Genomic DNA, 72,089 nt, shown 5'->3' on the forward strand with positions numbered 1-72,089 from the left:
CTGGATCGACATCAGTTTCATTCAGATGTCTTTTACTAGCATTTAAGCCTCTGAAATCTGAGAAAATCTGTCCAATTTCTTTCAGAAACAGAGAAAAAACATCATGTGAAGATTTTTTTTTTAAAATAGACAAAATGTCCAGAGAATTATATGAATTATGTTTAAAAGTAAAGAAAAAAAACATAATTTTAGCAGCATTTTCTTGTGTTTATTTATTTTTACTTTTCTCTTTCTCTTTCATACTTTCAGGTAATTTTCTTGAGATTTTAACTAATTTCTTGCTATTTTTTGGGCCATTTTTGTGAAGTTGCTCGTCGCCATTTTCCCATTTTCCTCAGGTTTCAAAGCGTTAAAAATTATATATTACATGCAAAAAAATAAAGAAAAACTATGTTGAAGCTGAACATTGAAGACGTTTTTTGTAGTTTTAGAGCTCAACAATTCTTTTCCTTTGTTGATTTATGTAAACATTTTTTCATTGATTGAGCATTTAAGGTTTAGCCTACAACAGCTCAAATCTCAAAGAAATTTGAAGAATCTAAAATTATGGACATGCTTTAATAAGTTTATTATAATAATGATCTGCCTCTTTGTTTCCTGATTTACTGAATTAAATGCCGTGGCTCGTTTTCCATAACTTGAACATAATCATCTGTGCAAAGTCTCGTACAAAACGATGATTACACAAGAGGCACAAACGTGTTTTTCCAAAATTGAAATGAAAGCTGCCCGTAGCGTCTTTCTGATTGTCTGAAAGTGCGACTTTAAACCTCCACGCTGAGGACTCTGGAAGTGCATTACAACCACCAAAGAAAAAATATTATGACCAAATCTGAAAAGCCCATCTCAAATTTCCTAATTACAAGGTCAGAATCTTGATATCTATTTATTTCATTAGATTTCGTTATACGACAAAAGGAAATTATGACACAATTATCTTAGAAATTATAAGATAAGAACACTGTAGAGGAAATAGATCTTGAAATTATCAGTAATAATTGGTAGAGATTGTTTGGTAGTGACGAGGTACGGGGACAAATGATATTTGTTTAAAATAGCCAAAACAAATATATAAAAAAACTGTAAGTTTACGTCATACTTATGAAAAAGGATCACGTAATGATCTGGGGACTCGTTTTATCTTCTGATTTAGCGTTTCATACTTTGATCTCGTAATTGTGAACTTTTTTGTAGCTAAGCTTTATGATCACTTTAATTGAATTTGCTTATTTATCAACGTTCATTTGTAACGATCAGCACAAGTGAATAAACTGAGCGTGAGGCTTGTACTTAATAAAAAAGGATCTTATTATTTTCTTGCAAGAGATATTTATACCTACAAGATCTCGTAACTGTGAGAAACGTGTTTTGTGTTTACGAGGTATGATCACCAATATTCATTCATTTGGGAAAAAAAGCTCATGTAATTATTTTACAAAACAAGGGATAATTATGTGATAAAGTAATCAAAAGATCCTAACCCTGTAATATAGTAAATAAAAGAATTTTCTTTATCTCTACATCGAAACAAGGACTTATTATTTATGATCTCATAAATACAATCTTTTAAGGACAAAACAACCATGTTAACGAGACGAGACTCCTGCTGAAGCAGCTAGCAGAGATATGTTTCTCATTATTATGAGATATATTAAATTAAGTCATAATTATGAGATTTATTTTTCCTTTCGTTAATGCAGTGCGCTTTCTTAGAAGTGAGTGTGTTTACATCTTAAGCTCCCTCATATCCTTCAAAAATCAATCATTATTTGGTTTGATTGTAAATCTAAATTTGTGTTTTCATTGATTTTGTGCTTTTCTTTTGTTAGCTGCGGTTTGTTTCCTCGTCCTCAGAGTTCACTGACCCTCTCGCTCAGGGTCTCCAGCTCCTCCTCGCGCTCCTGGTAATGCTCCATCATCTGAACGCTGTCGCCGCGGGGCGGACCGTTGACGAGGTGCGACGGGTAGTCGAGGCCGCTGAGCTGGGCGTGGTGATGCCAGCGCAGGTCGTCGCTCTCGTGCGTGATGTAGCGCTCGTTCATGCGGGACTCGAGGTTCCTCAGGTCCAACCACATCTGGTAGTCCTGGTGGAGAAAACATACGTGTTACAAGTTTTTATTCTGTGGAAGTTTTTGAATTTGAGAGTTTTGTTTTAAAAATTCAAATATTTTGTTCGGGGAAACTAAGGATCAAGATCTTTACGATTATGGTTTAATTCCCTGCCTTCTATGTGAACCGCCCATCGCTGAGTACGTTATTACTATTTTGACAGCGGTCATAGCGGTGGTACGATGGAATATCTTATGAAGTAGTATGTGGTGTAAAAAGTTCAAGAACTGTCAAAGACAGTTTAAAATTAAGAGCGCTAAATTAAATCAGAATTAACGATTTGGGGTGGTGACGTTGTGGTGCGACCACGATGTAGCTGGTTTACAGCTTTTTAATAGTGAAATAAATTTTCCTTGATAGAAACATGAGACGTAGTCGATAGAATGTCAGTAGAACTCATTCCAGCCATATTTTGACAGACAACGCGAACAACCAATGATAATAAGAATAGAGCTGCAGCAAACCAAAGTCAAACAGCTGAGTGTTTGACAGCCACAGCATTTCATCATGGCGGATCAAACAGCTGATGGTCCGACAGCAGCGCAGTGAGACAGACAAACAGCGCAGCTTCTCTGATGACATGTTGTGGACTGATCTAGCAGCGCAGCAGTTTGAAATGCAGCATAATACAGTGTGTGTAGTACTGGCAGAGTGAAACCATGGCAACACGGGTGAAATCAAAGCAATTTATGCCTTTTATAATCGGTTCTATTTATTGACCAAAAACTTTTTTATCTGAATTACCTGTATGACGCCATAAGTCCCATTATCGCGCTGATAATTATCGGTCTCGATAATTATCGTGCATCCCTACTTATGATATCTTCATATCTCACTTAGGAGTCAGAGGGAACCTTTCAGCTTGACAGAAATACTAATCTGATGTATATCGTGATATATATCGATATCGACTGATATGAAAAAGCATATTGTGATAAGACTTTATTCCATATTGCCCAGCCCTATCTGTAAGTATCATAAACTTGTGTTCGTCACAGAGATAATTTTTGGCAATCGAAAAATCAAAATCAAAAATCCCATTCAAAAATCCCAGGAGGTTTTTGACGAGGGAGACAGTGCGATGCTAACTCAGGCTGGCCCACAAAAATACTTCATCCCTTCATCTCTGTATTTCTGTTTTTTAGGACTCAGTCCTGGGTTCTCTATAGGGGGAGGAAAAGGCTCAAACTATACAAGAATTGACTTTTCACACAAAACTTTCTGAAAACCTTTCACAGCAAAATATTGAATCCAAGACCAAAACACAAAATACATCAAACATCAAAAAACTTAAAACAGAATTTGGACGATCTGTGTTTCCTGCTCTAATTGGGTTAATCCAAGCCAACCCTTGACTTTCAGTCTTGATCCAGTACATTTACTTCAGTCTGGTATTTTTTGTTAAAACTTACTGTTATATTCCTTCCTCTAACATCTTGTCTGTCCTTTTTCGGTGTAGCTGTTACCATAATGTTAACGTTCTTGGCTGTGAGGTATTCTGGTGACTCTGCTGGAAACCTGCACGACACTTTCTATGTTTTATCTCTTTAACTCTTATTTAACATTTTTGGAAATGCAAAAAGTCCTACCTGTAACCAGGGGTGACTGAGAGTCTTGTCCACGCTGTATCTTTTCCTCATCTTTACCTGCAGCAGGTTGTTAATCAGGTCAATTGCTGAAACGAAGGAAGACAAGAAAAAGAAAGGAAAGAAAGAAAGAAAGAAGCAAAAGTAAGACAGAAGAAGTGATGAGTAAGTAAAGTTCGAGGTAGAGCAGCAGAGGGAGGGATGAATCAGGACGAGGAGGACGAGGAGGAGGAGGAGGATGTCGGGTTGGGGCCCCCCCTGCAGTGAGGGGCCAGTCGGGGCTAATGAGCAAAGCTAACATGATGTTAACATTTCTTCAGGGGTCAGCGGTCTGAACAGCTCCAGGACCCCGGGCCCCTCAGGTCTACGGGGGCCTCCATCGCTTGGTATTATGCACATGAATGGACCAGCACATGAATACCCCCCGAATCTGTCCGTCTAACTCCCTTTCCAAGAACTGCCCGGACTCTCGCTGCTTCTCAAGGGTTTTTTTTCTCCCCTCCCTAATTCCTCTTTCTCTGAGGAGTCACGTGACCCACCTTTAATCTGAGCTTCTTTCTTTTCAGGGGGCCAGAGGATGGCGACGTCAGTCTGTCCAACAGCAGCTCAGAGGACCATACTGATAAGTCTATTTAGACAGTTTACGAACATCTTTCTGAGAGTTTTGGTCATTTTTATCTTTAGAAAATCTGTTTTTGTTTGAGCAGAATGTGATCAGATTTAATTTCTTTATTGTATCCTGCATGCATCTGCCTTTGTGAAGTTTGTCCACTCTCATCCTGGGTTATCTTTGAGCATGTCCTCTGTAGACACACCACCAAGAATGGTAATCAGCCGGTTTTACTGATCTTTTCCTTCTTGATTCAATAATGACAAATATGCAGAAATAAAAACAGTATAATCCGGACACAAAATGTATTTTACACTATTTTCAAAGGAGGATGAAATAATTACAACTTTCATTTAGTCAATGTCCCCAAAACGTTGCTGAGTTTGTTGAATACCCTTTTCTACCTAAATTGGCCTTCATGAGTAGATTACTTCACCACTGCTAATAGACCAAAGGGTCATGCCTTTCTCTTTTCTTCTAGTATGTCATTTTGAACCCCAGAAAACAGGTTAGTCAACAGCAGAAAGCAGCACGGAGACCTGCGACAATGTAACGGTGGTTACATCTATTTTAAATCTGTTACTTATTCAGTCTCATTTAAACTTCGTGCAGATTACTTTTTTATCAGTGTTGGAGAGCTGCTTGGATAGTGACGGATGGTATCTTATGTTGGCACGTCGCTGCATTGTGTCTGAAAAGAGTTGAAAATTACTACATCCACCTGGGTGTCGTATTTTCAATCACTGACAGTTGGAGTCAACATTTATGAAAAGCCATGAACACCGCAGAGTCGTGGTTTTTTGTTACCTTTACCATTGCATAAAGCGTTTCAAAGGTCATCAAAAACTTGGAAAAAATAGGATTAGGGAAAAGAGGCACATGGTGAAGTGAAAAAAACTAAACAAAAAAACATCACATTTGGACAGGAAGTGAACACAGCACTCCTGCATGAAAGTCCAGGGCTTGTTGGATTTATCCACTGCCTCTGCCGCACACCCGACTGCCAAATAGGGACCTTTGTGCTCCTTATATTACATTGGTACTGGAAGCATTTCAACCCGACACCGTCCACCAGCATATCATGGGGACATGACAAGTTCTGTCTGTTCGTGTTCTCGACTGACACCGTCCATCTGTGTATCATGCTGCTGTGGCAGGTGCCGTCTGGCGGCGTATACTAACACCACAAACAGTTCAGTCCGCAACTATTGTCAGTTGATGCCACTTGACAGAATACAGCTGCAGAAGGTGGTCTTTGGCATCTGGGTTTTACGCCAAAATCACTGCAAAAGAGGCAGTATTTGAAGATTTCAGAGTAAGAGAAGGCTTGTGGAACCACTCCATGCCATCCATATCTGCAAGTTTACAAGAAACATGCAAACATGGACGAAATTAAGGTCGATTACAGACAGAAGGCTCCATTCGTCTCTGAATCTAACATTTTATCATAAATAAGCTCTTTTATGTTGTTAATGGTCATGGATATTTTATCATCTGACATGGAAAAGTTTTGAAATTTTGTCCATGAAAATCCCTGTAAATAACATCTGTTAGTAAAAAGGAGTTTCTACAACCTGAAAGCCTCAGAGACCTTTCAGATTTGACTGGACCAAGCTGTGGATGATAAACTTTCTAAAAGCAGTGGATCTGAAGTGCACATGGAGTCATTCAGAAACACTGATTATACTTCACTGCTATCAAACTGTCATGTGGCATTTTTTGTGCCGGAAGCTGCGTTTTATGCAGTCAATATTCACAGATCATAAAACAAAATAACGTCTTTCTCCCAGTGTCTCCATTATGAAACTTGAATCGCGTTTGTGGGCAGAGGAAAAAGCGAGTTCAATAACAGAATCCATTTGAAGTGTCTTCTTTTAAAGTGATCTTTGAAAATGCAGATTTGTTGACGCACTCGCAGATTTATTCGTGACATTTAATCCTCCTGCGACTGACAGAAAACAACTTTTTTGCAACATTTGTTTGGAGCTGCAGCTGAAGTCGCTGTGGCGGGATGAGGAGGTGGAGGGGAGGTTAAGAGCACTTCGGGGATCCGGGCCGAGGAGCGAGTGAGTCAGGCTGATTTAAATCTGTCTCGTAGTCAACAGGACGGCTCCAGCCAACAGGCACGACGGACGCATTTAGAGACAATGACGACAACAACATGAGTCACGCGCCAGCGAAGACTTGAAGGACGTTTATCACACTGCAGCAGGAGGAAATAAAAACCCGCACTGATGTTTGAGGACCAAAAGAAAAATAACCGCAGAGTCACACCGAGGTGAAACACAGCGTTCATCTGTAATCGTGGTGTTATGGGGGATGTTCACACTATTTATATTTGTTGGTAGAGGAGGGCTGATACATGCTGTCATTACAAAACCACCTCTGCAGGCAGGTGTTTACAGAAACATCAGCAGTGTTTTCATCAGGATCCTGGTTTTAATCACATTCAATACGGCGTTTACAGAATAAGAGAAACCTGACCTTTTTATATTGTTTACATGATCAAAACAGCATTTATGTTTCTGATTCAAAGAGGTTTTTTTCTTTTGTTTTTCCTCATTTTTTTTAATCATTTTTTTTAAACCAGATATACAATAAAGTTGTCTTGAATCTTGAATTTTCTGGCAGGTCAGTTAATTCAATGTAATATTTTATGTAGGATAGGCATATAAAAGCATCATGCTTCTGCCATTACCTTTTCGGTCATTACCACCATGTTATTTACATTATGCTGTTAATGCTAAAATGTTTATACTTATTGTTCATAAGAGACTATATTGTAATTACTTTTTGACCCTGCTGTGTTGTGTGTGATGACTGAGTCGGTTATTTTTGGGGCCCTATAAGCACACTCACGCTCCTATATGATGTTGTTCCCAGCAGCATTATTACCTGACGCTCTTGTGTGCACGCTGCATGTGGACGTACCTGGTGCCCTCCGTTCATCCGCCAGCATACAGTAACAACGCCACCCGTTCTGCACAACCGTGTTCTCAACTGGCACCATCCAGCTGTGTTCTGGTTGGACACGGACGGTGGCTGCAAGAACTCACCAATCTTTTAAGCGGTTATGTCTTAAGCCAATGCTCTCGAATGCACAGCTAATAACATAAGTGGCTTGTTTACAATGTGTGCACAGCTGATGATATAAGTGGTTTGTTTACAATGTGCGCACAGCTGATAATATAAGAGGTTTGTTTACAATGTGCGCACAGCTGATAACATAAGTGGTTTGTTTACAATGTGCACACAGCTGATAACATAAGAGGTTTGTTTACAATGTGCACACAGCTGATTGGTACAGTGGTTTATCAACATGATGTTATAGAAGTGCATGTTTAACAGAGTCAGTGTGGACAGAGAGACTGCTGCTCGCTTTAATGATGTGATTGTAGGCCTAAATATTTGCAGACGGAAATATTTTTATTATTAGAGATTTGAATATGTCGGGCAATGTGTTTTATGGGGTGAAGTTAGAGGTCTAGCTGTAGATAAATGTAGATGAATTCTGACATTTTAAAACCCACTCAGCAGCTGCAACTATGGTTCAGGATGTGACTTACCTTCCTGGGAGACTTTCTTCCAGGGATGAGGAGGGTACATGAAGGCAGCGTTCTGGATCTGATCGTTGATGTCTTCGTCTTCATTGAAAGGGAACGTCCCACTGAGGCTGCAGTGCAGAACAAAACAGTGAGTTTAACATAAAATACAGAAATTAGACTCGATTTCACCTGTAATTAAGTAAGAGTTAATAATTATGGAATGGCACGATTTTTAGGAATTTTTTTTTGAGACTTAAAAAATAAAGTCATAACATTATGAGAATAAGGTCATAGTTTTACTACAAATAAGTTGTAATACTATGAGAATGAACTTTTAATATTACAAGAATAAAGTCGTAATTGTACAAGAAAAAAAGTCAAAATTTCATGAGAATGAAGTCGTAATTTTACGAAAATAAAGTTGTAATTTTGCAAGAAAAAAACTCATATTTTAAGAGAAAACGGATATTACATAAATAAATATATTGCTAGCAGACTGGTAAAAATATGACTTTATTCTCGTAGAATTACGACCTCATTCTTGTTATATTACAAGTTTATTCTCATGAAATTATGACTTTTTTTTCATAAAACTACATATTTCTCAAAAAATTCCAACTTTATTCTCTAAAATCTAAAATCCTGACTTTTTTTCTTGTAATATTACAACTCTTTTCTCGAAATTACGACTCTCGTAACTTTTTTTTCTTTAATGGGGCCCTAATCCTTCGTTGCAGAATGGTGATGATTTCATTATGGAAATTATAGTTTCTGTTTCATAATGTTGTTATTTGTTTGTCAAATTTTGGAAGCAAGAGAGCAAAAACAAAATCTAAAAAGCAAAGTCAGAATATTAAAACTGAGAATGAAACCATCGGGTGAGTCTCCTACCTGACGTAGATGATGACCCCAACCGACCACATGTCCAGGGAGCGGTTGTAGCCTTTGTTCCTCAGGACCTCTGGTGCGAGATACGCCGGCGTGCCGACCACCGAACGCCTGAACGACTTCTCGCCGATGATCCGAGCGAAGCCGAAGTCACACAGCTTCACCTGAAACAGGTGAGGATGGAGGCATTTTAAAATAAATCTCACAGGACAAACGAAATGCATATGACAGATTCACAAAAATGAACATGACAAAATGTTGCTAATGTATATGTGAGTGTGTTTTTTTATTCATTTTTAATTACTGTGGCTAAAAATTACATTCTGGACCTTTATTTTCCCTCCAATTAACTCTTTGAAACCTGAGAAAATTGGATTGATTTCTTTCAAAAACGCAGGTTGGGAGCAAGCAACTTAAAAAGAAAAAAATAGCAAAATATTAGCAAGAAATTAAAAATAAGTACAAGAAAATTACCTGAAAATTAGCAAAAGCAAACAAAGAAGCAAAATAAATAAATAAATAAAAATAAACACACACACAAGGAAATTACAATATAAAAAAATGTAACAATTCTGTAAAAATAACTTAGGATAATTTCATTAGGATAATTTAGCTATCATGTAAAATATTTTCCTATCCTGAAAAAAGTGTCCAATTGCAAAAGAAGAAAAGTGATTTTGCAGTTTCGGAGGTTTAAATCAGAAAACGTCAGGATAAATTCTTCAACAGTCTTAACCCTGAATGTTTTATTCCATCGTCCTGTTTGCACGTGAGCTCAGGAGGGAGGATGAGTGTGACGATGAAGCTGCCGTTCAGATGATTCACAAACACTCAGCAGAGAGACGGACGTGATCGTCGGCTCTCTTCAGTCCAGCTCAATCAGTTCATCGACTGTCGACTGGAGCTCTCGTCTATTTTGGGCTCCTGTTATCGTTGAGGCCGTTTCTCTTCATTCAACTCAAACGTGGGTGGACTGACTTTTTTAGGCGTTGGTAAAAGCTGCAGACTCTGTTGGTGGATGCACACAGATTAAACTGAAGGATAACAGATAACAGATAACGCCGAGGGTGCATTTGTGAACCCAGTTTAACGCTCTGCACCAAAATGAGCGCTGCTGTTTGTTGTTAATCACTGGCCCGTTCAGTCCGAAGTCGTCAAATAACACTGCTTTATTTGATGTTTATAGAGTCGTCAAATAACACTGCTTTTTTGGCGATTTCTGCTTAAAACCTGCTATACACTGCGCAATTGTGGGCTGTCTCAGACAAAAGTTGACCGTCTCGACAGAAACATTTCGTGTCAATACATGATATGAGGCAGCTAGCTATGACTACGCCACTTGGACAAACCACACGGTATACGAGGTACGAATGCGCAAAAGGGCTTGCCGTCTGGCTATGTCACCAAGACAGGAAATTTGTCTCTACAAAAGTGACTGTAACTCGTTTAATTCTGATCCGATCTGAATGAAAATTCATCATAATAGTGGTTACTTGTTGGAATCAAATTAAATTATTAACGACCTGCAGACATGTTTTCTTAGAAACATGGTTCTTAGTAACAACGTTTTTTTGTATTTATTATCATTATTATTTATTTGTGTATTTTTTTTAAATTGTTCAAATCATTTTTAAATTTTGTGACATCAAAGGTCACTCTAAGCCAGCCAGAGGTTTACATTTTAATGGGCACATATCGATGAAACGTGGCTGGGTTTATGTGATTCGCTACTGTGCTGGTTGTTGTTATTTGTTATTGTAGTCTGCACAAAACATAATAAAAATTTGATCTCAAAAAACACTGAGGCACACCCTGTAGTGTAATATTACTTAATTCCACTCTCCCTCTTTAATGCATCAGCATCTTGTTTGTTTCCTGACGTGTGTGTGAGAGTAGCAGCTCTGCAAAGCGTCTACACAAAGTAAAGTGTGTGAGCAGCCGGCCTGATGCATCATTACAGCTAACAGCTAACAGTCTGACACAAACAGCTATTTCTGGAGAGGAGGCTGAAAACTGCACAAAGCTGATAATAGTTACACTGAGAGCTAATGGACTCTGTGGTGTGTGTGTGTGTGTGTGTGTGTGTGTGTGTGTGTGTGTGTGTGTGTGCGCGCGGCTGAATCTCTCTTGCATGTCTCCATCTTCATGTTGCATCTCCACATACACACATGTATTATGTCCTTGTCACATTAAGTCTGCAAACGTCTCCGTGCTCACTGTCTTTTATCTCGTCTTCCAGCTATCAGGGAACGTTCCCACAACATTCAGAAAACGTTATTGAGGACTGTGGACTGAGGACATTTTTTTAGATGAAAATGTAATGTAATGGGATACATTAACAATAAAAAAAATAAATTTATAACAATTTTTGATGTTTATAAAGAACTTTAAAAGGGCCGTTCATTTTTTGTCTTTTTTGTCTGGCATTTGGTGATTTTTTTTTGTTTTTTAAAATGCTGGTGATTTTTTTCTAAACATTTTTGGCAATTCTTTTTCTTTAAAGAAAATGCAGATCACAGAATATATTAACAATTAAAATAATAATAAAAATAATATATATTTTTAAAAAATGTTCACAGATACTGTTGCCTAATCTCTTAGAGGAATGTTTTGTTTATGTTGTTTTAGAAACAAAAATTGCTAGCTGGGCTTTCTCAGAGTTTTTTTGTATAATTTGTATTGTTGGTATTTTTTGTCAGGATGCATGCAGAGTTTTAAAATAGTTTTGTATCTTTACATGAGTCTCAGTCACATTACAGCTGCCCTGCAGTAACCTCTGTGTTCTCCATCACCTGACCTCCTCCCACCTGCTCACCTGCTCACCTGTTCCCCCTCCCAGCAGCAAACACACTGGCTCACTTCCCCCCAGTGTTCAGCTATTTTCTCTGCCAGGTTTTAACATTTGACTGTTCTCGACTTTGAGTAAACTTTTTATTTCAGTGCCTGTTGTCAGACTCACATTTTTGGGTTTTACGTTTTTACTGAGGCTTCACACTTTGTCCACGATCCACAGGTCGTTTATATTTTACCTTCCAGCATGCATCATACAAATTCAAAAATGCCTAATTTTGAGCCAAGTATTCCACACTTAAATTGTGAAAATGCAAAAAAATTTCATAGTTTTAGGTAATTATTGTTGTTAATAAAACATTTAACTCTTTGAAACTTGGATGGAAATCGCTTTTCTTGTGCTGCTTACAGACACTTTTCTTTTGCCGAGCTACTTGTGATTTATTTCAAAAACATGACAAAAACGGCAATGAGCAATTGGGTGTTGTGTGTGTGGGCATGTTTTACAAAATGCAAGAAATTAGTAGATTTAAAAAATTATTTTTTTTAAAAACAAGAACAAAAAAAAGGAAAAAGCTAGGGAAAAAAATCTATTCATTATTTATTCTATTTATAATTACCATAATTACATATTTCAAAATTATTGGCAGAATTATTATTATTTTTTTTTTAAATCTTTATTAAAAAAAAAAACACACACACACACACACACACACACACACACACAGATAATAATACTTCTAATTAATACCTGTGGAAAAAGAGTCTGCAGAAGCCAGCAGGACGTTCTCAGGTTTCAGATCACAGTGGACGATGTTCTTGAAGTGGAGGTGACGCAGAGCCACCAGGATCTGACGTTGAGACACACACACACACACACACACACAAACACACACACACACACACACACACACACACACACCTTCTGACTCCAAGAAAAACAAGTTTGTGATGCTGATGTCACAGTGTCTATGTCTGCTATTTTTACAGCGAATGATGCGACCGAGTGTAAATAATAAATGTCAGCTTTGTGAGTGCGTGATGTGTCACCTGTGTGACCAGGAACTTGGTGATCCTCTCCGGCAGCCGTCCCTTCTCACTGGACAGGATCATCTCCAGCATGTCTCCGTGGAGCTTCTCCATGACCACAAACACTCTCTCGGGTGTCTCAAACATGCAGTCCAGGTTGACCACGCCCGGGTGGTGCAAACTCTGCAGGGAGGAGAGGAATGATCCCTGTTCCAGTGTCGCTGTTGTGTAGCTTCAGGAAGGTCAGTTATTCTCTTAATGTACATTTTTATTGCTTTTTGTCTGTCACAACTCCAACTGTCTGGAAAAGGTGAAGCTAACATGTTTGGCTTGGTGATCAGAAATGTAACAAGGTGTGGGGCATAACAGGGAAGGCATGTCAGTAGTTTTTTCTTTACACATTTTTGGTGATTTTTTTTTCTTTCACTAAAAAAAAAAAAAAAAAGATTTTTGGCAATTTTAGGATGATTTTCATGTAAAAAAAAAAAAAATAAAATCAGATTTTTTTTTCTCTAAATATTTTGGGATTGTTTTCTTTTAAAAAAAATTGCAGATTATTTTTACCTTTGGATATTTTGTTTTTCTTTTCTTTTTTTATTAAAAAATCAGTGATTATGTTTATTCTTTTAAAAATAAAAAACATTTCTTTGAAATATTTTGGCAAATTTCTTCAGAAAATTTTGGTGATTTTGTCCTGTTTTTTTTCTTTACTATTTCTGGCATTTTTTTTTTCTTTAAAGAACTTGGTGACTTTTGATCAAAAAAAAAAATTAAAGAAAACTCGCCTTTCTTCAACATCATGTGCAACAAATGCTTCTGTCAAAAAAAAAAAATCAACACTACATCTGAGCTTAAAATAGTAAAATCTCACCAAAATCACTTTATTCTACGTCACATCTAAAATTTGGCTGAAAATTAAACTGTTTGCATGAATTAACCGGCATGCACGACAGGAGTAAAATCAAACAAGGCTTTTGTCTTAACTCCAGGATTTCAGCTTTAACTTTTAACTTTCAAACATCAAAGTTTCGAAAATGGTTTAAAACAAACATTGATGGTGAGGGAGGGTCGTGCATTTTTCCCTCAATTTGGGGAAGATTTTTATGATATGACATCAGTCCACTCTGTGTTATAATGTAAATAATAGGATAGGATAATAATCCTAAAAGGTTCCTCCATCTGAACAGAGCTGAGGCAAAGTGAGCAGTGTGTGTGTGTGTGTGTGTGTGTGTGTGTGTGTGTGTGTGTCTGTGTGTGCAGGTGTTTGTTACAGCAGCAGCTTCTGCAGGTTGAGCAGTTCGTGAATATTAGAGGATGTCACACCCCTACAGTGTTGCCACGGTAATGAAGTCGTTCTCGACAGGAAGTCTCACCCACTGCTAACAACACTGCTCTGTGTGTGTGTGTGTGTGTGTGTGTGTGTGTGTGTGTGTGTGTGTACCTGCAGGATGGCCACCTCGTTGCGCAGCTGACTCTCCTGTTTGGTGGGGAAGCGGAGTTTGTCGATGATCTTGATGGCGACGTCTCGGCCCGATTTTCTGTGTTTACCTGCAGAGAAAAATCATGAATACACTCAGCTGTTATGATTTTATCTTTCATATATTATCTTTTAAACATTTAGTCCAGGTTTGTTTGGAAAATGAGATTTGAGCTGCATCTCTGGAGGCAGGCATTTTTTATGTATTAAGAGATTTTTGAGCCAGAGAAATATAAATAGTTTGAAAACAAAGTAAAATAAAACAAACACATTTTTCTTCTTTTCTCTTCCTTTTTATTTTTTTTCTTTAATGTGCTTATTTAGTCTCTTATACATGCATGTTAAATTCTAATTATTATTTTTTTATTTTCTTCTTTAATTGCTTTAAGAGTAGAGAGCAATTGTGGAGGGCGGGCTTGGATGCGTAGAGGAAAGTGGGCATAATTGTATGATGAACTGTCATTTTTCAATTTTTTAAAAAAGTCATTATATGCTCTCAAATATTACAACTTTATTTCCCATATATCTGAAAAAAAAACGTCCACAAACTAACAATTAAAGGCATAAAAACAATATTATTCTCCAAGTACCTTTTCAATCAAAATATCACATTTTTCTTGTAAATATTTAACTTCACGTTCTAAATATTATGCCTTTTTTTCCTAGATGTCTCCACTCTATTATCAAAATCTGACTTCGTATCGGTTTCTGCAGGTTTAAATGTTTTTGGCCAGGACACTGGCCAAAAACAAAAAGATTTTTCATGCCAAGAGGTTTTGCCTGAATAATTTAAGGTTAAATTAAGAACAAATAATACTGAGGATAATAATAACCTCTTTCTCATTTACCTCCGTAGACGATGCCGAACTGTCCGGAGCCAAGAACCTCGTCTGGGAAGATCTGATACACAGAGTTGATATCCTGAAAAAAAAGTGTTACTTCATATTACTCACTCAGGACGGTTTGATTAATGGGAGAAATGCTGCTCTGAAATAAAGACAATCACTTTGAGCAGTTCCTCGTGCGGGGGGACCATCACAGTCCAGTCTTTGCTGTGTTTTCACATGATGCCGAACATCCACAGCTCTGGCAAAAACTACAGACTGCACCGACGGCAGACGCCCCGGCAGCAGAGCACGCACGCTTTGGGAAACCCGCTGGGATGAAGAGGTCCGAAACCTGAGCGTCAAAACTCCACGTGGATCGGTCGCAGAGGTGCGACCGCAGGAGAGGATCTGGATTCTTCTTCTGCACTTTATCTGCAGTATCGCTCCTTGTCTTTTCATCCAGTGAATTTTTCGCCTGGCATATAGATAAGGCACTCTATAGCATACAGTATACATTGCTACTGTCACTGCAGTTTTGTCCTCTGTATGAATTGTTGTATCTAATTCAATTTTTTGACGTTTTTATTGTCTGTTACCTGTTAGGGGATGACCCAGTGCCGGCAGAGTCGGCAGCTGGAATCGGGCCAGTTTATTTGTTTCTGGGGCGTCATTCATACCGAGTCTCAGGCCGGACATGGCCCGACTCATTTTGAAAAATGTCCTGGTGATGGCTGCCGAAATTAATAATCTCCTTTCACTCTTATAACAAAAGCACCAAAGTGCACACTAGACAAATGTGCAGGGTGAGGCCCGGGACCAGTTAAACAAAGTTGATATGGATCAAAAGGATCCGGTTTTGGGAATCCAAGGTTTTGCTATCCAGGACCAGCTAATCCATTTTACTTTGGTACCAGTTTTTCAGAAGATCACCAATACCAAAATATTTTTTAAAAAAGTATACATACTTAACCAACTTGAACGTTTTATTACATTTTGTCCCTAAAATCCACACTGAATCCTTCTGATGGGACCAGAATAATCATCATTCTGATCCAGATGAAATGTTTTGAAATATTAGTGGGAGCAGTAATCAGCTTTAAGCACGTCCAATCAAGGAAATGAAACAAGACTATATGACAATTATAAAGTGCAATATGTACTGTGTTACTCTGCAGCAGCGGAAAATCACCTGCAGCCAGGAGCTGCTCAAAGTTGTGAAAGCTGTGAAGTTGTTTGATGGAAAGCTGCTTCGACTGAAGTGGAGGAAGGCGAGGCCGCGTGACACAAAGTGGGCTCAACAAAAAAGTGAATAGCATCAATTCATCACCTGGTGGAGGAGTTTTCAGAAAAGCTTTTTGTGGCGGCGAGCCCACTGAGTGTAACCGCACGGCGTCAGTGATCTGCCACAGCTTTGACACCAAAACTGCTAAATATTTTCTCCTTGTCTGCAATCACGTCTCCCTTTTCTCCCCCGTTAGCTGACAGCCTAATATCACACCTCAGGCAAAGAGGACAGAAATACAATATTATAAACCTCCTCCCCCTTCCCCGAGCCGCGCTGCCTAATTACCATCCGTCGCCATGGAAACCGTTTGGCTGAGTGAGTAATCACAGTAATCTCCATTTGAGGTGCTCGAAGACGTGCTCACCTTGGAGACGGCGAAGGTGCAACGCGCTGCATGGAAATGGGACTCGATGTTCTCGGCGGTTTCATTTGCATGAGCAGAGTTTACAGACAGTTTGTGTGTGATGTGAACGTACGGGAGGGCCGTGATGCACGGCGACCTGCTCGGTGGGAACTCTGTGACACAAGACTAAAGATGCAAATGAAGGACGAGTGAGACGAAGCAGGAGAGAAACGGATGGAGCAGATGCACAAACAGGATGTAGTTTGTGGTCAACGATGGCAAAAGCCCAAATCGAGGGGACCTCGCTTGATTGAAAAATGATCTCCCACGTCTGTTTCATACAATGCATTCACATAAAATGAGTGTAGTCTGTATTTTACATGAATTTACAAATGTATCCCCCAGATATGATGCACACAGTCATTTGTAGCTCGGTTTCTGTTACAGATTTTCTGCAAAAATTAAGCGATATTTTCGAAATGACTGTTGAGTGATGTTATGTGACTTCTCACGATGGATGCATGCATGTATGTATATATGTATACATTTATGTATTGTTTTGGGGGAGCTTCATGCTCCGTTTTGTCATTACGTTTTTTTATTCATTCTGTTTTTACTTGTCATTCAATCATGTGGCTACGAGATCGTTTGTTATTGGCTCCTGCTGCTATACGGGTGGGGCCACATCCACAATGCATGTTTTTAAAGTCCTGACGAAGGCCAGTGTTTGGCCGAAATGTTTTGGCTTTTTTCAATGATTTAGCCACTATAACAAAGGTTTTTTAATGCAATTCCTCGTCGTTTTTCATGTTTTTCACACTTTGGGATGTCCAGTAAGATGTCCCTCTCATTTTATCACGGCGATGGATTTTCAAAACATTAGCAGGTTTATTTCTGTTGCAGCCGCTCAATGACGCCGATCTAATATCGGCATCATTTCTTCGTCTCGTATCAGAGTGAAGAAGATAAATAACTGCATCACTGTGGCGTGGAGGTGATACTGAAGCTCAGCTTGTTTGATAGCAGCTTTCAGCTCGTCTGTTTCTAATTTTTGAAATATGTTTTTTTTTAAACATTTTTCTAGCTGTAGATCATATTATCAAAGTTAAAGTAGAAAAATGCTTGAGCATTTTGGTTTATGTAATGAAATAAAATATATTAAAATTTCACTTTCCTAAATAACTAATGGAAATTCTTAACTTTTTCACAATATTCAAATTTTTGAGATGCACCTGAAGTTTTGGTTGTTTTTTTTTTAAATTTTAAATATGAGTTAAAAAAACAGAACAGATTTTTTTTAATTCATGTTATCCACCTCATCCTTTGAAATCAGGAGCATTAGGAGTACTTTGACTTTTCATGCAGTACATTTTCTTGTCACTACTTTTTTTTTACTTTACCACGAGTGGAATTTGAACGCAGGACTTTTGCTCGCAGAGTATTTTTATACTGTGCTGTTGTCACTTTTACTACTTCTACTGCTACTTCTTCCAGCACTGAAGAATTAATGGAGATATTTCTGTTTTCTGATGTGTGTGACATGTATCACCAGCTAATTTTAGGCAGATATGTGCTAAATTTTCATGCCAAGGGATGTGTATATGCCCTATACCTGTGTTGACACATCGCTGCACCTGTGTGTTTGTGTGTTTTTCTCACCACGTTCTCTCTGGATCTGGCAGTTGGAGACAGAAATACTGATGGAAATTTCCTCTCTGTTGAAGAAACACAAACATGATCAGAGATAAAGCTGGAGGAAAACACATTCAATCAACTCCAAAAAAACGATATTTTTAAGAACAAACTCAAGACCTACGTTTTTAATTTGGCTTTTAATTGAACTTTAACTATTAATTAATTTATTTATTGACTATTTATTTATACATTTTAGTCTGTTTTACTATATGGTATTTTATTATTATTTTTTAAAAACATTTTTATTTATTATCTTTTGTTCTATTAGCCTTTTTTTTTTTTTTTTACCTTTTATACTACTATTTAGAGTATTTTATCTTATTTATTTAGTCTTTATATATTATGAATATTTGTTTTTTAATACATTTACTTATTTTTTTCTTTTTATCTATAGGTTTTATCCTGCCTCTAGTGTTTCCTCACTTCTGGTCGTGTTTCCTCAGTTTTAATGAGAGCTCTTATTTTGGTGCTCTAATTAATTACAAGGTCTTGCTTTTTTACCCATGTGCCTGTGTACTGTGTGTGTGTGTGTGTGTGTGTGTGTGTGTGTGTGTGTGTGTGTGTGTGTACGTGTGTCTGACTTCTGGTTTTATTATGTAAAGTTTTGTGTTGCAGTTTTGCTTGTACGAAAAATGCTAAAAAAAAATAGTCTAATTGATTGATTGAGATAATCAATTATATTAAGAAATGAACTCCATATTACAAATGATTAATTTAGAATAAAAAATGTTTTCGGACAATTTTGTCACCAGTAGCTTCTGTTAAAGTGGATTAACTTGAGCATTTACTCCATCTGAGCAGTATATGGTCTCTGTGTATTGATATTATAAATCTGGAGCCTGCAGCCTTCTGGTTGACGCTCAGTATTATTTAAACGTCCTTTTTCCTCTCAGGTGAACACACACAGTCAGAGAAGGCACCGAGACCGGCAGTGAAGTGTTAGTCATGATCACTTTGACGTCAGAGGAGGTCTGAAATATCTCTGATGGGTTTTGTGTGGGTGTCGGCGGCCCTGAGGGATCTGAGAGTCTGCACGAGGAGGATTCGGCAGCAACGTGAACATTAATACCTGAGCTGGAAATGTGTCCTTTCACAGGCGTGATAATAACGGCAGGATGACATTTACATTTGTCCACTCTTATTTTCAAAGAGATTCTCTGCTGTACTGACAGCTGGAGTGAAAGAAAAAAGCACTTCCTGTGTTCAATCATAGTCAAGGAGACAGAAGAGTGACTCAGGTGACCTCTTAACATCCAGTATTCCCCTTTTATTTCCCTACAGCTACCTAAAACACCCGAAAAACACGTTATTCCATCTGACATAATCATGCCGCATTTATTGTGTATCATTGTTCCAGCTCTGATGTTGGTTTCAAAGACTCCATGATTTTGATGCTCATTTGTTAATATTTTAGATGTAATGTGTATAACTTTTCATGCATTCTTAGCTCCCCCTAAAAAAGTCCTGAACCAGTGACAGACTTTGCACAGACTTATACAGAATATATTGTTGGTAATCCTTGACTTGACTACATGTCAAAAACTTGGGAACTTATCACTGAAAAAATGATATCCTCTTTGTGTAATGCCTCAGCCAAGAGACTACGGATAAAAAATTGCCTCCTGGCTAATTCTGGCATTTTTATACCTTGTGTATTAATCAATTTGCACTGTCCCTTTTAAAATTAGCAGATAATGAGAAAACCAATCAATAAACAAATAAACGTAATATGTTTTTTTGTTTTCTAGTTTTCCAGATGGAATTGAGTAATTGATTGAACGAATGATACAGATGTACGGACCAGATTTAAAGATAATACTACAAAAAATACAAACGTGTTCAGGTGTGTGTGAGCCGTGCTGGCGTCTTACTGTGTCCGCTGCGGTGCCCGCTGTGGGAAATCCCTGTGGAGACGGCCGGCATCAGAGCGTGCTGGATGGCCATCTCCCACATTCGCGCCACATCCTGCCCAACGCCGCTCACCTGAAACCGGTCAGTGAAACTCTCAGTCCGTAAGACTTTTATAAAGTATTTATGCATCATTATTCTTAAGTAAAAGGTCTAAACTTTCACCACTGGACAAAGACAGCTGTCAGTATTATAACAAGATGTTGTAGCTAAACATGAAATAAATGTCGTATTTTTACTCACCAGGATGCTGCTGCCGGTCGCCGATGAGTCGGCTCTCTGCAGGTGCTCTCCAACGTAGTAAACCAGCGACGCCGTGGCGATCTCAAAGCAGTGAGGGTTGGCTCCATCGGGGAGCAGAGAGAAGGTCTGAGCCGGCTCCAGAGACAAGATCTCTGACAGAGGGATCTCCTGCACACGGAAGAAAACGTCTCAGAAAAGGCCGAACACTGTATTCTTTAGAAAAAAATATAATAATAATAAAAAATAAAAAATAATAATAAAATATCTTGTCGATAGTGCAGTAAGTGTGTATTCACAGAGTGTGTGTGTGCAAAATAAAGCATAAATCTATGTTTCTCTCCTTTGCTAGAAGTGAGAAGTTTCTTTTTTCTGTATCTGTCTGATATCAAATGTTTCAGAAGTTACTGGGAATTTGCAGGCTTTGAGCAGAAAGATTATACCTTATATAATTACCTGTAAAGGTGTATTTTTAGCAATAAACATACAGCTTATCCTTTATCTCAATGATGTTTGACATCCATCATAATTTTTCTAAGAAGCAAAAATCAGGATTTGAAAATGTGCTAAATTTTTCTGCTCAATTAGAAAATGAAACAGTTTTAGGGCGGTCTTGCAGAGGATGTGAGAGGATTTTTTCACTGATTAAGGACACATTCAGACGAACAGACCCACTAAAAATGCAAAAGTCTTTACGACATTATATTTACTACATAATGTTGTGCGAATGATCCTCGAGTACACGGATCTGCAAAAACAAACAAAAACGCTGTGGTATGCATGCCAGGCCAGTAGTTGGTGGTTTAACTTTGTAATAACACACTTTGTAGGAACATCACACGCATGTATGAAAAGTATCACAGTATCTGTGCATTGCCAGTTTCCACGGCAACAGAAGGCGTGGCGTTTTCAAAAGATTACACTTCCCGGATAAACCTGGTTTCAAAAGTTTGCATCTTCAGGCCCCCAAAATGCCGTTGTCGTGTGAACAAAAGGCCAAACCGCAACAAAAGTTTAACATTTGTGCAAGAACCGTTGACAAGTAAACGTCCGCTACGTTAAAATGAGGCTTAAAGTTTAAACTTGTAAACTTCAAGACCTGGTGGGTTATAGACGTCTGCTCAATGATAGTTTGAACTCATGCAAACACATTAGTGTACTAATGCCATGAGAGGGCAAGAAAGAAAATTTTAGAAAAATGAGGCGGAGGCGCTCGTCCTACCTTGTAGTATTTACTTCCTGTGTCGTTCTGAAACAGTGTGATGCATTTACTGTCCAGCCGCCAGTAATGTCTCTTCCTCTGCAACAGAGAAAGAAAAATAACTATGAAGTCAGATGAGACAGCAGGTGAGGAAAAACTAGTTATTGAAACCTGGAGCAACATCATGTTTCATGTGCTGCTTTAAATCGCCTTTCACAATCATTTAAACCTCTGGACCCTCAGAAAAGTGGCTTTATTTATTTCAAAAACAAACAAAAACAACAAAAAAAAAGAAATGTTTTACAAATTGCAAGAAATTAGTAGATTTAGACAATTATTTTAAAAAGCTAGGGGGAATTAAATTAAAAATAAAATAAATTATTTATATCATGATCATGATAAATGATACAGAAATAATATAATTCTTTAGCACTTTGTAAAGAATCCCGTTTTGTTTGTTTTGTTGTTCTTTCTTTTTTAATGAATTTTCAGGTAATTTTCTCGTACTTTTGACTAATTTCTTGCAATTTTTTTGATTATTTCTTTTGCTGCTCATTGCCTTTTTCCACTTGTGTGTTTCTCCTGAATTAATAATTCAAAACATCCTTGTACAAAATAATGATGAGACAGATAAATAAGCAGACAGGTGGACAGACAGACTGGTGTGGTACCAGAGTGTCCTTGCTGGTGTAGTGGACCATCCATCCCTCCTTCATCACGTTGCTGCTCTTCCTCTTCGTGTGTTTGACGGACTGAACGACTCGCATCAGCGGGATGTTGTTACTGGTGGATGGGCTGATGGGGGCAGGACAAATTAGTCTCATAACTGTTCGTGTGTGTGTTTCTGTGTGTGCGTGTGTGTGTGTGTTTCTGTACCTGATGGCCCGGTTGGACTCATCCAGGTCAGGGTCGTGCAGGTCGCAGAGGTCGCTGGGCCCCGCCTCCAGCAGGAGACCCCCCTCTGATGTCAGCGCTTCTTCCATGTTGTCCAGCAGGCCGCCGCCTCTGTCGACATCGTGGTCGTCAAGGCAACCCTCCACCATGACAACGTCTGACTCCGCCCCTGGGCTCAGGAGCTCTGTGACACAATGACACGCCTGAATGTGTAGTTTGTTTTTATGACAATGTGGGGACCGACTGCTGTACACCACCTCTATGAGGACATCGAGATTTAATTGTTGTGTTTAGGTCAAAATTAGGTTGAAACTTGCCTCCATTTTTGGAAACTTCTCCCAGGCAGTTGTTTGGCACTTTAGAAGCACATCGTTTATGACAGTTGAATTTACAATCTGAGGATGAAAAAGTTCAGTTGTTAGGTTACAGCAGATTATAGCACAGAAAAAAGTTTGAATGTTTTTATACCAACAAGGAAAGTTTGAAGTGAGGGGATGAGGTTTCTAACTGTCCAGCTCTTTTATATTGGAACTACCATAAAACTTCAAATAAAAACCTTGTTACAATTAACCCTTTGAAACCTGGAGCGAAATCACCTTTCTTGTGCCGTTTTCGGATGCATTTCACAAATATTTAATCCTTTAAATATTGAGCAAACGGTTGCCATTTCTTTCAGAAACACAGAAAAAATGTATTGAGTAACTTGGTAAGAACTGTTCCAAAAACTGTAAGAAAAAAGTAAATTTAGAAAACAAAAAAACAGCTAGGGAAAAACTATATTTATAATTATCATATTTACCTATTTAAAATTATGTTTAAGAATTATTATTTTGTAGCGCTTTTTCCAAATCTTGTCTTTTTTTTACTTAAAAAAAATAATTTTGTTGTACAGAAAATCTTTGGATGTTGTTACATGTTGTTAACATGGTTGTTAGCTATCTGCTGGAACATACAAATACCAGTATTAATACACACATAACATTACACAAACTTGTATTGCTCTGCACACAAAGGGCACTTTTTAAAAATCAATCTTTAAAACATATTATACATTATTGTTTTAACTAACATCAGTCCTAATCATAAATATTAAATGTTAATTTTCAGAATTATAACCCTTTAAATGCCAGGATTTTGTCATGATGCCATGACAAAGGCAATGAAAAAAAAGAAAAAAATATATTCCCAATATACTCCAATCAAAGTCAATTATTATTTTTTGATTATCACAGTCTGGGATATGTCAGTCATTTGCAGCAACACTAACTGTGACAGTGCACCCAGTGGAAATTGCATGTATTTTCTCTATATGCCAAGTATGGTTTAAATTAATAAAATTGTTACTGAATTTAGTGACTGTATGTGACCAGAAAGGCTTTAGATTTGTAGTAAAGATAACCCAATGTGTTAAAAGTTTAAAATAAAGCTCACCTTTACACTGCAGGCCCTGTCTGAAGAGGCCTTTCAGCAGCTTCTTGCAGTGCTGGCAGATGGTGGGTCGGGTGTACGAGTGGATCAGGAAGGTGTGAGGAACTTTGACCTTCGACAGTAAGATCTTGTCCAGTTCGATGGGACGGCCAATGTACGACTGGGAACTGGAGCGCCGCTCCCGACCGGGGAAGTAATCTAACTGGTTCTTCTGCTGTGATAAGAGACAGCAGAGAAAAGCACAGGGGAAGCGCTCATTACTTTTGTTATTTTATCATTACTTTTTTTTACTAAAATATTGTTTTGCTGGAGTAGATTCTTTATCACAGATGCTTAGAAATGCAGCAGACGATGGTTGTTTACCTGAGAAAATGGCAGGCACACAGGTTCACGTCTCTTCATGAGGACTCAGATGTACAAAAGAAAAACTCGCTTTTTAAATAATATTCTTGATTTGCTGCCTAAAACAAGCAAAACTAACATCTCAATCATTAATCCCCAAATTTGTCCTTGAACCAAAAGCTCAAATTGCTGATAGTTAAAAAGTGTCCAGTTCCAAACTGAGTGTCAGAGCTTTGAATCAAGCACCTGATAGATTCTAGGTCATCCAATAAATAACTGAATACACTGATCTGGGAAATGAAAGGAAAGTAAATTAATTTCAGATGTAAGTAAAGCACATCTCAGTTCCTTGGAGTTACACTCCACCAGTTTGTTATTATGGATAAAGTGGTGGGACTTACCTCCATGCTGGGACTGACTGGAGACTGGACAATAAAAGACAACAAAATAAAAATAAAGTTAGAGAGGTATTTGAATGTTCTGAAAAAGAAATTTAAAAAATGCAAAGCTTGTATCTTATGGTTCTTTAAACAACTGAAAGTGAGACTTCGACAAACACCAGAATTATTGTGTTTTAACAAAAGATGCATCATGCATGATGTATTAATTATCACCACCAATGAATCCAATATCAAGTACATGAACTTGCTAGCTTGTTAGCACAAATTAAATCTGCAAACTGCTGAATTTAGTGCAGATGAGATATCAGGTTTTGGTTCTTTAAACAAAACTGGTCTTCAAAATAGAATAAATAAATACATAAATAAAAAAATAATAATAAAAAAAAAAAAAACATCAGAGTGACATTTTTCAGACTGTTCTCATGGTCTGCTTGTGCGTTTTCCTACAAAAACCAATGCAACAAAATTCATACTTATTCCAAGAAATAATGCACCCTTAATACATGCACACATTAATTTGGGAAAGCTGTAACAAATGCACTATGAAGTTATGAAGGAAACATCCAGAGTGGTCAAGTCAGGAGACAGGTTTGGATGGTCGCAAAACACAGGACATTTTGCATCATTTTAATGTATGTCCTCACCGTGTTTCTCTTCCTAAATCTAACTTCTGTAACTTTATGTTCAGGATGTAACGTCACTCTTGGGATGAAACTTTGTAGGATATAATATGAACTACTGTAAGAGGATATGTTTCCTGTTTTGGATGTTTATTATCCACTGACCAGTAAAGCATCGTCGGTGTAGTGGGGCGGTGAGGGCTCAGCAGAGAGGGGACGTCCCAGGTTAACCAGTCCGCCCGTCAGGGAGACGTTGGACGAGCGACGCCTCCTTACCCCGCTGCAGTTATTAGGGATCTTAAAGGCACAACGCTTGTGATAGTTCAGACCACAGCCTGGACACAAACAAAGACAACAGACACGAAAGATTGATGAACAGTCGTTTGTCTTTTGCGCCTCTCGAGCAGAAAACTCCCTCAGTGACTTCGTACCTTCACATTTGAGTCCCTGTCGCACGAGTCCCCACAGCATCTCTCCACAGTGGTCGCAGAAGGTCGGAGCTCGGTACGAGTGGACGAACAGGCAGTGTGGACGGATCTGGAAGTCCTCCACTGTGGCCGAAGCTGTAGAAAACAAAAAAGATGGTGGGATACGAGTCAACACAACAATGAGAAAGTCAGTTCATTATAACAGAAAGCCCTGGAGGTTGCAGCTTGGTGAAAGGAACTGAAGTGCTTAAATTTAAAGTCCTGAAAAGAGCTGAAACATCATTAAAATGTGCAAACTAAAAGATGTTGATTTCCACTGAAACACCAACTCAGGTGTAAACAGTGAAAGGACTTAAAGTGTCAGCTGAAGTGAAATGCAGAAATGTGATTAGTTTGCAGTATAAAGTTCAGGTCTTCCCAATAAACCTCAATCTTGATGGCACTTGATTAAATTAACCCTTAGGGCCCCCTTTAATATTTTACATACTCATGTCGCTCTCTGCACAAAACGCATTATCCTAAATATCAAATATTTCAAGAATTTCAACCCTTTAAATGCAAGGTTTCTGTCATGATGCTACAATAATTTTTAGGCAAAAAAAAAGAATTATTTCCAATATACTTCATGCTCAGTCTTTGAGTGTAGCTGCTGACAGTCTGGGATATGTCAGTGATTCGCAGCTAAATAGTGAAAATGATAAATTCCAAGTCAAAAGCCCAGAATGACACCCAGAAATAATACAAGTCATGTTTTTCTGCTTTGATGGCTGTGGGATCAAAAATGTCAGTTTGAATGGGTTTCAATGGAGCATTTTTTGACCTCAACAGTCTGAATGTAACTAAGTAACTTTAGTTTCCATAATAATAAATTAAATTAATAAATCAATCAATCAACAGTTTATCAATAACTCCAAACCCCTTTTTTTGCACATTTTTCTGGTTGGATTCATGTTGTGCTGAAATCACCTTTGCCTAAAAACAACAAGCAATTTCCACACCAAGACTTTTGCAACATTAAAAACAAAAAAAACCCAAAAGTTTCCATCAGAACAACCGTCCAGCATTCAGTTTCTAGTGGAGCTAACAAACAGCCTCTGTGCTGACATGTTTTATTCTGAAGTGATTTCTCTTTTGAATCGGCTCGGAGTCGAGCAGCTGCTGGAGCGGGGTGACTGGGCGGGCGGCCACGATAGCCATCTGAGCCCAAACATCCTCCAGCTGTTTTCACAAAAACTCAGTCGGGCTCTCTGGCAGCGCCGAGGCCTCCCGCTGACAAACCCACAACACCACAGAGGGGAAGCAACCGGCCTGCACGAGCAGCCAGAAAGTTCTGATCTCAAACTGTTCTCAAACCGTTTCCTCCGTCTCAAAGTTAGTTTAGACTTCAAACTCAGACAGGTGAGGAGGAAACATCTGGTTTCATTTACGTCCTCTGTGCTGGTTTAATGAGCTGTGCAAGTTTGGGATCAAATCTCTACTCATTCATGAGCATCTGTTTGTTTTTTTTATTTTATTTTTTTTACTGTGCATAGTTTTGATTTGCATCTTTGTGACAGCTGACAGTTTATTATAATGTAAGTTTGTGGGTTTAAGATGCAAAACGCAGCATTTTGTTTGGGTGTGACTTTAGTGCTCATCAGCTGGACGTTGTGTGAACTTTTAGATATCAGTGCTATTGTAACAGACTACCAGACGACTACTACAGAGAAACATGTTTTCTACAAAACCTTATAATTTGACAAGAGAAGCCAAATTTCCCAAATGTTAATGTTTGATGGTGAACCTGCACAGGTGTTTTCACTTATTGTGCCTGATTAAAACTCTTCTGAGGTCGGTGTGTAACTACTTCAGTGATTCATTAACATTTCTGCTCACACTCTGTTGCACCTGTTGGGAAACAGAAACACTTTATCTTTTTTAAATGTAGTTCGCAGACTTTTTTATCAAGCAAACAGTAGGAAACAGTAACTTTGTTGGGGACTATTTTCAACAGCGGATTAATCCGCTATGTAAAATAAAGATTAATGAGTTGTGGAGAAGGAATAGGATTAAATAAGCGTTAAAACTTCTTCCTACTCCTTTTCTGGCATGTCAATACTTGTAAATGGAATTTATTTTTGTAACATGCTTTTCACTTCATTCTGCTTATTTGTGTGAACTAATTTTACTTTTTTGTTATCTTGTTTTCACGTGTCTTTTAATCATTAATTTATTGTTTCTAATGTGTTTTTCTTAATAAAAATGGAAGAAGATCTATCAGATTGTAAATGCACACAAGTTCTCGTTAGGAGAATCATTCAGTGTTGGTGTGTGTCTGAAAACGTTGAAACAAAACATCCAGAGTAACTTTAACTGTCCGGAGCTGCAGAGAGACGAGGGGAGGGAGATAAACAGAACACGCAGACAAAGAGTAATGAATGGGTTGTTAGCGGGTATTTTGTAAATGTTTGGGAGGTATGAGAGGCTCTTAGCGGGTGCAGATGGACCAAGTGTTTGTTTGGTTGGCCAGCAGGCTTGGCAAGGCATGATGGGTAGTTTGGGATGTCGTTTTTGCTTCCTTTCTCTCTCTCTTGCTCGCTCGCTCTGCATGTATTTCTGAAATCCCTCTCGCCTTTTCCTTTTTCTTACACACACACACACACACACACACACACAGTGGCCCTGCGCTGTGGTCCTCCAGTAGAATACGGCTCTGATTAGACATTCTGCTGCAGGAAATTACCTCCATTTATTCAAATTATTGTTTATGCCTTTTGTTTGGAGGGCCAACATACATTTGGAAGTCTGAACAAGCTCCCAAACTGTTATTATATGCTTCAGAAAATGACTTGTGTGTCTGTGTGTGTGTGTGTGTGTGTGTGAGAGAGAGAGAGAGAGTGTGAGGGTTTCCTAGGTAGTCCTTGTCTGAATATAAATGCTGTGTTTATGTGTGTGTTCTCTGTGGTGGAATTAAATGCGTTAAGGAGCGCTCGCTGCTGGCTTGTTAACCCGCAGCCACAAAACAAACACTGCGGGTGGAGAAACTGTAAACCAGCGGTGGTGCAGCAGCAGGAAGCAGCATAATAATTACAGTTACATTTTTAGCTCCGTAACTTTGTGCAACAGAAGACTAAACTTTAATGATGAGATATCGCTCTTCAAAAAATACCATTTATAGACATTTAGAAGTTAAAAGTGCCCACAAATCTTTAAGTATTTTAGCCTTAATGTTTCTAAATTAACATATTCTCATCATTCTGCATTGTATCTTTTCCAAATAAACTTTCCTTTTTACAAGAAATGCGCAGTTTCTGCTTGTTTACGGCATGCAGTCGCTTTTTAAAATAATTTGACAACTAGAATTGGGTTGATTTCCGGTTCTGTTGGTCTGGTCCAGTGTAAGAGCTGAAACCTGTTTGATTTATGCAAACTGGCTGCACCGGTATTTGTCATTATGTCACGTAGGCATGGTCAATATATTCAATATACACAAGGTATCACGGCGTGTTCCTTGTGCGATATATAAAATGAATGTATCGCCAACGAGTATAACTTGTCACATTGTTTTAATAAGACACTGGTGTTTCAGTTCTCTCACTCTCTCCCACAGCTCTCTGCCTTTCACAGACACACACACACAAAGCAGGGCTTTTGCAGAGCTCCAGACTGTGACTATTAAGCCACATTTTGCAACCATGGAGCACTATTGCAACTTGCGAATACTATTAATGTATGAACTGGAATACATAAACAAACTGTGAGTTTGGTTCCAGATTATAGAGAATAAATCATCACAGACATTTAAAAATATCATATATATTGTGATATATGTTGATATATATTGTGTATGTAACTTTAAAATATTGTGATATGATTTTAAAGCTGTATCACCCTACCCTAATGCCATGTTCTGGCAATTTCAAAAGCAGCCTGGCACGGCACTAAATCCAAGTCAAATTGCATTAGTAATAAACAATATGACAGCCTGAGCAGTAAAATATCATGTTTGGAAATTTAGAAATGGAGCCACTAGTGTCATACAGGTTGCATGAGTGGCACACACCATGTTTACTTTTTGGTTTGAAGACTATAGATGCAGAGTTAAGCTCTCAGTCTTAAAAAGACTAAACCTGCAAACCTGCATATGACAACATTTCTGATTTGAAGCCGATGAAGGAGCTGTCCTTACTGTCTGCAGGTGTGCAAATTGAACTTTCGATGGACGCCGTGTTACCATTTTCACTCCAGCCCCACCCTATTAGATATTATTCATTATTTTAAGTCAGACACACTACAGCTTTTTTTTTTTTAAGTTATGATAAGTTATAATCACAATTTGGATGTTTGGACGATAATTTAGAGTTAGAAACTGGTAATTATAGTGATGTACATGAATGCAAAAATGCATGGTTACACATTTTTATAGTTACACATTTTTACTTGCACGTGTCTTTGATTTTTATTTATTTATTTATTTTTTATTTGACGATTATTGTCTTTATGGCAAAATATAATGAAAACAATAAATCATAGTTAAAGTACAGTGGAGCGGTGATATCCCATCATTCTCTGGGTTTATTGACGATTGTAAACAACTTTAATCAACATGAGAGCTGATTAAAAAAAAAACCATCACAGTTCATTAACCGGTTCTCCTGTCAAATTGCAGCCAATAAAACCTGTCTGGATAAGTGTTTCGGGAATTATCAGGATGTTGGTTTTTTTTTTTACAGGTCGTCTGTGACCAATCAGCTCGCTTGGCTGGAGCTCCCTGTTACACCGTACAAAGTCAATTTCCTGTTTGTTTCCTCCACACTTCGAGCTGTCGCCGAGACTGACAGAGAGCTGTTAACAAAAGTGTTTTAGCTGAGTGTCAGCACCCTGACAGGAGGAGGAGGAGGAGGACAGGTAGAGGAGGAGGAAGAGGGAAATAACAGGAGGAAGAGGAGGAGGAGCAGGGTGAGGGGTTAAAGGCCATGGGGCCCAAAAATACTTTTTCTTATAGGCTTACATTCAGAAAAGAGACATCCGTAAGTCAGGATACATTTTTTGGAGCACCACATCCCTGGCGAAATGACAAATTTCATAAAACAAAGTACCGACGAAGGAAGTGGGGAACTCCTTTAAGTGTTTAACCCTTTAAAAACTTGAGCAAACTGGTTCGATTTCAAAACACTGACATAGATTTTGCATTTTATTCTTCACACTTTTGCCATTATGGGCTTGAAGTCGACCTTATATTCAATTCTAGGTGGCATTAAAAAGGTCTTATAGTGTCTTAAATTTAGCATTGAACCCGAGTGTTTCAAATGCATCGTCTTTCTTGTTTGTTTTTTTGTTTTGTTTTTGCGGAAAAAGTCACAAGTTTATAATCCGTAGAATGCGTAGCAGATCTGTTTTTAGAAAAATGTTATTGGTATGTGATATAAACAAAAATTTAAATTGAATAGAATAGAAACACTTTACTTATCCTATTAGGGAAACTGCATCATATAAGAGAGCAGCAACTGAATAAGATATTTGTTAAAAAGGCAAAATAATGTAAATACATATACAAAGGAAAATTAAATAACAATAATAATAATAATTATAATAATAATAATAACAATAATAATAAAGATATGTACAGTATGTACAGAGAACAAACAAAAAAACAAAACAAAAAATAAGCCAAAAAGAGCGATAAAAAAAGCAAAAAAGTGCAATAAGTGTGCAACTAAAACTAAGTTGAAATAAAATAGAATTATCATTTAGGCAGAGAGAAAAAAAAAGAGCAATTCATGTGTAAGGAAGTTGCATTTGCACATAGAAAAAAAATGCAAACACATTCATTCAAACAATCAGCATTATGCAAATGTAAACACACACACACATATGCAAATGTAAACACACACACACACACACACACACACACACACACACACACACACACACACACAGGTGGGTGGCAGGAAATTGAGGTGCAGCAGCTGTCGGCCGTCAGCGTAAACACCTGAGTCCTGAGCGGAACGGCAGACAGACAGACAGATGACAACCATGAGATGGAAAATTATTATTTATTCACGTCTGGATTTTTTAAAGTGTTTGTCAGGCTGAAAGTCAATCGAGAAGAGAGTTTTTAACTGTCTAATAAACTAATAAACCAGAGAGTCGACACCTGTGAGTGGTTTTCTTATCTTGAGACTTTTTTGACCAGAAATCTCTTTTTTCTACAAATTATCATTTGTGCATATCTTCTTCATACTGTGAACAACTGATCATTTTCTTTAGACCATATTTTGCAGATGTATTTTACATATTTTTAATGCATTTGTGCTGGTGAGAAACCTGACCAGATGCACTCTTGTGGATCTGATATCTCAAGAACGCCTTGAGGGAATTTCTTTAAATTTGGCACAAACGTCCATTTGCACGCAAGGATGAACTGATTCGATTCTGGTGGTCAAAGGTCACTGCAACCTCAGAAAAGATGTGAAGAATTGATACAGTAATTGTGACCAAAATTCATATAAATATCTAATAGAACATTTGCAGTAATTCTAGTTTATCATAAATTTATATTTTATATTCATGATTTGTGACTTCCGCAGTATTTGTACCATTAGTCAAGGGACCAATAAAGTAATACTGTCTTCATTCTTCCTCTTTTTACATTCAGTGCATCAAAATGTGCTCGTCAATAGAGCCATATATCTGATTTTTAAGTGTTGGTTTTGGTCTTTTCATGAGAATTATTGACAGTGAAGTAGATAGAAATCTGAAGCAGACAGAAGAATAAAAAGAAAACATGAGTTTTATGTTTGTTGATGTGTGTGTGTGTGTGTGTGTGTGTGTGTGTGTGTAAAAGAAAGCGTCTCCCAGGAGGTGACGGCAGTGTAGGACATCTTCACACACATTCACTCGTCCAATGAGGTGAAGTCTGACCCGCTGAGCGTTTGACACCTTTACAGAATGAAACACTCGACTCCCGACAGCTCGGCACAAAACGCACAAACACGACTTCACTCCGAGTCTGAAGCTGTTTTTACTTGAGTTTTTACTTTCCTGTTTTTATGGACATTTGGCCGAGGCACCAAATGTTTTAGACTACGCAGTCAAATGTTATTTTCAGGATCTGTTAGTCTGCTGCAGTGTACTCAACTTGCTTTGCCACTTGCCAGGGGCCAGTTGCAGCAGTCCCGTACATGTTTCGACGATTTAAGGACATTCTAGGATAACAGAAATTTCTAGGATTTTAACATGTTTCTATGACATTTCTAGGATTTTAGGACATTTCTCTGATTGAAGAATTTTTCTAGCATTTTTGGACTGATCTAGGACTTTAGGCATTTTGAGGATTTTTGCACATTTTAAATTTACATTCACATTTCCAAAGTATCTTTGCCCTCCCTTCAGCTCACACTAGTCATATCTATTTGTTATATGTTAGAAACCCGACCTCAAAGCCCCTCCCAGCAGTGATGTCACCACCCAGCCTCCGTTACCTGACAGCACGGCCTCCACCAGGTCGCCCTCCTGGATCTGAGAGGCCGAGCGCAGCAGCTGCAGCACGTTCTCCGATGTCGGGTCATGACGGAACAGCAGGATCTTCTCATACATCCCGTAGAAAACACACTCTGGTATCTGATGGAGACACAGAACAGAGCGGTGAGCCGACGGGACAGAGCAGTGAGCCGACGGGACAGACTGGTGAGTGACTTTTGTATTCCCAAAAACCAGGTAATTTATGCCAAAACGAACCAAGTAGCTGGTGTGCCTTCAATGTATCTGCTACAGCAAGGGGGTGGCTAGGGTGTGACTTTATTCAATATACATATAAAATCCATTTCAAGTCAAAATTAAAATTACAAGTCCCTTCTTAGTGCTTAATTAAAAAAAAAAAAAAAAAAAAAGTTGCTGCACCCCCAGTCAGTGATGAGGAGCACGCCCAGAACGCCAAGTCCCGTTAAAGTTCAACTTAGATGTTTATATGACAGAGGAAATCAACTTCTTGTCGAATTATCTGGGTGTGTTAATCCAACTTCGAGAAATTGGATTTACAAAAAGAAACTCTCAAAGCACCTGGAAAGGGTGAAATGCACCTCTAACTGCGCTGCCACGCAAACAGCATCTCTGTGGTCTTGTGCTATTTGTACATATTTAAATTACATAATTTGAATACATTTGGTGCAATATTGGCTCGTTTGTATGGAAATGAGCCTTGTCGCAAAAACAGTTCAATGCACAAAGATCAGAGCGAACAGTCACGCAGTTACAGCGACATTATTCATTTCTATCAATAATGATGAGGCAAAACTATCAAGTTTTGCCTCATCTCCGAGTTTTGCATCTTAAGCTGCTTACATAAAAAGAAATGTGAATCTGTTCTTTAATTATGGTCATGACAATAAAGCAAATCTAAATTAAAGAGAGAGACAGAGAAGAAAAAGGAAACAATGAGCTTTGATCTTCATCAGCAGACGAATAAATCATTCAAATTATCATCAGGAGCTGATGGACAGAATAATCTAACAGAATAAATTAATATAAAAACACTAACATGGTGAATTGAACAGAGAACTCTGTCAGAGACGAGCCAAACCAACACTCTCCTGTTATCAACTTCAGCTAATTAACTGACAACTTCAGACTGCGACCATCCAATCAAATTAATCAAATAATAGCCTGACGCTTTTATTACATTATCTGGCAATTAGCTGCAGTCACAGGATTTATTACATTTTGTTTAAAAACAGTCATCTCATGATGACAAACGTCACTTCTGTTGCAAGGGGACGAATTATTCTGACAAAACTGTGACACGTCTGGACACGTTAATCTCACAGGTGTACACAATTTATATTTTAAATTATTCTGCAAAAGTTTCCATAAAGTTTTGAAAATAAAGTTTTTTTTCTGCCATAAAAATAAATTGAAATTATGACATTAAGCCGACAGCCGCTGTTCTCCACGAGAACGAAAAAATGGAGATGAGACTATTATATGAGTGAAAAGTTGCTTTTAAACACGTCTGAGGTCATTATCAAAAGTTTAATTGGTCCTCACAAAGACAAAGACACACACACACACACACACACACACACACACACACACACACAGTGGAGTGAAACCACAGCAAGTTAAAGGTGCAGTTCACTGTTACGCTGTAGATCAATGAGGCGTCGCTGAAATGAGCAACACATCGACCAACTGCAGGGCATCGCTGAGACTGCTATCGACCACACACACACACACACACACACACACACACACACACACACAGAAACACCATTTACACAACATCAGTGATACACACAATCACTCACATAAAACGCAGATGAAGAATATCTTTGATAAAACACCTTGTTATAAATACTACAATAACTGCGATCAATGATGACTGAAGTTTGTGTGCACGGTGCAGCAGTCATTTTTTAAATGTGTGATGTTGCACCTGACCTCAAGTCATTTGCTGCCAGGCCACGAGGAAACGGTGTAATTCAACGAAAACAATTATTATAAAACGCTTGGCTTGAACATTACAACATTATACTGGTATCAAATTTATCATTATTTCCTACTGTCATCGCGTTTTGTTTTTTTACCAGCATCAGTCCTAATCATAAATGGCAAATATTCATTATTTTTCAGAATTTTCACCCTTTAAATGCCTTTTTTTGTGACAATGCTGCTATGTTTTAAAATAAACACAGTAAAAAAAAACAAAATAATAGATAAACAAAAAACACCCACAAAAATGAATTTGTTTCACTATACTACATGCTAAGTAGATTTTCTTCTCGATTATCTTGATTTTCTTGATGTCGAATAGCAGCAACATTGATTTTTATAAATTTTATTCATAAAATGTTTTTAGAGCTGATGGCTACAGAAGAGAAGAAAATAAGAAAAAGAGGAGAAAATGAAGAAAGAAAAGGATCAGGAGGAGGTGAAGACATTTGGGAGACGACGTGGAGGAAGAGGAGGGTGAAGAAGATGAAGAAGAGGAAGAGGAGCAGACTCTTTATTTTCTCACTCATTAGGCCTTCACCTCTCTGTGTCTCTCAACATCCTCAACAATACACTTTATAGAGACATCACTGCGTATGTGTGTGTGTGTGTGTGTGTGTGTGTGTGTGTCGCCATGGCAGCAGTGCTAGTCTTGTTGTCATGGCAGCAAGAACTCAAGGTTGATTCCTCTCCTCCGTCTCTATTATTCAGTTCTGTTCGATACTTTCTGTACTCAATGTACTTTAGCATATATTAAACTCTTGGTGAGGCATTGTGGGCATTGGAGTCCTGGAGCAGAGGCTCAGCCAGCTGTTGTTTATTTTTAGATATTATTATATATTTATTTTTAGCAAACATCAATAAAACAAAACCATGTTTCTCATCCGCAAGGGTCAATGCGATCTCTAAAAAAAAAAAAAAAAAAAAATAGTTTTTAGACAATTGAAAATATTACAAAATATCTTGATTTGAAAAAAGTTAAATTAGGAACACATCTTTTCTATGAGTATCTTCAAATGCTTCATATCCTTAAAATCTACACAACCTAAGCTAAAAGGTAATGCAAGTCAATGAGCCATAACACTTGATAAAGTATTAAAAATGTGTCATTAAAATATTACACAAATCAGACAGTAACTTGGTCAGAAATGTTCCACAAACTGCAAGACATTTGTAGATTTAAAAAAATATTTCTTCAAAAATGACAAAAAGCAAAAAAAAAATTACAACTATATTTATAATTACCATAGTAACATTTTAAATAGTGTTACAGAAAATTATTATATCTTTTAAGAATTTTTTTAGGCAATTTCTTTTTTTTAATTAGATTTTTTTGTTTACTTTTTTATTTTTTAACTAATTTTCAGGTAATTTTCTTGTACTTTCTTGCTAGTATTTGTTGATTTGTGGGTAACTCTTTGCCTTCTCCCCATGTTTTTGAAATAAATTAAGCCAATTTGCTCATGTTTTAAAGGGTTGAGAGTGTGCTTGATAATCTAAATGTGGAGGCTGTGAGATGAGTGTGAGTTGTTTGCTGCAGCTGTAAACACGTGATCAATACCGACACACACTGCTGACCCACTAACAGCTCACACACAGCCCGGCTCTCTGACCAGCCCAGTATGATACTGGCCAGCAGTGCTGGAAGAAGACAGAGACAGATCTTTTATTACAGTGAAGAAGCACGCTCTTATGAATAATGAATTCAAAATGTTTCTAAACACTATGAAACCAGAGAAAAGTTACTCGATTGTGCCCTTAAAGATGGGAAGAATGCAATAAGCCACTTAAGAAAAAATGACCCAAAAATTAGCACATTAAAAAGAGTCCAAGAAAACTACCAGAAAATGGAAAACAAAAAGAGACACGTTTTTTTTAAAAATACAGAGACAAACAGAGAAATGGCTCGATAAAGGTGCTTAAATAATAATAATAACAACTAAAGTGGTTTTTTGCATTCTTCCCACTACTATATAATTTCATATATATAATTTGGATTATTATAATCATAAATATAGTTTTTTATTTTTTTTATAAAAATCCAAATCTACTAATTTATTGCATTTTGTATATAACTTCATGCCAAGCTGCTCATCCCCTTTTCCATGTTTTCAAAAGAAGGCAAGCCAATTTGCCCAAAAAACACAAAATAAATGAATTACTTTCAGTATACTGCATGTATAGTTGATTTTTTTTTGTTGTTGATTTTTTTTTTGGATTATGCAGCAACATTGATTTTTTATACTTTAGATCTGTGCAGTGTCAAAAACTAACACTCATACCACTCTGCACTCAAAATGTGCTTTTCAAAATCAAGCTACTTTCACTGAGTTTAATTTTACAGTAAAAAATAACTCATTTTTGTGTTTTTATTCTTTTTTTCATCTAAAAACATAGTATAATCATAGCAAAAAACTGACATTTAAAGTGTTTTCATTCAGAAAATAATGAATATTTGATATGTATAATTAGGACTGATGTTGGTTTAAAAAAATAAATTTAACTAAACTAATATACCCAGGCAGTCAGAAAAATGTAGTGCCCTAAAAAATACAATAAATACAATATTTATTTTTTTAATATGTAGTAGAACTATGAAGTAGCAACAAATCAAATTATCCAAGTTAAGTATAAGTACTTTATCAATTAATTATCTGCATCTTTGGGTTTTAGAGAAGCTTTATGGCCCTAAACAGACTTAAAGTCCAGAAGAGGCATAAGGAAATTAAATTAATTGTCTCGTTGAGCTCCTCTCTGCGCTGTGTGGACAGATCCAGAATGAGAGAGAATAAAGACCAGCGTCAGGCCTTTTCTCCCAGCAGGTGAGAGCACAGGTGTAATCAATAACATTAACGACACAGCATTTAGATGAGCCAGTTCCAGGTCCCTGCTGCTGTTGTGAATGCTGCCTCACCGGGACACTGGTTGGAACAGAGCCATCGTTAATGTTATTAGCTCCACCTGTGCTGCTCCTGCCCGCTGCCACAAAACAAAAAAACACCGGGTCTGCTGGAGCCGCTACAGCTGTACGTTGAGGGTGTGAAACACAGATTAAATTTTCAGCATCACTGAATGACTGAAGAGAAACACTCACAAACCACAGCTGAAACCGCTTTTATAAACCAAACTGGCCACTAAATGTCAGTTTGATGTGTTCTTCAGGCTTTAACTGTTGGTTATCGAACACACAGTAGGGCAATGAGCAACTTAACAAAAAAAGAGCCGAAAAATGACAAGAAATTATTAAAAGTTACAAAAAGATTACCATAATTAAAACAAATAAATAAATTAATTAAATAACAAACAAAAAAACAATTTAAAAAAGTGAAGTTTTGTACACTAAGTTGGTGGGTGGGAAACTTTATTTCTTTAATAATATTACAACTACATTTTTCTTTTCTCCTCCTCTCTGTATATGTATGTAAATATGCATTCACGCCTATTTTACCTATTTTCTTTTTTTTTATTTTATTTTGTGTATATTTGTTGAGTGTGAAGTACATGGAGCTTACATTATGAAATGTGCTATATAAATAAAGCTGACTTGACCTGACTTATATATGTGTGTGTGTGTGTGTGTGTGTATATATATTATATATATATATATATATATATATATATATATATATATATATATATATAAAAAGATATACATAAAATCAAAACAGGAATTACTGTACAATGCTGATGATGGTGATGGTTGTCGCTCAGAACATCCAATGAGGAAGCGAGGGGGGCGTCATCACCATGACGACAGGACATGCTGTGTGATGCCAGCCATAAAGATGTATGTGTGTGTTATTGTTTAGTGATATCCGCAGTGACAGCAGCAGCTACGTGTGTGTGTGAGAGAGAGACAGATATTATGCGTCCTCTGTGTTCACACACCAACAAAGTATAAACAAAGGTGGAGTGAGAAACAGCAGGAAACACTATAAATATAGACTTTAAATCTTTGATTATTCCCACTTTATGCTACGTCAGACTTTAACTGCACTGCAATTATCTGCAGCTGCAGTTACTCAGATTGAGCTGGTGCTGGTGCTGGTGCTGTTACTGGTTTTAGCTGGTTTTAGCTGGTCTTTGACGTTTTGACATCATCAAGCTGTGCACATTTATCTGTAAGTGTAACACATGACAGAAGACTTAATGACACTGTTATGTCTCCATACTCAGAGACATGGATTTGGTTTTAATTTTACAGGAACTTTAATGGATAAAACAGCGACAGTGACCATAATAAAGACGAGCTAAACCATCAAAAATAGTGTGAAAACACGCATTAAAGTGGTCCAAAAAAGCTGGTCAGCCATCTTAACCTTCTTTTTTCAGCAGGGAGACCATGGTCTTTTTCTTAAAACTTAAAAACAAACTTCTCCCAACATCCTCAAAATGTGGTTTAACAACAAGATATTTTAAGCAAAGTATAAAACTCAAAAATAATCACTGTCAAGTGTCACAGACAAAATAACTGTCTTTTGCAAGTCATGTTCCCCCACAAATACAGCGTGCTAACGCTATTAGCATAAGCCTATGGCGTTTTACATTGCATAAATTAGCTTAGCAGCTAGCGGACTTTTATTCCACCCCTAACTTAACCAGTTTACGTTTATTATTAATGTTTCTTGTACTCACCGCTGTTTAAGTCCCTGCGTCTCCCGACACATTCACAGCACGGATGAATTTCATGTCGCTCGCTCGTTTTTTCAGGCTAACATTGTCGAAACTGAGCCGCTAACGTAACGTTAGCATGAAGTTAGCAATGTCCGGTACGTACATCCTGTTTCCTGGTTACAGCTTTTGTTTACGTATGTCACGTGCTCTGTCTGTTAACCCCGAGCTTCTCCAAAAACAAACTGACGATTTTTTCCCTAAACTGATCATTTATTCTCCAGTAAATAACGTTATCCTCATACTCTGTCTCAGGGCTGCTCGCCATCATCTGCGTGACGCTGCGTGACGGTGACAAAGAATTTCAAAATAAAGGCGCGTCTAAAAGAGGATGATACAAATCGATATTTTGCATCAATGTTTCGGAATCGTTGCTCATTTAATCGATAGATGGATTCAAATCGATGGATCTATGGCACAAAAAATGTGTTTTCTTCAGAGATATCACAGAATAAATACAGCGTACCTAAAGTTATAAACTGCTAAATAAGGGTTTCCTTATTATTGTTTACTATAAGCAACAAGTTAGTTTTCTGGGGTCCAAAACAACATAAATTGCATTAAAAAACAGTAATAATGATAATAACATTAATCAATAAAAAAAAAAAAAAATAAGTAAGCAAATTAATAATGATAGTAATATTAACAATTATGCAAGGATACAACTACTTTTAAAAGATAATAATAATTAATTCACCGTCAATCAACCAATTAAAATAATGCTAAAAAAAATGAATAGGTAAATAAAATAAAGCAAAAAACAATTATAACCACCTGCAGTCATGAGCCAAAAAACACAACAAAAACCTCAAATAAAATCATAGTCAGATATGTTAGCATAATCATATATTTTTCATTACATAAATACAACTAACAAACAGATGCTTCTCTGTGTATGCAAATATAAAGAAAAATAATTTACATTTCTAAAGGATCGGCTGCTTAGTCTGATGCTGTATGGCCCTCCAAAATTCATGTTTGGCAGTTATAATAATATCACAACTGTTTTCATTGTGTCAAATTTGAGACATGTAAAGAGAAACATAAAAACAGTTTTAAGGTTAGTAAAGAATAAACTAAATTAAACAAGACCCACAAACTGAACAATACGTTTCGATTTTCAAAAATCTCATGTTTAGACTCAAACCAATGATGTGTCAGACCGTCTCAATACAATCTGACTTTCTGACTGTGTAAGTTTACTGGTTTCTACTGAAGACATTTAAAAACACAAATATATAGTTTATTTTTTATTTTTCTGTGTTTCATTTATTTGCTTTCAATAGATTTTGGACAACAATAAAGCTCTGTGGCTCAGATAAAGAGGATATATCAGGCTTTGATACGCACACACAGTAGTTGTTAGTGGTGTTGTTTTGAGTCTGAACATGTTGACAAAAAAAAATTGAATATCAACAGATTTTAAGGAAGGGAAAAAAAAGAAAAGGAACCATAAAAGAGCGAGAGAAAAGACATAAACTGAGATGAATAAAGAGACATGAATGGATAAAAAAAAGTGGAGATGAAAGAGAAAGAACAATGACACACACACACACACACACACACAAACACACATCTGTTCTGCTTCATTCAGTGTGTATGTGTGTGTGTCTGTGTGTCATAATGGCCCTTAGAAGGACACTTCACAGCCGCAATCATCATCAGTTGCCAGGCAACAAGGAGAAACCGCCACCGACAGAAACACAGCACACACAGCACACACAGCCTTATTATTACTGTTACAGAGCGGCAGAGTGTGTGTGTATGTGTGTGTGTGTGTGTGTGTGTTCAGTGACGTGTTTGGGTCATTACTGTGAACAAAAGTTCATCTTTACCGCCACAGACCTGAAGACAAACTGCTCTATATGGTCTCTCACAGAGGTTTATTTCACCTGTCGTTCACCTAATTTTAATTTAATATTTTTAATAAAATGTATAGATTCATTTAAATAAATTAGACCACAAGACATTTAGTCTCATTTTAGTCTGAGGCAGTGTGGCTAACCTGATAATTTTCTCGTTAAATTAAGTAATTAACTTTTCAGACCCTCTTAAAGACTTTTTTGACTGTCAGGTAAAAAGCGAGACAGCGGGTGACAAGTGCAAATAATCTCCTTTCCTAATCACTTTTCTTTGAATTCTTGTGACAGAAAACGTCACAAGGTCAAGGAAAACGTGAAGGTAAATTCATAAGGACTTAGGAAAAGACGATTAAAGAATGTGACTGCGCTTCTCCTCAGTGATGTGATGATGCGATAGAAGATGTTATTGATATTGATCTGCAGTGATCAAACTACAATAATCAGATAATCAGATGACGTCTAAAAACACATCCTTTCTGTGTTGGTTTTTATGCACTAATTTTTCTTTTCGTAATTGTTGTATTTATCTGTTTTCTTTTAAAAACGTGATGATTTGCCGCTTCTTAACTGCCTTTTTAATGTGAATCTTAAAAGGTGTGCTATAAATTAAGATTATTATTATTGTTGTTGTTGTTGTTGTTGTTGTTGTTGTTATTATCTTAATTACTTTACTCTAAACTAGGACAACCTGGTTAAAAAATGTAATGTCATTACTTCATTACTCCTGGTATCCTCCCATCCCATGGGAATCCCACAGAAAGCACGTGACCTGCAGGATTCCTCCAAAATATCAGCTATGCACTCACGTAAACAAACCACGTAGGTTATAAACTGCGAGGTTATAAACTGAGTGCTCATGTCAACAAACCACAGTTATCAGCGGTACACTCATGTCAACAAACCATGTAGGTTATCAGCAGTGTGCTCATGTCAACAAACCACATAGATTATTAGCTGCGCACTCATGTAAACAAACTATGTAGGTTATCAGCTGTGCGCTTTTGCTCACACCTGAAAGTCTGAACCAGAGTTTGCATGTCAACACAAAGGTAAAGCTATATTAACAACTCTCTGCAAGAAAGACAAATTGTGCACACATTGCACACGACACTCATCGCAGTCACCCAGAGCATGAGTCCAGGTCGCCAGCCGAGCAGCGCCACGTACATAAAGTTATGCAAAGTTCACCGTTGTCTTTATGTGACAGAACAGCCAATGAGGAAGCAGCTGAACAACCGACACACTGCTGTGATTGGCCCTCAAATCTAAAAAAACACTTTTTTCAGTAAAAGGAACAGTTTGAGTTTCTAAAAAGCTTTAAGAACATTTACAGAAAGCCATCTCAAACACACCTGCTCTCTTTCCCCTCACACACACACGCACACACACACACACACACACACACACACACACACACACCTCCTGTTAATCAGTTCATTTTGTGCCATTTGAAGTGTTAAGTGTGGCATGTTGCGAGCGATGTCACACAGGTGTGCTGTGTGACCTGCTGTACTTTAGATTCCTCTGTAGAGTACAAAACAACCTGCTAACAAACACTTTAATCAACTACCAGTGTGTGTGTGTGTGTGTGTGTGTCGCACAGTGTCAAGCCGTTATCATACTGGCTCTCAGTTTCCAGGTGTGTGTGTGTGTGTGTGTGTGTGTGTGTGTGTGTGTGTGTGTGTGTTGCGTTCAGGTGTAAAGTCACACTGTGGGGAAATGAGGTGATTTTCACCTGAAATGAGACGATTAATGAATCTGAGCAGAGATAATGGACATGTCACACCATGAATATAAGTGAGTGTGTGTGTGTGTGTGTGTGTGTGTGTGTGTGTGTGTGTGTGTGATGAAATGTCCACACTAATGTGTAAAAATATTCCTCTTTTTATCTCTATTTGTGGCTCACATTCACACCAGGCAGCTGTTTTTCCCACCATTGTCTCATTTTCTAATTTGTAAAGTAAATCTGAAAAAGATGGATTCATGTAGGATTTTAACACAAGACCAGCGGGACCATAAATGTTTTCAGTTTCTGGACGCTCTTGTTTCCTGTCTTTCTGTCTCAGAAAATAAACGATCAGGACCTCTGCTGCCCTGAAAACAGAAGGAAAAAAATCAGTCCAATGATGTTTACATGATCATTACATTAATTGCTAATTCTGTTTCATCCCATTTTGACTCTGTCCTGATCGTGACTGGATCCAGCCATGATTCCATTTTCGTCCCGTCTTAAACTGGTTCCAGTAACATACGACCGCCTGATCCAGTCCGAATGAAGTTCCAAACCCATCAAGAAACCATCCCAAATTATAATTCACTAATTCACTCCAGACCCTGTCCCGATTCCTTTCCAATACAGCGTTTGTCTCATCCATATTAAAATTGCATTTGCAACATTAACCAGCTATTTTATTAGAACTGTATAACAAAATCTAACTTTCGTTTTAGTAAAACTAAAGAAAATAACGCTACTGACCACAGTTGAGATTTTTGCTTTGTCTTTATATCCTGTTCACACTGTCATTTAAACACTGACAAAATGTTTTAAAACCGACAGAAACAAAATAAAACCCAGCCAAACTACCTTGGTTACTCCAGTTAGTAATCTAGTTAGTAAGTCCACTGTCCCAACAATCACCAGCTCCAGTTTGGGCCAAATTAATCTTTGATTCATCGAGTTAGAGGGAAAAATAACTTGCTGTTCCCCACAGTCTCTCTGCCTGCTGGCCTCCAGCTGTTTACAGTCCTGTAACTTCTCCCTCCACCACCAGGTGTCACTGTGTCTTTCAGCTCAGCTGCCTGTTCCCCCAGAAAAGACTGGGGACTGAGCTCTGATGGTGCATGCTGTGCAATGCACACAGCACCTGTGTTTATGACAGTATTGAAAAACATACCTTCTAAATACTCTGGTATACCGTAATACCGTGATACCACCTAAGCCTAACTGACATCTTCAGGTAATTAATCATCTAGTTGAATAAGTTGCTGTTAGAAAATAACGGATCCTATACTGGACTTTCTCCTAATTTAGACAGAATATCATCAGAACATTGTTACGACTGTGTTTCCTTTATTTCTGATCCTGTTCCAACCTTCCACCATCAGGCCCAAATCCTCTCACAGTCCCATCCAGATCCCTTCAGGACGCCACCCTGATCCTGAATCTTGTAGCACCACATTTAGTGCATTTCCTCTTTTATTCACATTTTAATGTATCTCACTGTATACATTTTCCAATTGAAGATTTATACACACAACAGGACTTGAGTAAAATTTGATGACGAAACATATAAATACGATTATATTTCTTGGCATATTGACATCGAGGCGTTTGCCGTGGATTTTGGATGGATTCGGCATTAAGAAAGAAATCATATTCAAAACAGCGTCATTATTTGAGAGAAACACAAGCTCACATTCACAAACTCATCGGTCTGCATGTGTGTGTGTGTGTGAGAACGTGGACATCTATCACATTCATAAGGACACTGACACTGTGTGAGTGTGTTTGTGTGTGGTTTAATTGTGAATGCTTGGCAGCAGCTTCAGCTCATGAAGCAAAAGCCAGAAAAACAGAGAAACCCCTGCAGAGCTAACGAACAAAGGCAGAATTCATCCCGTTTCCAACGACGAGTGACTGAGCCTCGGAGTGAGTCACCGCGCTGACTAACGCCGGAGCAGATCGCCGGTTTCCAGGCTCACATACTGTATGTTTTACACATGCAGGGAAATACTGCTAAACACACTGCGAGCCATCAGAGGAATGCTGTGTTTTCATGTGTTTCTAGAGGATTCGCAAATACGTCTGAGGTCTCCCGTTGATTACGATTCTCCCCATCACCGAGGAAAGCTGATACATCACGAAACTAAACATCTAACAGTGTTTTAGAGGAAGTTCTCCACACCTCAGAGCTCGAACTTGAACTGGATTTATAGTAAAGCAGCAGTAAGGTAGCTAAAATTTAGGTTTAATTTATGGTTCGCCCGTTTATATCACCACCACAATGCAGATGTGCTATGATCGACTCAGGCTTTACAACCACAAGAGCATTCATTGGTCCGTGCAGTGCAGTGCATACTGATAGTTGTAGGTTTTCTATCTCTTGAGCGAAAGTGAACGCCACAGACCTTTTTCTCTGTTATGCAGCACCAATTTCAAAAGTATTTGCATCTTCCTACTGCAGAGACATTTTATGAAATGAACATCTTTCCAGCAATGAAATACTTATTTGTCTTCACTATTAACAATATCCACCAAAATAATTCCAATGTCATCCCAGTCCCCACTTCCCTCTGGAAAAGGGGTGGTTGATAAATCAAATACACTTGATGTAGTGCGACTTGTTCCATATGCACATGCAATGTATAAAATGACGATGTGACGATTTAGTCACATTTTGCGACCACAGAGCACCATTATATTGCAAATACTTCAAGTACATGAACCACAGAGCTGTTAATTTGTTTCCAGCTTACAGAGAATAAATCATCGGGTTTAACAGTCTAACCTTAATGAGTGGTTGTGGCGATAGTGTGAGCCGGTGAGGCGTGTGCTTTTCTATCTGTAGAGCTCCAATCGCGACTTTTTAGTCACATTTTGCATCCACAAAGGATCAGAGCAACTTGGAAATCTTTGTAATTTCTGCACTGGAGAGCTGTTAATTTGTTTCCAGTTCGCAGTGGATGAATCCTCATAACGCGCTTACAGTTAAACTTTCTGCTAACCCTAAGCAGCTGAAATAAAAGCCAATCACATTACAAAAGCTCCCACTCACCTTCTGAACAAGTCTTTTACTTGCAAGAGACCGCTACTTCATGCAACACAGAGGAGCACATGGTAATTAGAGGCATCCAATACAGTGGTGAAGTATGAGTCCTAAAACGCGGAAATCCATTAGCATTTCTGCACTTCCGGTTCCTCTGTCTCAAAGTCTCTGGGTTTTTTTAATGGGTTTTCAGTAAAATGCCTAAAATAAGGTCTAAAGGGCTAAAGATATTTAGATGTTTTCTTCTGCAACTTAAAATACGTCCGTGCAAACCCAATTTTTAACCTTTTAGGTTTTAGGCATCTTAATCTTATCACGTCATCACACCGGACACAGAAACTCATCAAACCTTCTCACCGCCTTTACAGCTACAGTCCAACTTGTAGATTTATCTGTTGATAATATTTTTCGATCGTGTTTTAACGTATTTCGACAGTGTTTGTAGTGGTGACATTTCGTGAATAGCCTAACAATAGCTTTTTGCTTCTGGAGATTTTCATTTACACTTCAAAACACATAAAAGTGGTGTTCATCTGTGAAGATTATCACGCTGAACAAAACCTGTAAGTATCATAAACTCATGTTCGTCACAGAGCTAATTTTTGGTGATAATCAATAATCCCATTTAAAAATACCATAAGGTTTTTGACGAGGGAACCAGTGCTACAAAAATACGTCATCCCTTCACGACTCTATGGTTACTCCACTCCACTTCAGCCTTGCTTACTTGTCGAACATTATTCATACTGCAAGAAGCCCGGCCTGCAGACAAAGAGGCAACTTTTCTAGAAAAAAACAGCTTACCATCGAAAAACGATCAAATAAGTATGTACAATACAAAATTGCCTGTTTCCTCATACAATTATGTATTAAAACAGAAAAATACCCAGGAAAATAATACAAAACAAAAAGAAAACCCCACAGACTGCACGTCTCCATTCCAGCCTCCAGTCAAACATCACACTGTGGCCAGCAGCACATTTACAAGAATAACAAGGTGACTCTGTGTTGTTGCCTCATTGTGTTGAAAAATTATGTCTCGAACAAAATGTGTCAATTTTAAGATTCATTATTGGTCGAATCTGCAGCATCCTCACTGATCCTGAGACAGTAACACAGACAGACATTAAGTTCCTGAAATTCCGTTTCTGCAATGATCTGATGATAACAACCAAAGAATTTAAGAACATTTTCAGCATTTTATTTGATCTGTTTTTGTTTTTTTTCCCCAAAACCGTAAATAGCCTCTGAATAAAGCGAGGTGTACTGAAGAAGTGTTGGTCATATGAGGGTCCAACAAGTCACAAAGGGTTAATTTTGTGTCATTGACTGAAACTGTTTCTATAGATGGCATCGCCTGTGGCACTGCACATCATCCATACATGATATTGAATATTCCTACACACACACACACACTTACTGTAACTGTGTGTGGGAAAATGCCAGCTACACGTCACACGTTTCAGTACGTCCTAAACGATGGCTCTTTGAGGTCATTTTTCGAGTCTATTTCTGGTTATTCTGTGTCTTTGAGGTGGTTGTTTTTGTAAATTTGTGGTCGTTTTATATATTTTTGTGGTTTCTTCTCGCCTCTTTATTGTCGTTTTGCATCTATTTGAGGTCATTTTGAATTTATTGGGGGTTATTTTAGTCTACCTCCAGCTGCTTTTTTTCCTTTGACAATGTTTTGAGTGTCTTTCGAGTATTTTGACTCTCTTTGAAATTATTTTGCATCAATCTGCAGTTGTTTTACGTGTCTTTGGGGCTATTTTGTGTTTTTATGGGGTTTTGCATCTTTTTGCTGTTGTTTGGTGTGTCTTTGTGGTCATTTTGATTAACTTTGAGGTCGTTTAGCGTCTGTTTGCAGTTGTGTAGTCTATTTACAGTTGTTTTTCTGTCTCTTTTAGACCGTTTTGTGTTCATTTTGCACATCTTTGATGTCGTTCTGAGTATCTTTGGGGATGTTTTGCATCTTTTCGGACTAGTTTTATGTGTATCTGAGGCCGTTTTGTATCTCTTGAGGTTGTTGTTGAGTTCCTTTGAGAACGTTTTGCATCACTTTGGGGTCTTTGAAATCATTTAGCATTTTTTTGCAGGTGTTTGAGGATCTTTGAGGAGGTTTTGTGTGTCTTTCGGTTCATTTTGTGTCTCCTGGTGGTTGTTTTGTGTCTATTTCCTGTCGTTATGCATCTCTTTGTGGAGGGTTTCTGTCTCTTTACAGTTTAAAGCAAGTTTTTAAAAAGCTATATAATATAATGTTTTCATTGGAAAAGTGACAAAATTACGTTTATTTAAACCAGTCAGGACACAACGAATCCTAAATGGACTAAAAGGAATTGTGATGGGGCCCCGGGGCCCATAATCAGGAACTGCTCCAATACCCCAATCAAGGTTATTAATGTTTTCTGTAACTGTATTTTATTTTACTTTTCTTTTTCTTTTCACCTTTTCTCAATAAATGCACCTCATTTACTCCATGGCTTTTTTTTCTGTTTAATTTTGCAGGTTTGTCACATTTCTTTCACAGATTGGAATCGAGCCAAACAGAAAAAATAATAATTTCAAGTCTGAATTTAACTGTAATTTCTTTGCAAATATATATAGGAATATAAATATTGATTCTGCCTTTCATGCATCAATATTCTACACCAAAAACTTGCAGTATTTCAACTTGATACTGTAACTTTCGGCACATTAGTAAAACTTTTGCAGAAGTTAGAGTGTCCGCTGAGGACTTTACTTTTGGTTACCTTCTGGTCCACGATGGAGCACGCCACCTCCCGGACCTGACTGAGGCTGAGCTCTGCAGCGTCCAGCAGCACCGGCTCCCGGCTCAGCCCGATCTGGATGTGGAAGGAGATCACATCGCCACCTCCTCCTCCTCCCCCCCCTCCTCCACCACCGCCACCTCCTCCTCCCCCGGTGTTGGTGTTGTTTGTCCCCCCTGAGAACGGGAGCGGGCTGGGCGCACGGATCAGCGGAGGCGCACTCATACGAGCCTTTTCCCCGGTGGTCTCCAACGCTGCCAGGAAACAATTAACGGTGAGAAATGACCGTGGGGGGGGGGGGGGAATGAACGTGAGCCGCCGGGTCCAGGTGGAACAGCCAGAGGCGGGAGTCAAAGCTGGAGAGGTGCTCGGACGCGCGCAACTCCTGGGCGCGTCAGAAAAAAAGCGCAAAAACAACAACAAAAAAAAGAGTTTCCGACACCAAACGACGACTGATGAACTACAGCAGAAGTGAGAGGAGAAGCGCGGGAGAGCCGCGAGGACACACACAGAGACAGGATGTGGAGACAGAGGGAAGAAGGAGAGCCATAATGACTACATGACTGGACTAGAACAGCGTGGAAACCGGTGATGCGGGTGACAGAGCCATGGACGTCAACAGTGGCTGGAGAGGAGGAGGAGGAGGAGGGAGGGAGGAGGAGAGAAGAGAGGGAAGCCTCTGGACTGAAGGATGGATGACGGGAAATTTGTGCAGAAGAAGAGTTAATGCACAGTCTTTAATTTGAAAAGAGTTTCTCTTTAACATGTGAATTCTAATATTTATTTCTGCTTCTTGGATAATCTACTGAATAAACTGATGGTTTTCAATAACTTGTTTATTCATTCATCCTTTTGGGGTTTCATTGTCAAATTACATCTAAAAACGTAATAAGAATCTGGATCGGAGCTTTAACCAGGATTTTAGAAGCACTTCCGTCATGGCTGAAACTTTATTTGAATCATTTGGACTCGTCACATTTTAGTTATTGAGTTTGCTGTCACATTTTCTGCAGGTTTTATTTCGGTGAAACAGTTCGTTTGAGAAAACGTGTTTGTTGCATTAAAAGGTAAACTCAAAAACACATCCTCACTCCGAACTCGAAAAATAGAACCGCTCATTCAGTGTTTTCGGCGTACGAGCATGACGCCAAAAGCCACTTTCCATATTCAACCAGAACGTGGGCTGATGACATCAAATGAGAATGCACTTGGATTGAACTGGTGGTGTTGTTATTATACGCCATCGGATGGCAAATGGGCACAAGGCACGCCTCATCATATGTTTACAGTGAGGACACGGTTGGACAGAACTGGCTGAGGTAGACACACGCAATAGAACGGTGTCGGGCAAAAATGTTGCTGATGATGTGATATTTTTTGCCTCTACAGCTTACCATATGCCTCTTTTGCCTAAACCTAACCATCGTGACGGCAGTGTTGCATAAACATAAGGACCGAGCTAACAGCATCCCAGAAGAGTAAACAGCTGACGCAGAAGGAGACCTAAAATGTCATAACTAGACGCAGAAGGTGACCATGTGACGAATTGGGATGAGAACACGTTATCTTATCCCAAGTCATCACATGTTGCCGCTTTGCAGTGGACTTTTGCGTCTGCATATTATGCTCTAGGTATCCCTCCGTGTCTACTGTTTATATTATGGGATTCTGACAGCGGGATGTCAACAAAAGCACATCGTGGGCGTCGTATCACGCAGACGTGACAAGTTCCGTCCAGCCACGTTCTTAACTGACGCCGACCATCCGCGTATCATGCTGCCGCAGCAGATGTTGTAAGGCAGTGTATCATGACTCCACGAATGGTTCTGTCAACTCCGTTCTCAGCTGAAGACATTTGGCGTATCTTACTGGGGTCCGTTTCAAAAAGCAGGTTCAACAAACTCTGAGTGTAACCCTGAACTCTGAGTTGATCTACTCTGAGATGGGAAACTCTGAGTTTCCGTTTCCAGAAGAGCTGATTTGAGTTGGTTTAATCAACTCGGAGTAGTTTCACCTGGAGTTAAGCGCGTGCACCACAACTATAAAAAGCCAGCATCAATGGAGCCCCGATTCGATGAGTCACCATGGCAACGGGGAAGCGGAGGGCTGCGTTCTTCACCCCACTCGAATTGGAAATTTTAATGCGCTCATATGCAAAAGAGAGGGAGACGGCGTGGGAGAACATTGCTGCCCGGGTCAATGCGTAAGTTTAAACGTAGTCCTTCGCAATCACAATACTATTACAGGGGAAAACTGTTTGAATGGTAGTGTATTAATTTATTTCATTTTATTTCATTTAGGTGCAATCCCGCGGGGGAGAAGCGCACGTGGGGATGGGGATGTGTGTGCCATCTATGCAGCCAATCACACTGGGAAATCCTAAAAGAAATTAAAATTACTAATCCCAGTCTGAGGTTGCAGCACAATGTCATTAACGGAATATGATTCAAAATTAATTTAACAGATCTCTACATCATTTACCTGCAGTCCTGTGGAACTCCTCTTTGATGGCTCTGACAGGTTTATGTCCACGGAAAACGACAACGATGCGTAAAAGTCGTTTCAGGGCCAGGCACACTTTTCTGACCGCCCTGCATACAGTTGCCTTGCTTAAATGCTCTGCACCTCCGACATTATACAAGAAACTGCCATTTGCAAAGAACCGCAGCGCAACACACAATATCTGATGGGATGTGAGAGCGTGACTGCGGTTGGTAATGTTGCAAATGTAAGGACGGATTAGGCTGTGTATGTATAATATGGACTGTGATGTGAAACGGTACCGCTCAAAAAGATAACTGTCCGGAAATGCGAGGACATCTATCCGCGGTCTGAAAACAATCTCCCGACGAATATTTAGGCCTAATTCTCTGCGCAGTAATGCTGCTCCTTCATCCACTGGATCATTGATGAAAGGGCATGCCATTTTGACAGACGGCAGAACTATACTCCGACACTCGCCTGCTGACTGAATGAATGAATGAGGCAATCAAATAGCGTATGTGGTTGAAAGAGGGCGGAGACTGAGAGAAACTCGAGGTTCATTGAGAAAAACCTGGTCCCGACCAGGTTAGGTTCATAGAGTCTGTTACTACGGTAACTGACCGAGAGCTTAAATTACCCCTCTCTGTGAAACAGGCTAGAGTTACACTTCTTTCTCTGGTTTGAGTTACCTCCCTTTTTGAAACGGAAAACTCAGAGTTTCCCTTATTTCAGGGTTAACAGACTCAGAGTTTTCACTAAACCTGCTTTGTGAAACGGACCTCTGCTGTGAAAGTTGGCTTTTAGCGTCGGGATCTTACACCAAAATCACTGCAAAAGTGGTGGTATTTGACGACGGTTCCTGATAATCTCCACAAACGAAGGTCACTTTTATGATTCTTGAAACCTAAACACAATCACAAAAAGTAAAAAGCTGATGATAGTCTATAAACGAACTACACCACAGTCACATGACATCACCAACCACTACAAAGCCATTTCGCCACTTTTTTAAGACACTAAAAGCTTCAAAGTTCACAGTGAGGTGTTTACTCATGTCGTATAACAAAACGTGAAAGTCTCTTCAGCTCGTGTTAACCGCAGACTTTATTTCAGACATCTGACAGAAAACACATTCAGAAATACTCACCCACTTCCAGAAGAGTGAACCGAGAGTGATTAAAAGCTCAGTTATTTCTGGGTATTATGACTCATTCCCGTCTGCAGTTATCACGATGATTAAAATTATCGTGATAATCGGAGACCGTTACATCCCTACGCACAACATCACTCAGTGGACACGCAGTCATCTAGCAACTGTGTTGTATCGACATTTTGAAAATATCGCTTACGTTTTGCGCAAATCTGCAATGGAGGCCCGTCTACAGTCACTGCAGCGTCTACGTGTATATCTCTATGATGTTAACAACGTGGACGTCATGGGTGGCGTGGGCGATGATGTTTGCAGGTGTGTGTCAGCTGATACATCAGTCACTGCGGCTGATGTTTCAACTTGTGTGGAAAAAAGTCAAAATTTAAAGAACAGATTCCTCCGTCATATTCAATAACTCTATCTATCTATCTGTTGCAGAGAGTGAAGTGTGTTGGTTGCTAGGAGACACAATCACACACACACACACACACACACATATAGATATATACACACAGACACACTCCTGACAGCCCTCCCACGCTTCAACCTTGCCTCCATTTACTTCCATTTATTACCAAGGATGATGCCAGAAGTGAGGTGTCTCTCTCTCTCTCTTTCTCTCTCTCTGTGTGTGTGTGCGTGTGTGTGTGTGTGTGTGTGTGTGTGTGGCAGGTCAACAGGTTAGCGTTTGGACGACAAACAAACAGAACAAACAGGTGCTAATATTGTCACAATAAGTGCATATTGTTTTTAAGGATTATTACCTTGTTAATAACTCGGTGAGTCTGTCATGTCGTTACTCCTCATTAGAACAAACGGTCGAACACACTTAAATATCTTGTATAAACACTTATATAAACTTAATCAAACCTTAAGAGGCAGAGAACATTTGCGTGAGTCATTTTATGTAACGGCTTTCACAGTATCTAATTACGTAACGTTTGTGTTGAGAGAATTTTTTCTCAAAAACTGTGAATTATTAACATTTTCAGGGATTTACAGGCATAATGTCAATGACAAAGACATAAAGCGGTTAAAATGAGATGCTGATAAACTGTCAGAATAATTGTTGGTATTGTACATTTTTGAAAACCACAGGTACAATCTGATCCCAGAGATGTTCGTGAAATGACGAATCACGACCTTTAACACAGTGTTACGTGATGGCATGTAATTTTTAACACATTAAAATGACCACTCAGAGGCTGTGGTCATTTTAATGTGTCAGAATTACATACAGAAACAATACACATGGAAAATCATTTAGCATCCTTTGTCGCTGTGGATTAACTCTTAGTCATACTGAATGGCCAAATATCGGCGTTCACATCTACATATGAAACACTAGTTATCGGCCTGCGTCTGTTAATGTTTCAGGACAGGGAGTCAATTTATGCATGTTAAATGATGACTTATGACTAGCTTTAGGCACAAAAAACACATGCTCATTGTCAGAAAAAGATCATGTTTTCCTTAAAACATCTGCTCTCGATGTCACAAGCTCAGCTGGAAACGCCGCCATAAAACGTAGAATAAGGTCCGCTTTTCGTGGCACTGGTCCAGCTGGGAAAACAGCAACGGGCTCCCGAGAATCACCCTCGTTTGGTGGTTAAAAAGCAAAACATCCACAATGAGAAACTCAGCTCTCAGATACATGTAATCAAAACTATGTCAGATTAGAAACATTGATATTATATGTATAAAAATGTAAAAAAAAACAAAAAAAAAACTTTGGAATTTGCAGAAACGTACAATGCTTAGGTTTGTTTTGTTTATTTCTTTCTTTTTTTTTTTTTTTAACACTTTTTCTGCTATATTTCTGTGCATAAAAAGTGAAGTTATAGTTTTACACACTAGAAATGTTTTTATTGTTTGGGGGATTTTAGGTTCTGGCTGCTTTAAAATGACGAAATAGGACGTCAGACTCATGGTTGAGTTTGTATGTTAAAAAATAGAAAAAAGAAAAGAGGTGATGCACATTTCATAAGATGCTAAACGGAGATAAAAATGAATGCTCAGAGCGTCCTGGACTCCACGGAGTTAAAACCAGAACAAACTTCAGACTGACTTGTTCCTGTGTTGACAGTCCACATATCAAGTGGTTTGATGCTTTGACGTCGTAACCATGGAAATCTTTCTTGTTCAGATCTTCCTCCTACATGAGACTGAATAACGCCTGAAACGATCAAAGTTTGCTCGGCGGACGGTGAAGGGCAGCAGACGCCGGCGGCATCGTCCTGTTTTCATGAAAAACATCTTCACTGAATGATCAGAGCAGCTTCATCCTGAGCCAGAGGAGATGTGGCAGTAAAACATAATTTTGTTCGGTTTGTTATTAATCCAGGTGCTGTGTGAGCGACAGATTAACCTGCAGGAAGTGATCTGCTTCAGTATGACAGATTAAATTTTCCATGTGAGGCCAGGAGGACGTGACGTCCGGCAGTAATCCCATCAGAAGTGCGTGAGATCTAATAATCGTGCTGTTTTATCCTGACACACAGAGCTGTAAAATCTTCATCCATTATACGTCTTTCCTCTCCGTGATTCACTGCGCCCGGGTTCGGCTCCCCGTGGCTGAAAATGTGCCGTGTAGTAATCGTCCTTATTTATAGACGTGTGTTAAAACAGGCCGACGAAGATGAGTCACAGAAGATGATGCTTTGGCTCCAAACTTCATGACGGCAGAACTTTATTCGTCAGCAGCAAAGGTACAAAAAGAAAGGAGAGAGTCCGAACCGGAAAAAGAAGACAGTGATGTTTTTTGGGTTCAAATGACTCAAACCTTATGTTCCTAACAAACCTCCTGTCGTTACTGAAAGCAGCTTTCTGCTGTTTCACCTCCTCACAAACACATCAAGACTCTAAAGATGTAACAGGATTCAGTGTGAACTGAGCCCCCAAAAAACACGCCAGTATGACCCCGCACGACACAAAAAACAATGCAAGACATCCGTAACGTCCTCTGGAACTGCCATACACCTTTTGTCCTCTGGGGTCATTGAGACCCCGCCCTGTTTTGACTGTTATTTAAAGCATATCCAACACATTACCACATTTTACTGTCATTTTAGGATTTAGGGCTAACAGACCTTGTTTACATAAGTATGATAAACATATTTTGATGGCGAAAGATTTCATTTGGGGTGTTTGAAATCTTGGAAGCAGCACAGCTACAGAACAGTCCCTAAGTCACGGCTCTGCTGTGATCTCTGCACATTTACATGTTGTTCTGCTTGCTGTTGGAAGAATAAAACATCAGATATCAGTTTATTCTTTCAGCAGAACCGAGCTGCAAACTCACAACACCTGAACTCAAACCACGTCCAGCGTGTCCTCTCATCACGTCCTCTCATCATGTCCCCGTCACACACACACGGAGCAGAAGGAGGGAGGGGGGAGACACCGGCAGAGACACTAGTGGAGACAACAGCGGAGACACTGACGGACAATGAGAGTGGAGCAAACATTTGGAGACACGGGCGGAGAATAAGAGCAAGGAGACATTCGGAGACACCGGCAGAGAAAACAGCGGAGGCACCGGTGGAGAACGAGAAGGCAGCAAACGTAGCTTTAATGCGTAATCTCTGCGTCTCTGCGTCTCTGCGTCTCTGTCACAGCTGTGTGTATTCTCTGTGCTGGGGTCCCTCTCTCCTCTCAGGTGTGCTGCGTTACCTAACGGGGTGCACCTGTACGGGGAGGAGGACAGGCTTCAGAGGTCCTGCAGCAGCAGAGGACACAGACCTCAGAGGTTTCTTCTGTGGTTGATTTTGGTGGGATACTGCCACCAAAACAAAACCTTTTCATAACCATTACAACACTAATGAACTTATTTATCAACAGGAATATTGAAACTTAAAGATCTAGTTGAAATAAAGGCAGAGAATAACCCAAAAATATACAAAAATTGATCATAGAAGGAAATCTAATTTTAAACATCTGTATGCATGAACTTCTTTACAGTAAAAGTGTATTTCAGTGTTTGGTGTCTGACTGTGGACGATGATGAAAAACTGAGGCCTTAGTTTTCTGCTGCAAAGGAATGAATGTTTTTTTGGTTTTAATTTAGACCAATATGTAAAGAATCTGCTCTCTGTGGGAGGTTTTGTTTTTTACACCATGAACATAATCTTCCTTTGACCTTAATCAAGTGTTTTTTTTAATTGTCTGAACTCGCCGACTGTGGACCGAAACAATCAGACAAACGGAGCGGTTTTTACTGTGGAGCTCTGAGGAGTTTCTGGTGTAGGTGGATGACATCTGAAGTCCGTCTGTTCTTTTTCAGACTTCGCTCATGAACAGATCTGCTGCGGAGTCAGAGAGTAACATCAGTCAGCTGTTGTGTGTGCACAAATCTCTGCGACTGACTCACACTTTGATGGGAGGTGAGTCGGCAGTTCAACAGTCTGCTTTCAGGAAATCCAGACTCCCACTCTGACAGCTCCTCACTGACCTGCTCCTCCTCCTCCTCCTCCTCCTCCTCCTCCTCTGCGTCTCCACATTACAACAATAACTTTACACTTTCACCGCTGCAATGAGAGAATAAGAGACGAGTCTGGATCTCTGATTTCATGTATCTTCATCATCAGCGGCTCACACGTACAGGTGCATCTCGAAAAATTGGAATATCGGGAAGAAGTTCAATTTTCTTTTTCTTTTTTAAATTTCATTTAAAATGGTAAACTTTCATATATTGTATATTCATTATAGGTAAATGGAAATATTTCGAGCCTGTGTTTTTTTTCTTAATTTTGATGATTATGTCTCATAGCTTATGGAAATGAGAAACCACAATTTAAGATTATCACAATATTCTAAGTTCTCAGATCTATGAACTCTGATTCAGGTTTTTAAAAAGATCAAAAAACTTTCTTTATATTGACATTATGAAATCACAGCTCCTCTCTCACTCCTGAAGAATCATTCTGACTGTGGTGCATGACAAAGTGCTGCAAAAGTCAAGACTCATAAATCTAAAATACAATTTTAAAAAAAAAAGAACAGTAAATCTTAAAAAATAGGGGAGAATTTTCTCAGCTTTCAGAGGTTTAGACGCTTGTGAAAGGCGTTTGAGCACAGCACAAGAAAACTGATGACGAAAGGGTTAAAAGAGTAAAGGTCGTTCACATGCACCATGTTTTTGCACCTTGAATCCACAGATGTCAATGCAGATGCACAAAAACATATATAAGCCAGCCCGTTCACTCTCTGAACTCGTAACAAAGCGCCGCTCTGTCGGTGCTTTTGGCGCACAAGTCTGACGCCAAAAGACACCTTCTACGCTGACGGACATCACCGGGGGCATCTACATGCGACGCACTCGGGCGGCACCACATGACAGAGTGAGAATAGAAGAAGAGATTGAGAGTGTGTTGCATAAAGCGATGCCATAGGTTTACAGCGTTTGTGTTGGTGAGAGTGTCATTTAAATTGTTGAGGTAAAACAGGTGAAATTTGCTCTTTAAAGACGGTTTGTTCCCGTGTCGCTCAGAGGCTTCATACTGAACTGTGGCTCTTATATAAATATATAAATAACAGACACAGAACATGAAATTACTGTGTGTGTGTGTGTGTGTGTGTGTGTGTGTGTGTGTGATTATTATTCTGTGTGTGTTGCAGCTCCTGGAACAGTACATTCAGCTAAAGAGATTGCAGGTCAGACAATAAGTGAACCTGTTGCCATGGAGATCTGCGAAACAACAACAGGGTTGTTGAGTGAGTGTGTGTGTGTGTCTGTGTGTGTGTGTGTGTGTGTGTGTGTGTGTGTGTGGTTATTATCCTGTCAGGGCTGCACTTCATTCAGACGTCTCTCTGTAAACTCTCGTCCAACAACAACAACAACAACAGCAGGATGTGATTGGATCATTTCAGTCAGGTGATCACTCACTGGGAGAAACAGCCAATCAGCTGCTGATCAGATTCATAATCTGCCAAATTGGACACTAAAGACCCCCCTCCTCAGACTTTAGAGTTATGAGATTATAGAGTATAAGCTGATGCTAAACTGCTTGAGAGTGTAAATGTGCATAAACACAGAACATAAGGTGTGGACATAGGTGTCCACATACTTGTGGTCATATAGCTGCAGCTTGTCAGCAGTCACTGAAGTTTTGGTTATTTTTGGAGTCAGATCAGCCGTGTGGAGGCTCAGGACGCTCGAGTGTCTCTGCCGAGGCTCAGCAGTGACGGTCCGTGATGAGGTGACATTAACAGACACAGTTTGATCTCTCGGTCCATCTGTGGGACCTGAAACCAGCGGGACACCAGTGCTGTGAAAACACATCGACCGACAGTCACACAGTGAGGACGCGGAGGGGACAACAAGGGGACAGTGAGGAGACAAAGGAATCAGGGAGGAGACAGAGAAGATACTGTGGAGACATTGAGGGAACACAGGAGAAAGACAGGAGACACCAAGGAGACAAAAAGGAGACACCTAGGAGATACTAAGCAGACACTGCAGAGACACTGAGGAGACACAGAGGACACACTGTGAAGATACTTCAGCCCGTTTTCACTCCGAACTTGTCAAATAGTGCCGCTCTGTCAGTGCTTTCGGCATACAAGCGTAAAGCCAAAAGCCACCTTCCACGTCCAATCAGAACACAGCTGAAGTGTCAGATGAGAACTCGCTTGGACGGAAGCGGCTGTTATTAAACGGCCGGACGGCGGCGTCACTTGCGAACTCGGCTGAACATAACCGTGTGAGTGCCACGTTATATGAAGAGCGCGAGTCTGCTTAAAGAGTGAAACCTGCTCTCTTATAGGAATCCGGACTTCACTTTCCCTGTGACTGTGTGTGTGATTTTCTACACCTAACCATGTGCATCTTTTACCTAAAACTAACCGTCGTGACCGTTGGCGTTGGTCACTGTGTGCTGTTGTGTAAACATAAAGACCGTACGGCTTCATCCCGTCATGTGCATTTGTTGACATCGCCGTAACGGCGTCCCGGAGCATAAACAGCTGATGCAGAAGGATTCCTAAAACGTCATAAGCAGACACAGGAGGTCACTGACAGAGCGGCACCATGTGATGAGTTTGGATGAGGACGTGGACAAAAGGTCCTCTTGGACTTTGCAGAGACATTGTTCACGTGGATTCAGCATCCCAGGTAGCATTTTTGGTCCTAAAACACTCTGAGAACATTAAAATGCAACCACTGAATGTTTTAGTAACGTTTTCAGCTGCAAGTTTTCTTTAAGTTCCCAGAACATTTTTCTTAAACATAGAGCAACATTCTCTATAAACATCAAAAAATGTCTTTTTGGGGGTTTTTCATATCACATCACATTACATTTTCATCTTAAAAAAAGGTCTGTAATCTCAGTCCTCAGCATGTTCTGAATGCTGCTTTGAAAACGTTCGTCCTTTGTTCTCATGTAACGTTGTGGGTAAGTTTTATTGAAAAAAAATTCTCTAATCTGTCACCTCTTAACATCACCAAAACATCCTCAGAGTGTTTCAGATCAAACATTACATCTCAGTCAGCACTTAACCTCACAGGAATATTACTTGATGAGAAATATCCTTAAAATGTTCTTTCAACATTAGATTAAAAGATTTTCTTAAAAACATTATAGCAACTTGTAGATAACATTATCCACTGTTGTGGGAACGTTCCCTGCTAGCTGGGATGTAATTTTAACACCAACATTTTGTGCCCACCACATAATGCATTGTTAAGATGCTGTGTCCTCATTTTCTGTGTGTGTGTGTGTGTGTGTGTGTGTGTGTGTGTGTACATTTAAATCCTTTAAAACGCAGAAGAAAAGGGAGTCTGTGTAGTTTGACTTGAAATCCCAGCTGGTCGTTAGCAGAAGAGGCAAGAAAGTCTCTCTCTACTAATACTGCTACTGCAGTATTAATAATACTAATACTGAAATCTAAGCTTTAAAAGTGCTGTATTATTCTGAAGAAAATGTATGGAGTCTGCTTTGGTTTGATTTAAATGTTGCGTTTAACCAAAGGAGACAAAAAAAATCCTTCTTAACCTCTCGCTTGCCTGTGTATCCAGCTGTTTTTCAGCCTCACATTAAAACAGGATAATAATCAAGTTTATTTTGTGTTTCACAAATAATAAGTAATGTTCCGCCCACACAGATTGTGGAGGTGGAACAAAATTCAGCCAGAAACCCATTTTAAAAACAGAAACACAGAGAATACCTTCAAAAACAACAAAGAAACGCTGAGTTTTTCAATCTGTTAATAAATCACGTGATTTAAAAAAAGCAAAACGTATTTAAATGTCTGACTTTTCACATCAGAGTGACTCCTCTCTCTCCTCCAGCATGCTGCTACACTGAGCGCGCTCAGACTGATCAGACTTTCTGCAACACCTCGTCACACATGCACACACACACACACACACACACACACACAGAGCTCAGTTACTCTCAGTTATTCACACGCCATTGTGGCAACATGAACACACACTTCATTCGCACTCGTACATCACTGTAGCCGAACACACACATGAAGAAACACCACTCTGACAGATTTGACACCCACCACCCGTTGTTACATTTTTACAGCCCCCTCCTCCCTCCATGGGTGCTATTCCCGTCACTGTGGGGTGTGCGAGATGCGGCAAAGTGCTAAAAAGCCGCCGTCTCTTCCCAGTAAACTTGGTGTCGTTGTTGTATGTTGTTGTGCAAATGTTTTGAAGGGAAGTTTGCCGACGGCGGCGCATGGCGAGGTACAACAGTAGTCAGAGGGCAGCGGCGGGAGGGGCTGTGCCGCGCTGCAGGAAACCGAAAAACGTGTCAGTCTGCGGGTCACAGGTCACGCCTCCCGCATGTTGCAGTTTGTCTTAATTACTTTCACATTTTGTAAAACTGTACCTCACTTTCACAAACATTAAAAACACAGACACAAACACGTAACTGAGACGCCATGTGGGTCTGATTCTCTCTACCAGAGACACAAAAATACCCAGACTGCTCTGCAACCAGACGACTGATTCACGCTGCTGCACCACCTCCACCTCTGCAACTCTGTTGCACCCCTGCAACTCTGTTGCACCCCTGCAACTCTGCTCCACCTCTGCAACCCTGAACCACCTCTGCAACTCTGCACCACCTCTGCAACCCTGAACCACCCCTGCAACTCTGCTCCACCTCTGCAACCCTGAACCACCTCTGCAACTCTGCATCACCTCTGCATCACCTCTGCATCACCTCTGCAACTCTGAACCACCTCTGCAACAACTCTGCTGCAACTCAGCTGCAATTCTGCTCCACCTCTTGAACTCAACTGCCACTGTGCTCCACTTCCACAACCTAACTTCACTCCCACTCTCACTTCTCGTTCTGAAATTGTCCAATCGTCCACTCTGTCAGTGCTGCCAGCATAGGAGCTTTAGGCCAAAAAGACACCTTCTGCGGCTGGACAGGACCGACAGCGTTGTTGTTTTACACTGGCAGACAGCCAAACAGCACCAGGCGCGTCCTCATGATACGTGTATGGCGGCGTCACTTGAGAACGCGGATGTACGGAATCTTAACCATTGTAACGGTCGGTGTTGGTTGCCATGTGCTCATATTGTGCAAACACAGCAACATGCTGCATCATCCCACCATGTGCATTTGTTGACATCCCTGCAACGGTATCCCGGAGTGTAAACAGCTGATGCAGACTCCTAAAACATCATAAGTAGATGCAGAAAGTAACTGACAGAGCGGCACCGTGTGATGAGCTGGGATGAGAACGTGTTGCCACTCCACCTGTGCAGCTCTTCTTGGCCTCTGCAACAGGTGAAGCAAGATTGTGATTGATGAGTTTTTATCACACTGCTGTTTCTTTAAGTGTTGTTATTTCCATTAAGTTTGGTTTTAAGTAGTTAATTTATGCTTAATAAAGTGTTCTAGCAATCAATGGTGCTGCTCGCCCATTGGTTGTACTGGTGTATAAGCAGGAAGTCCACCAGCATAGAGAGTCTGGCTCTGAATAACATCACCGGCACAAGATGGCAGCCAGGTTATTTTTATATTTGTTTTTTTTTACCTACCCGTCAGCTGTTTCAGCACAACCCCATATTCAGAAGACATGTTGGCAACCTGCGTTTCTGCAAACCACAGAAAGGTTACATCAAGTTTGAAACGGCATTGACGTGTCCTGCCGATCAACAGCAGGACATAGTGAAAACAATAAATAAAATAAATCCTTAAATATAAGTGCAGATTGAAATAAATAAAATGTAAATCAGAGTTTTAGTCACTCAGCTGTTCGAACAGCGTTCAGTTCCTCTCTGACAGTGACTGACACTTCTGATGGTGATTATTTTCATTTTTGATTCACAGACACTAAGAACTCTGATCACTTCCTTTGTGATCAATAACAGCCAAATTAGTGTCTGATTGATTGAAGCTTCTCTGACTTCAACACTTCCACAATTTTGATAATTGAGTTTTTCACACCTGTCTGATGTGTGAAGCTGCAGCGTGTCTGATGTGAAGCGGCTGACTGAAATCCTCCTATAACTGACAGGTGGGACGCAAAAATAAAAAACTATGAAAATAAGAGGTAAAATTATGAAAAAAGAAAAAAAAACTCAACAATGTACAAACGGTGTAGTGTGTGTGTGTGTGTGTGTGTGTGTGTGTGTATGAACACCTGTTTGCCTGTAAATGACCCCAGCAGTCTCCTAATAAACATTTGTTTCCAGTTTGATGTGATGGCGCTCTCCTCGGCTCACTTCTGAAATTGCATCCTCACACACACACTCACACACACACTCACACACACACACACACACACACACACACACACACCATCATAATTGATATTAATTGACTATCTTCAATAATAGCCTGTGATGTTAATCCTAAAGCCAAATCTGAAAACGTAACATCAGTTTTTCCACCTCAGCGTGAGTTCTACTGCATTTGTTATAAAAGTAATAAACATAATTTCAAAGCATCTTTTCATCGCTGGGAAACAACTTTTGTTCCTCGTAGACTGTTAGTCCGTTCACAAATACTGTATATGAAATATCAAACTTCAAGACCTTTGCACACTGAGTCAGATTTTTTCAGATGCGTTTTTTTAAACCGTCATCCGAAGAAGAAAGGAAAAAAAAAAGCACACTGAGTCCGATGCATCTTACTGTTCTTTTTGTTGTAGAAATTTGCCATACTAGACAACATGTAAAGACACGTATTCTCCTTCGCTTCTCTCCTCGCTGACTGTGACCACTGTCTCCCTTTTTTTGCATTTAACCTCGCGGCTACCTGAAGGTGCTTAGCTGTGTCCCTGTCTGTCTGTGTGCGGTCATCATCGTCCTCATCATCAACGTCATCGTCCACCCGAATATTTAACACGTTCTCATTTCAACTCGTCACACGTTCCCTCTTTGCAGTGGACCTCTGTGTCTGCATATGACGCTCTCAGTCTCCTTCTGCGTCTGCTGTTGACGTTCCAGGACGGATGTCCACCCTGTAGGCGTCCTCAAGCTCCCCGTCAGTGTTTCCACCTGAAGCGTCCTGCAGCGTTTCCTGCACACGCCACGGTGCCTTTTGGTGTTGGAGTCTTGCACTGAGGTCACTGCAAAAGTGGCGGTAATGTTGTTTCTAATCCTCTTAAGTCTGTATTTTATATGTTGCCGTATTTGATTTGATGTATGTGCTGCTAAATAGACTCTTTATATTTAAGTATTTGTGGGCGTTTCTGAACATTTTCACTCCATCAAAGCACACTAATTTATTTTAATTAAAGCCAACACATACTGTATATCACAATGTTTTCTTTGCCACGTGTGATCTCAGCCAGTTTAATTACCTTTAAGAGTTCGTGTTCAAATGAAAGTCTTTATTTTCTCCTGAAGGCAACAACAAAAACACGTCCTGAAGTTTCTGAATTACACAATTAACAACCTTAACGCAGGGGCACACGCGGGATTGTGAACATCAGCGTGACAATGACACACGCTCCCCCATTCGAGCTGTTTTCCCCGGTGAGCTTTATGTAAATATTGACGAGCGCCGACGCCTGCAGCCACAGTGCAGGAGCTGTCAGCTTTCATGTTTCATTTCCTCTTACATATGTTGATGAACGACAGGATGGAGGAGACGCTGCAAAAGGTGACAAGTCTTTGCAAGCGATTTTATCCCTTGTCGGATCCTTTGGAGTTCGTTTTACAGCTCAGGAACAAAGACAGTTTTGTCTGATCAGTGTTTAGTTTGTGTTGTTTCTGACCTGTGGTTTAATCCAAACACACAAACACAACAGAGATTCTCAACTAACGTTTAAACTATTAGTCAACGCTTCAATGATTTAAACAATTTATTGAGCAAAGACAGCAAACATTTCTGTTTTACAGCTGTGAATTACACTTGTGTTGTGTTTCGGACTGTAAAATTCTCTGTTTTCTGACATTTTATAGATAAAACTTGATCTGATTGAACTCTTAGGGACTATTTGATAAGAACGATATCAAACGTGCATGATTTTGGCACTGGCTCGATACACTGAAGAAACAAAACTGCCTAAAATCTGATTTAACAAAAGTTGCTGAAATTATGGATGTGACCATGATTTTTCCCTAATTTCTACCTAGATATTGAGCTTTTTAGCCTGACTTTATGCTCCGGTCATACCTCATCAGCACCAGCATTTTAATCTGATGCCTCTGATTTGTGTTTCATGTGCACACAACCGGTTCCATCTGAACGCCACCTGAGCACATTTTATGTGGACACACCTGGTGCCGTTATACGGCAAAAGCACCAACAGAGCGGACGTATTTGATGAGTTAGTAAAGACAACGGGCTGTGTCAACAAAAGCACATGGTGGGAACATGCTGCATGTGGTTATGTTTAGACAACAAAAGCACATGGTAACCAATGCCGGGGCGTGGAAAGGTTTGTAGAAAAAACTTCACATTTAGATGGGAGGCAAAAACTGGACTCCTGCATGAAAGTCTGGGGTTTGTTTGATCCATTCTCCACCCATCTTACACCAAAAGCTCTGCAGAAGTGGTGGTATTTTAAGACTTTGGAAATAAAATGGAGTGCTTTTCTGGAAAAGAATATACTCATTACTTTTTTTATTTTATAGGATATATACAGTGATACAATACTGTTAAGTGTATATGTTGATTAATGACATTAACATGATTTACAAGATGTATTTCCACACTCTGTCACTCTGATAACTGTCTGACAGGCTCTGGCACAGCAGGTGTGTTTTACCATCCAAACTGCAGGGTGATAAACTTGTAATTGTGAGACAATTAATTACTTCAAATATTCACAGGGAAAACAAGTAGTAAAGAAAAACTATATTTTAAAATATGAATCACAGATCAAGATGAAAGTGTGTCATTATTTGCAGCTTTATTCTGAATCCATTTGTTTTTAAATGATACACCATAGATAAATGTTGCAAAATAACAGAAAAAGTACACGGAGTGGACTAAAAAATACACAGGATTTCAGTTATAAAGAGATTACATAAATAATTAAAATGTCTGCATGTTTCTGTGTCTCCAGAAGTATCAGGAAACCACTGAATCTCACAAACACAATATGAAACTCATCACTTCATGTGTTCACTGTTTCTGCTGAACACTCTTTTTGCTGCCGTGGATCAGCGTTTCTCTTCAGATTGAGAGCGTTGCGGAGAGACTCTCCAACCGCTGAGGACGTTTTGTCCTCCAACACTCGACCACAGAGACTCATACATGATACATTTATTACAGAAATTATGAGTTTCAGTCAGTCAGGTCACACTGAGGCTGAATGAAAGTTAACAGACAGAAAACAGAACAAATCTGCAGTGTTCACAAGAAAAAGACGAGCATCATGTCTTAGTGTGAAAATATTCATTTTAAAATTTGTGGCAAGTTTTTTTTTCCTTTAAAATGTTTAGTGATTTGGATTTTAAAAAAAAATTGAAAAATTTTAACATTATATATATGTTAAAATGTAATAATAATAATGTAATTTAATTAAATATATATATATTATATTGTTTTCTTTATTTTTTATGATTTAAAAAATAGCGATTTTATTTAAACCTGCGGACCCGCCAAAATTTTTAAACTCGCCAAAATTATACCAGTTATAAAAGCCAGAGACTGTAAAAACAAGAAATTATTGTTGAATTTTTAAATTTCCGACAGTCCTTTAACACTTGATACATTTTCTCTGAGTCACTCAGAGTCTGACTGAACAGGCGTGTTTGCTGTTTAGTTAAATATCTTAAAGTTTGAGTCTTGATTGCAAAAAAAATAAAGAAAAAGTATGTTGACGTTCTCCGCAGTGAGGGGCTCCCTTAACTGTCGAGGGGGTTCCCCTCCTCAGCAGCAGCAGCGGGGCACTGCAGCCTGTTTGTGTTGTCGTTGATTCCAGCGCGGGAGTACCCCCTTAAAGGGGCCCCGCCCTCTTGTGACGTCACTGTGACGTGACGAACGGAAGTTTTCAAATCTCACAGACGGAGCTGTTTCTGTTTGTCCGTTTGCTTCGCTGCTGCTACTCGGTAAAAACGCCAAAAATAAAGTCAAAGTCGATTTAAAATCAAACGGAGGCAGAATGATCGTCCCCGCCGTCAGTCCGGATCGTGTCCGCGGAACTTGAAGCGCGGTTGGATGTGTTTTATGTAGCCTAAGCTAGCTAAAGTTAGCCGTGTGTTAGCTAACATGACGGAAAAAGTTCAAGTCGGAGCTTTGAAGTGCGCTAAAGCAGAGAGGAGAGGACATCCGGGGACAGGTGTGGATATTTGGAGTTTTCGTGTTCAAACATTGGACATTGTGGACATTTCACACGGGCTCCGGTGGACTCGGTGTCATTTTTGCTGGATTGGACTGAAGCTAACAGCCGCCGGGTGAAAACACCGTCGGTAAGTTGTTTCGTGTTGATTATTTGTCTCCTAAAGGCTGTTATAGATGCTGTGTTACATGTTATAGATGCTGTGTGCTACATGTTATAGATGCTGTGCTACATGTTATAGATGCTGTGTTACATGTTATAGATGCTGTGTTACATGTTATAGATGCTGTGTTACATGTTATAGATGCTGTGCTACATGTTATAGATGCTGTGTTACATGTTATAGATGCTGTGTTACATGTTATAGATGCTGTGTTACATGTTATAGATGCTGTGTTACATGTTATAGATGCTGTGCTACATGTTATAGATGCTGTGCTACATGTTATAGATGCTGTGCTACATGTTATAGATGCTGTGCTACATGTTATAGATGCTGTGCTACATGTTATAGATGCTGTGCTACATGTTATAGATGCTGTGCTACATGTTATATGCTGTGCTACATGTTATAGATGCTGTGCTACATGTTATAGATGCTGGTTCTGCTGTCAGAAATGCTTTTGTTTGTTTGTGTTTGTGTGTGTTTCAGACCCCAGTGTCTGCTTGGTTATTGTGTTAACCCCGTGGGACTGTCATTCTTCATTTTTTGATAATCTGTGTTTATGCATTTTGGGTTACATTTTGGGAAGATAATTTCGGTTTGTATAATCCTGGTATTTCCAGCTCAGCTCCAAACAATAAGCTCAATATATGAAAACAAAATGGTTAAATTCATACCGTTAAGTGCAAAACAAACAAAAAATTGAAACCCATTCAAACTGCAATTTTTGATGCCACAGCCATTAAAGCATAAAAATATTGCATTGTATTATTTCCGGGTGTCATTCTGGGCTTGCCCTTTGCCCGAGCATGGCAGGCGCGTCTGAGCTGTGTGTCAGCTGCAGCACATCTAGAAAAAACGGTGGCTCGTGGTGTTTTACACGTGATGCCCGCATTAGTTGACTTGTGCAAAATATGGTTGAAAAGACGTCATCATGTGGAAAATAGCAAAACAGACAAATTTAAAGGCAAAAAAGCCCAGAAAGACACACAGAAATAATACCATGCAATGTTTTTATGCTGTAATGGCTGTGGGATCAAAAATTGCAGAATGGGTTTCAATTGTTTGTTTGTTTGTTTGTTTTCCACTTTATGTTATGAATTTAACCATTTTGTTTACGGAGTGTATTTTAATAGTAGTAGTCATAAATGTTGCTGCAAATCATTGACATATTCCAGGCTGTGATAAAAAGAAAAACAACAAAAAAAAGCTACTTTGCATATGGGATATTTAAAAATAATTTTTTGTGTTTGATTTTTTTCCTCATATAAAAAATAGTGACAAAAACCTGGCATCTAAAGGGTTAATATGATGGAAAGGAATGAATATTTGATATTTATGATTACGACTGATGCTGGTAAAAAAAAAAAAAACTCAATGAAAATAGAAAATGATATTCATGTATAATATTTTTTCAAAGCTTGATTTTAAAAAGCACCTTTTGTTCTCAGAGCGATATAAGTGTGTGTGATATTTAAGTGGTCCCTAAGGGTTAATGACGTTGCTTTCACAGCTGGTTGTTGTTGATGTTGTCGTTGTGTGTTTTGATTGTTTGAGCTTTATGGCTGTATTATAACTTTTGAGCCTCTAACATCGCTGAATATGAAACTGTATACTTATTTGCCTTCTGTCCTTGGTTGCAAGCCCTGCTAGTTGCAGCTCTGATTTTTTAATCCTTTGTCTCACTGAGGTTTTGAGTAATTTGATAAAACCCAAAACACCTGCCATGATTCTGAAATAGCCTTTCAGAAATTATGCTGCTTAAATATCAGCAGGTACCTGTTTCTGGACAGAACTAAGCTGATATGAGCTGTTTCCTCCTGTTTTCAGTCTCTGACAGGGGTGCCCAAACTTTTTTTAAATGGGGGGCCATATTAGATATTGGGAAAATCCCTGAGGGTCAGCTGTTTCTCGCATCATACGGGTTATAAGTGAATCAACTTGATTTCTGCCCCAGTGTTATGTTTTATGTTAACTGAATATGCAGCTTTTTGTTTTGGGGTTTTGTTTTTTTTGGTAGATTTTTTGCACTGTTTTTGCAAAGTGTTTGCTGGGAAAAAATACTTGATACATTTCTACATTTATATTTCTTATATTTTTAAACTTACATAATAATTTTTATACATTGTATTGATGCGTAAGGCACAGTTTTATATCGAACACACTTTTTAGAATTTATACACTTTATACAAACTGCACATTATCCATATTGTAATTGAATTATTCATATATTTGCGCGAATTGTCTATTACTGTATTTCTTGGCATTTTTATTTTTACACCTAACATACTCAGCATATTGTGCATACTTTATTTTGTAAATATTTACATATCATACCAACTGGATACTACTGTATTTTTAATTTTACATTTATATTTTTACATGCTTGTGCCTGTATATATTTCCTTTTGCTATTGTTCTCTATGCTGGCATCAGAGCGACTGTAACAAACCACAATTTCCCACCTGGGGATCAGTAAGGTATTTCTGATTCTGAATATGTAATGCAGGTAGGATTTTTTTTCCATTAACAATTTGAAATACCTGTTATTGTCAAAATGACATTAGGTAACTGAAACAATAAATATCTTTAGGACTTTTTTGATATTTCTAAAAGCTATCAAAAGTTCACACAAACCTTTTACCGTTTGTGGATTAGCATTGAATGCCAATGTTTTGCAGCAGAGGGGGGAAATTTTATAACCTTACTGTACATGCTCAAAAGTTGAAAAATAAAAACTATTTCCACAGCCTGTTGACTATCACTTTGATGTCAAACATTCTTCGCAATACGAACAAAATACTGGAAAAAAATAAAGAAAGAAATTACAGTCTAATGTGTGAATGCATGACTTGTTGATGAAGCATGATGTGTCCTATGAACTGAGCAGGAAAAATTGTTGAACAATTGACAGTTTCTGAAGTTTCTTGGGAGTTGATGACAAATCTTGTGATATTTTTCGAAAAGAAAATTTACTGAGAAACAAAAAGGCACAAACCTGATGTTAAAATTACAAGACTGCCTTTAAATCAAGCTTCTGACCGAGGTCCAAATTCATCATGTAAAACTCCTTGAGCGCACTGCAGTCTTTTGTTTCAGTAAACACATGGCCGCCAATTGTTTAGATACTTGTTTACCGAAGTTCTAATTAAATTTTATTAACAGTAAAAGCTCAGGGTGTCAGTCGCTGTTCTTGGGTAGTTGTAGCACCTTACCGTCTCAACAAGTGAGCCCTCAGAGCTAGGGAGGCTGAGCGGAAGGTTTTCCAGAAGTCATTGACAATGTTCATGTGACTATTATTTTTTTTTTGTATGACAGTTTATTTCCACTCCCTTTTCAGTATCAATTTTTTTTCACCATTTTGTCTGGGGGGTTGGGGGAGCTCCATGGGAATGAGGAAAATTAATTTTCCCTCTAAATAATACCTCTGTCTGTCCTCTCTGTGTGTGTCTCTCAGGTCAGGAGCATATTGACATCGATTCCCAGTATGAGCAGGAGGAGAAGGTCCAGTTTGTGATTGACGTGGTGTGCGCCATGGCCCATGCCTTCCACAACATACAGAGGGACCTGTGTCCCAAAAACTCCAGCATCTGCCCCCAGGTGGACCTGACAGGAGGGAGGAAATCGCTCAAGCGTCTGCAGCGTCAGCTTCATCAGTAGGTTGAAAGACGCTTCTCTACTTCCGCAGTATCTTTAGGGAATAAGTAACATGCTGTCACCACCCAGTGGGTCCATGGCCCGCAGGGTCGGAATCAGGGCTGGGCAACCGGGCAGCATGAAGGGGAGGGTGCCCTGGGAGTGCTGACCTCTGGCATCATCGATTCCTCCTGAGGGGCTATATCCCGTGCATCCCGGGGGAGGATGTGAACATGGAATCCAAGTGGTCCATGTTCAGTACCTCCATTGTGGAAGCGGCTGCTAAAAGCTGTAGTCCGAAGGTTGCCGGTGCCTGTCTTTGCAAATAGCCTCGCATACCAAAACAAATACTTTGTTTTAGGTACTGCGGGTAGACACCAGTGGGGTGCGGGAAGCTGTCAGGCGTCAGACAGCAACCTACACACCTGCTGGTGGAAACCCAACAGAGAGGTGTTTTCCTAGACTGCAGTGGTTGGCTTGAAAGGCTGCAGCTGAGGCAGTTGCCAAAGCAAAAACTCGGGTGTTTGGGAGGCCATGAAGGAGGAAAGTGTTGCTGGGGAGAGGGACGTCTGGAGTGCTCTGCTCTGCCTGTCGTCCCCGTGACCCAGCCTTGAATAAAAGGCAGCAAATGGCACAGGTTATGCTCTAGGTTAGACTCTGTAGACTTTTACTACCTTTGTTTCATTTGATCTGCATTAAAATGCAGATATGTTTAGGGATTAGCTGAAATACCATCAGAGCGATGGATGGTAAACAGTGCCTAGACTTT

The 72,089-nt window shown here is 39.1% G+C and overlaps 1 protein-coding gene across 1 annotated transcript; it reads right to left on the reverse strand.

Annotated features, from left to right (window-relative positions):
* Window positions 1-1,018: 1,018 nt before the first annotated feature.
* prkd1 (protein kinase D1) lies at window positions 1,019-49,406 on the reverse strand. The gene is made up of 21 exons (XM_042500650.1): window positions 49,164-49,406; window positions 33,110-33,248; window positions 25,650-25,781; window positions 25,384-25,553; window positions 24,599-24,622; window positions 23,859-24,069; window positions 22,745-22,822; window positions 22,410-22,611; window positions 22,205-22,328; window positions 21,555-21,632; window positions 20,336-20,503; window positions 20,056-20,167; window positions 18,152-18,202; window positions 14,883-14,972; window positions 13,999-14,105; window positions 12,579-12,740; window positions 12,285-12,379; window positions 8,742-8,906; window positions 7,872-7,978; window positions 3,699-3,784; window positions 1,019-2,084 (listed from the first exon to the last, which is right to left on the reverse strand). Exons 1-21 carry the CDS (start codon window positions 49,404-49,406, stop codon window positions 1,851-1,853), a joined length of 2,778 nt encoding a protein of 925 aa, XP_042356584.1. The 3' UTR covers window positions 1,019-1,850.
* Window positions 49,407-72,089: the final 22,683 nt, after the last annotated feature.

The sequence above is a fragment of the Plectropomus leopardus genome, chromosome 14 (genome assembly GCF_008729295.1).
Source record: "Plectropomus leopardus isolate mb chromosome 14, YSFRI_Pleo_2.0, whole genome shotgun sequence".
Classification (NCBI taxonomy): Eukaryota; Metazoa; Chordata; class Actinopteri; order Perciformes; family Serranidae; genus Plectropomus; species Plectropomus leopardus.

What these genes read in the sequence shown, in the direction of transcription:
- prkd1 (XM_042500650.1), bottom strand. Translation starts at nt 49,406, where the DNA reads ATGAGTGCGCCTCCGCTGATCCGTGCGCCCAGCCCGCTCCCGTTCTCA. An exon ending in CCAAGTTCCTGGTCACACAG is followed by an intron (nt 12,380 to 12,578) that starts GTGACACATCAC and finishes TCTCAACGTCAG; the next exon opens with ATCCTGGTGGCTCTGCGTCA. An exon ending in TCAGTCACCCCTGGTTACAG is followed by an intron (nt 2,085 to 3,698) that starts GTAGGACTTTTT and finishes TTTCTCCACCAG; the next exon opens with GACTACCAGATGTGGTTGGA.